The 72,089-nt window shown below is 47.8% G+C and overlaps 1 protein-coding gene across 1 annotated transcript; it reads right to left on the bottom strand.

The window, feature by feature from the left end:
* Positions 1-38,959: 38,959 nt before the first annotated feature.
* LOC144103270 (papilin-like) lies at positions 38,960-71,044 on the bottom strand. The gene is made up of 5 exons (XM_077636033.1): positions 70,906-71,044; positions 65,282-65,395; positions 60,635-60,730; positions 56,064-56,237; positions 38,960-39,763 (listed from the first exon to the last, which is right to left on the bottom strand). The coding sequence occupies exons 1-5, from the start codon at positions 71,042-71,044 to the stop codon at positions 39,504-39,506; spliced, it is 783 nt and encodes a 260-aa protein (XP_077492159.1). The 3' UTR covers positions 38,960-39,503.
* Positions 71,045-72,089: the final 1,045 nt, after the last annotated feature.

The raw sequence follows: 72,089 nt of genomic DNA, 5'->3' as shown, positions 1-72,089 counted from the left end.
GGAGAGACAGATAAGGAAGGTTTGCAATGTAGCGGATCATTTTCTTCTGCAGAACCTGTATTTTTATCACATTTGTTTTTGTGGTGGTTGCCCAAACAGAGTCACGGAACCGAAAAGAGCATGATAAATTTGAATTTTCACGTGAGTGGAAGGAGCCATCGACATCGTGTTAGAACACCTGCTACTGAAGAGAGCTTTTTGCAATATTTTCCACATGTCGATCCCACCTGAGATGCGACGAGAAAGTAACTTCAAGGATTTTGTGGCTGTCTACAATTTGAATTTCTTGACCTGCGTATTTAGGAGCGCGTTGTAGTTCGACTGGCTTGTTCCTTGCACGGAAAATCATTACCTTAGTCTTTGTAGGGTTTATTTGTAGGCAATTAGAAGAGGACCAGTTCTCTAGTTTCGTAAGGATTACGTTGCACTCTTCAATTAACTTGTTTTTGTCGTGACCAGGGATTAGTAAACTGCTATCATCGGCGTATATAATAAATTTCGCTTTGTCATAAATATGACCAATGTCATTTTTATAGATGTTAAAAAGCATCGGGCCCAGAATGCTGCCTTGAGGCACACCATTTCGTACCGCCAGAAAAAAAGACTGATGGTTGTGGATATAGACAGATTGTTTTCGATTTGTAGGTATGAATTCATGAGGTCTAAAGGTGTTCCACGAACTCCGTTTTGAGAAAGTTTATGAGTTAAAATTTGATGGTTTAGGAATGGAAAGCCTTACTAAAATCAATGAAGAGTCCGACAGTGAGAATACCTGCTTCAGTGTTTTGCAGGATACATTCCTTAAGTGATAAAAAAGCCGTTTCCGTCGACTTTCCCCTTCGGAAGCCAAATTGAGCATCAGACAGGATTTGTTTTGCATTAAAAAGTTCACTACACGGGAAAAGATTACTTTTTCCAAGCCCTTTGAAAAGACTGGAATCACAGATATTGGTCTATAATTGGACACTACATCTTTATCTCCCCTTTAAACACAACTGTCACTCTTGCTTTCTTCATTTATTCCGGGTAAACTCCCGTTTCAATTAAGAAATTGAAGATGTATGCAAGCACAGGTGCAATATATGATAGTACATATTTGACTGGTTTTATCTGAATATTGTCAACATCTAAGGCTTTGCTATTATTCAAATTCATAAAGGTCTCATTGGTGGGCTCAAGGAAAAGGCTTTCAAAAGGGCTACAAGATGAAGGAACTTCAGGTAGATGCATCATAGGTAAATGGGTGGTTAAAAAATTGCTGTTTAAATGGCCAGCAAGAGCCTGACCGGATAATTCAGAGCCTTATAGATTATTCGTTGAGCTGGCGCATTTTTCGTATTGCGACGTAACAAGTTATCTACAACTTTCCACACAGTGTCTGAATTTTTCATTCTAACATCAGAGAACAGTTTTTGACGATACACAGTCTTAGCACGCTTAAGCTCAGCATTTAGATTATTTCTTGTTTTTTTTTAATAAGAGATTCAAGAGAGCGATTATTTAAAAAGAAATGGTACTTGTTTTTGCTCTTTATCATTCTTCTGAGCTCTGGCGTGATCCATGGTTCTCTTATTCGTTTAGACTGCTTAATGTTCTTTATATATTTCTACAAAAACCTTGATAAACGCTGAATATGCATTATTTGAGTCCTATATAGAATAACTAGGACTCCCGCCCAAAACCATTTCAGCTTATCTGGGTACCTCCAACCTTTTTTTTTTGCGTGTAACTCCCGCCCCTCTTCATCTTTGTTATTGTAGCCGCTATTGTTTCTCAAGTACCATCTTGATATTAGCAGTTCCTAATTCAAGCCTTCTGCAGGGTTTGAAGGACCTATTTAATTGGAAATGAGAACACGTGCACAGGGTGGAAAGCGTGTGATCTGCCAGAAAACACTGAGGCGGCCCCGAGAAGGGCCTTTATTAAGGTTGACAGCCGTTTTGTGCCTCTTCACTTGGCAGCGACGACACAGCGTGTGCGGTCCCCATGGTTTTGCCCCAGCTGTCGAAGCAATCCTCGGGCACGACCTTCGACATCTGATGTTTTTATTTTAAAAACACATGGACCAAAGTCGTGCTGTATGCAGTGCGATCGCCATGTGGTTCCACTGACGGCGAACAATCATCCACCTAGCCCGGCTCTTTGGACAGATTCAGGAAACGACTGAAAAGAACAAAAGTAACGAGCAAACAAGTTAGAACGCAAAGAAACGAAGGCGCTCTGCGCTAATGCTGTAGCGAGGTCTAATATGTAAACTTTCACGGCTGGCGTCGATTTCTACAAAGCGCGGGTAGTCGCTACGGAAATAAACGAAGGCGCACTGGAGCTGGGTAAGTCTGCAGCTACAAGCACGAGTTTTTTGTCTCTACCGCCGATTTCCACACCGCGCGATCGTCATAACTTTTCTTGGACTTGCTGTTGAAGCTGACAGCGATCACAAAAATTAAGGCCGCCGACTGTAGTGACAGAGGCTTGCCATTGAAAGGAACAAAGCCGTGCACTTTGTCAACCAGGCAACGAGGCCTAGCGCGAGTTTTAGATCCGACTTGGACAAAGCGCGAGACGGCGCGCGCTTCTAACGCTTGCTGACACAAAGAAACAAAGGCGCGCTGCGCTTGGATAATGCTGTAGCGAGGTCTAATATGTAAATTTTCACGGCTGCCGTCGATTTCGACAAAGCGCGTGAAGTCTCTAAGGAATTAAACAAAGCTGCACTGCACTGGGTGAACGCTGGACACTTAGGCCAGGCGCGATTTCCACAATGCGCGAGTCGGAACTTCTGGACTTACCGTTACAGCTGATAGCGATCCTAAAGGGCAGATTGTAGTGGCAGAATTATCGTGGCCACTTTTACCCTTGAATTGCCACTGCAAAGGAACAAAGCGCACTGGGGTCGATGCCCTGGCGTCTCGCCACGTGGTATCGGTCCGCGGCAAATAAGGACAGCATCGGCTCGCCAGAAGCATCCAGGAAACGATGCTGCAAAAAAAGTTACGTTACAAGCGCCGCAATTTGGCGAGTTCTGCACGAGAAAACTTGCGAAAACGTTGTTCAACCCTTACCTCGTGATTGAGAACGTGCACGCCCGACAAGCGCTTCATCGTGGCTGTCAGACGGCGGTTCAGATGGCGACGCCGGCGGTCCTCAAACCGCACCTTATGTGGGTCATCGTAATGGAGTTACAAAATTTTGAACACCAGCACGACGTGCTCCTGCAGCAGGAAAACGAGGTCCTGGAATGCGCAAGGCATGTAGGTAAGCGGTACAGCACTTCATGAAGCGAAATTTGAGATAAAATGCGTACCTTTATGTCGCTGGCGATTTCTCGCGGGTCAGCGCATTTTGGGGGTCGTCGCAATGTCGTGGAAGCAAGAACTGTACAGAAATTTCAGCTGGCTGCGCCGACGAGCGCACCACGCAAAAAAAAAGCCATACCTGGACAGCTTCCGAAACGCGCGCGCCGCCCCCTACGCTCACGAAGAGAATGCCCGCAGACCACGCACGCCCGGCGGCCTGCCGGCCGGCCCTAGCGATTCCCTAGGCACTCTAGGGACAGGCCGAGAGAGGCGCGGCGACCCCGCATCCGGTTGAGAACGAGGGCGAAGCGAAAAAACGTCACGCAGACACGCATCCCACCGACCAATCGGCGTTTCCAGCCCACCGACCCGCAAACGCTTCTCTCGAACGAGGAGGGGCCCCCCAAGCCTCTTTAGTGGGGGTGCGGGGGTGGGGACTGTGTTGAAAGGCCCACACCATGTGGGATGGAGTACAGAGCTCGTCAAAGTGTGGGCCCAAATGTTTCACTTTCAGGTCACGGCCAGCAGCCATGGCGGGACAGTAGTAGGTGTTCATCTGTAGCTGTCGCAGAATGTGAGTGGGGGGGGGGGGTGATGTGGGGACTGTGTTGACAGGCCCTCAACATGTGCGATAGAGGACAGAGCTCGTCACAGTGTGGGCGCAAAGGATTCAATTTTATGTCACGGCCAGCAGACATGGCGGGACACTAGTAGGTGTTCGTCTCTGGCTGTTGCAGAATGCGTGGTGGTGGGGGGAGTGGGGACTGTGTTGACAATCCCACAACATGTGAGGTGGAGGACAGAGCTCGTCACAGTGTGGGCACAAAGGATTCACTTTCAGGTCACGGCCAGCAGCCATGGCGGGACACTAGTAGGTGTTCGCCTGTATCTGTCGGAGAATGCGTGGGGGGAAGTGGGGACTGTGTTGGCAGAACTACAACATGTGCGATGCAGGACAGCACTCGTCACAGTGCGAGCACCAATTATTCAATTTCACGTCACGGCCAGCAGCCATGGCGGGACATTAGTTGGTGTTCATCTGTAGCTGTCGCAGAATGCGTGGGGGGGGGGGGAGTGGGGAGTGTGTCGACAGGCGCCCAACATGTGCGATGGAGGACAGAGCTCGTCACAGTGTGGGCACAAAGGATTTACTTTCAGGTCACGGCCAGCAGCCATGGCGGGATACTAGTACGTGTTCCTCTGTAGCTGTCGCAGAATGCGTGGGGGGGGGGGGAAGTGGGGAGTGTTGACAGGCGCCCAACATGTGCGATGGAGGACAGAGCTCGTCACAGTGTGTGCACAAAGGGTTTACTTTCAGGTCACAGCCAGTAGCCATGGCGGGACACAACTAGGTGTTCCTCTGTAGCTGTTGCAGAATGAGGAGGGGGGCGGAGTGGGGAATGTATTGACAGGCCCACAGCATGTGGGATGGAGGACAGAGCTCGTCACAGTGTGGGCTCAAAGGATTCACTTTCAGGTCACGGCCAGCAGCCATGGCGGGACACTAGTAGATGTTCGTCTGTAGCTGTCGCAGAATGCTTGGAGGGAGGGGGGAAGTGGGGACTGCATTGACAGGCCCACAACATAAGCGATGGAGGACAGAGCTCGTCACAGTGTGGGCACAAAGGATTCACTTTCAGGTCACGGCCAGCAGCCATGGCGGGACACTAGTAGATGTTCGTCTGTAGCTGTCGCAGAATGCTTGGAGGGAGGGGGGAAGTGGGGACTGCATTGACAGGCCCACAACATAAGCGATGGAGGACAGAGCTCGTCACAGTGTGGGCACAAAGGATTCATTTTCACGTCATGGCCAGCAGCCATGGCGGGACACTAGTTGGTGTTCGTCTGTAGCGGTCGCAGAATGCGTAGGGGGGGGGGGGGGGAAGTGGGGACTGCATTGACAGGCCCACAACATTAGCGATGGAGGACAGAGCTCATCACAGTGTGGGCACAAAGGATTCACTTTCAGGCCACGACCAGCAGCCATGGAGGGACACTAGTAGGCGTTCGTCTGTAGCTGTCGCAGAATGCGTTCGTCTACCTTCGACAGCCTCTCTACCGTTGCAGGAAACTGGCGATGCCTTTCCTGATACAGGAATCATGTTCCGGGGATCATGTTGTACAACTGTAAGGAAATGGTGTACTCAGTGCATCGCTACTTGATGCGTCCGGGTGCCCGCCTGGAGGGTCTATGTGGCTAGTGAGGTGTGGTGCGTGTTTCTGGCAAACGGTGATCTCTGTTTGCGTCGTGGCACTTGCGCTGATGTTGTGATGCAGTGTAGCTTTTTTTTCTTGGCAATACAACTAAAATTTGATTGCCACTTAACAGTTTTGGCTATCTGTGTTGTTTCCGTTATGCGTGTTGGATTTGAAGAGTAGATTATTAGAGCAGAGATCATGTTGCTGCTTGAGGGCTTTTTGGGTCCGTTTGGACTTTGCTGTCTGCTCCTCCAGTCTAGCGATTATGTGATTAATTGCCTCCAGCAACCTTGGTTATCTTTGGCTGGCTTCTAATTCCTACACCACCATGACAGAGTATGCATCATGTCTTTGTGTGCGGTTTGCCTCTCCAATAGTTTATTATTATATGCAATAAGGGCCGTTTGGTTGCATATATACTGACCTTCTGTCGTTGTATTTGTGGCGGTATCATTATATCGAGACGGAATTTTTTTGCTATGCGTATTGGGGAAGGGGTGGATGGATGAGATAACGGTGCTGTCCAGCTCACCTTGGAGCCCTTGATGTTGTTATTGGAAGGCCCTTCTGGATCCGGCTTCCTGACTAGTTGTCTGGCCCGTGATGATGATCGAGATCGGGATCTTGAAAGTGATGTTGACGTAGAGCGCCTCCGTATGTTGAGTGGAGACGATGGTAGTGTGCTCGCTGCCAGCGGTTAGTAAGCTGCAGTTAGCCTAAGCGCCGTCTCTGTTGCTCTCGCAGCTGGTGCCTGCCGCGACGCCTCTGTGCTTCTTCTCACTGGCGCCCCCTGTGGCGTCGGTGAGTCATTTACAGCAAGACACAAATACCCACAGAAAGCAAATAGACCTAACAACAAAATACTTTGCAGTGAGAACGAATTGCTACACTTGTAGAATGACAAAAGCGGCCGCTTCATGCGGTGGCGCAGAAAAATGAAACCGTAAGCTCAAGATAAAAATTGAAAAGCTAGCAGAGAATGCGCAGTAGTATGCCCAGGAACTCAGCAAAACCGACTGGAGACAGCTCTTCAATAGACTACGATGAACGCTGAGCGACACGAAGGCTTAGCCGCTGCTCAAGCGCTTTATAGAACTAATAAATACAAAAACATAGCATCGGGCTGCATTAAATCGCATCGTGCACGAATTCAACAGGCGCAAGGAGGATATTCTCCAGTACCACACTGCTAACCGGTCATGCGAAGCCCATTTAGCATGTCCTTCATCATTTTCCCGTCATAGTTATTCAATAGCCCATGAATACAAGGAAATCTATTTTTCTGATGGTTTTCTGAAGAACATTCCAATGACACACCCCTTCTAAGCAATAATAAATTTCTTATACATCTGTTTATTTATGGTGGATTTTAACGTCCCAAAGCGACTCAGGCTATGAGGGACGCCGTAGTGAAGGGCTCCGGAAATTTCGACCACCTGGGGTTCTTTTACGTGCACTGACATCGCACAGCACACGGGCCTCTAGAATTTCGCCTCCATCGAAATTCGACCGCCGCGGCCGGAATCGAACCCGCGTCTTTCGGGCCGGCAGCCGATCGCCATACACACTCGGCCACCGCGGCGGCTACATCTGTTTATTAACGCGACGTGGTGTTCTGTATAGGTACATAGACTATTTAAAAAACATGTATGAAGCGGTGACAAAGCCGTCTCAAAATAAAGCATGCCTTGACGGGAGAACACAAAAAGGAAGGCAAGGCTCACCACGTCATCCGTAGGGAGTGGTCGTCCGGATTGAAGTCTCTCTGGCTCGAAGATGAAAGATACGAAGGTGAAAAAAAACCAAATGCTAGCAAAGTATTTTGTTATATCTACGAATTCTCAATGCCTGTCCACCATGCGAACTTTTTATACATTGTTTTGTCCAGTACAAACATGTCCAGCGTTTCACCAACATAATGAAAATCAGTAATGTATTCTAGAGTATGAGGAATCGTAATAATTCGGTTGTTCAAGTTCGCTGCAGGACATTCCAAAAAAATATTGTGTTTTAGATTTCATGAATCAATGCTTAATGTATTTTCGAGCGTCACTGAGCCAGTAGTTTGAAGACGATACTAAATTTCTTTTTTTCAGGAGGCTTGTGTTCATGAGCAGGGTTTCAGAACGTAGCTTATAGAAGGACGTGATATGCGTTCGGACAAGCTGATGTTTTTCGCATCTTTGCGAATACGTCTTTAACTGGCAATTGCAATGTACATTAAATGGGAAATAGGTAAAGGTGAGATCACTGAAAAGTTTTGTACAACCGTTTTAGCAAGAGTAAAAAAATTTCCAACTGAAAAAAATACTGTTCAAAAGCATAGAGCGAACTACACTTAATTCAAATGCACCCGATTATCCCAATTCTACTTCAATCAAATGTGCGCGGCTCATATGAAATATCAAGCTGATGCTCTAAATTGGTGGCCCTCGACTGCACTACAATTATCACTATCACTTACTGGCCCCCATAGAGTAAAAAAAAACAAAGAGGAGAGGCTTTTGATTTGGCCATGCCTATGATGTTTGATTTGCGAGTAATTACAGTAGCCTGAACTTGTCGTTCTTTCTTTCGATTAGCGGAAGAAAAGAGCCGCCAGTAAAAGTTAATGCAGTGTCACTTTAAAACCAGTTGCTGAGGCTAGGAATTCAGACAGCGAATTCTTTAGAAGAAGTAAATTCATCATGAGTGATTCAATAATTAAGATGCATGGTAATGGTCTCGTTTGGTTTCGCTCATTTCTTCTATGTAAAAAGATATCTCTAACGCATAATATGGAAGTTGCTGATGGAACTGCGTTCGCTTACGGAGCCTCAGTACAATAGGCAGTTTTAGTTTTACGTACGCACAGAGTTCACGTACGCAAACGTGACAAGTCTACGTTGCATACGCGCATGTCGTTTGAAACCCTTTTAGTTGAACGTCGCGACAGACGCCGCGCGTAGTGTTCCTCTCTTACGTTCATAGAAAACAGGCGTGCAGAATCTTTGTTCTTGTGTGCCATGCAGAAAACGCCAAAAATCACTAAACAGTGTGCCTGACATGTGTATTAGAATCCCGAAAACTTCAAATCGCTTAATAAGAACTTATGAATTTTTCTGACTGATCTATAAGACTGTGAACATCAAGCGGGTTACAACGGTTTCCATGCAGCAGTTGCTACAATGTAAGACCTATATTGTAAATACAGCAGAAATATTGCATTTCCGTGAAAGAAAGAGGAAGATAACCTCGATTTTTGCAGACAAAAATTAGACGTCTACAGCTATATGATGTGTTCGGTGGTATATGTGAACACTGAATATATATAAATCCGCTAAATGCTATTTTGCTTTCATTATTTTCCGCTCCTTTACACGGTCTGACAATTATTTGTCATCGCTGCCATCCACGTCCGTTATTTCTGCCTCTGTAACATGGCTACAGTGTTTTCACGGCCCTCAAACTGAAAAACCTGTTTCCGTACAGCTGAACATGTGATCTTGTTGTTTACAATGGTCAACATTTCTTTTTTCTACGCCACTCACTCACTGCATGCAAACATCCAATAAGTTATCCTCTTCTGGTGATAATTTAAACATCAAAGCCTGAGTGTAGTGGCACAGCTAAAGAGAGCTTTGGCTTCACAGAAAAAAGTCCGCTGTCACTGTACAGCTAGGCATTGCGCCAGCGCCGCAGCAAATGATAGCAGAGAGAAGGCATATTCTGAAATCTGTATCGATCAGCGAGGTTTGCATTGAAGATTTGTTACACACGATTGTCCTAGCTTCTAATAAATGCAGTAGCTGAAGCTGTTCCTAATTTTGGCACGTTTTCGGTTTCTTTCAAGTTCGAACTGTCGAGAACGGACTGATCCACCCTTCTTTGAAAATGTCTGGTTTGGATCGGCATTTTATCTCCCTCTGTATGTTGTATCAACACGATAGTGTTAAGGGTCCCTTCAACAGGAAACTCGGCGTTGTCGTCGCGGCGTGAGCGAGAAATCCTCGGCGAAGCAACCAAGGTGGGCCCCCTAGGCCACGCGACCTTGTGACGTGAACACAACCAGCCCACCGGATTGTGAGCATACTGCCCATCGTGGCATGTGGGAGTTAAATTACTGATTGGTAGCAATAAATGGTTCGGAAAAAGCAACATGAGTCTCACAAGTCCCTCTAGTGGCTGTGTTTGAAACATCATGCCGGGGCAGTGTCGCATCGCTTAACCGCTGTACCACTGCGCCAGAAGTGGTATGAGGACTTCCAGGGATCTATGAGTGCAAATTAGAGAATGAGCAATTATGATTAAAGCTCTCGGTAAAACCCTTAAGGCGGAGCTTAGGTGTCCCCTTCAGTGTTCTTCCTGTCGTCCGTTCAAAGGCATCTAAAAGCAAAAAAGACTGCACACCTTTACTGTCATTTGTAAACCCTAAGAATTCAGAAGTCACTGCTTTTGCAATCGGCAGAATGCAAGCACAGGTTCAAAAGCCTCAGCACTCCTGTGATGTACAGTGCTACGAGGGGCATTTTATTCATGGTTGAATTTAAATTTGAATTTAACTTCTAGAGCAATAAAACCAACCGTCGACATAAAACGTATATTCCTTGCATAATGTACACTGTTGCTGATTTTCTATTGTGGCTTCGAAGTTGGGGTCTCTACGCATGTGACACACCGAGTAGGATTCCCCAGACCATACTGCTGTGATGACCCCCATAATGCGCAGGTCCACACGGGACGGAGAGGCAAAGAGACACCGTATGGCTCAGTTTAAACAAACAGGTATATTCCATAATTACACATGATTAAGGTTATACATCAGAGGCTGGGGCGTCCGAGCTTACGTGCCGATGACTTCATGGGGGCGATGGAGTGGCTCCGGAGTTGGGCTCGAGCGGTTGCTGGCAGAAGCTGCACGCCGACGGGCTTCGGCGCTGAAGGCCCTCTTGGCGAACGATGTCGTCCTGAGCGTGCTTGCAGTAGAATTTCAATAGTCGTCCGTTTCTTCGAGGATGGTTCACAAACCCTTCCTCTAGTGTCGTTCGGCTTGGAAGATGAACAGGAGGCGAGCTTGTAGATGATGACAGCAGAGCATAATTTTACAACAGAACAAACTTTGCACTACTTTACTCATCGACCGGGCAGGTTAGTGCCTAAGTAGCATCACATTACATGCTAAGCATGGAGCCCCAGCTCAGACTGGACTGCATCCGTTTACATGTGCTTTTAAGCACTTGATTAACAAAGGACTAAGGGCGGTCATTTCCAGTGGCCCGCCCAAAGCATCAATTCTGCAATCCAAAATAACATGCGAGATGGGGACAACCCCCTTGGGTTGGGCTTAGCCTCGAACCCATAGTCTGTTAACAATACAAACTAAATAAACAACAAAAACGCCACCACTCTCTCTCAAGTGAGAGTATACACAGGCTCTCTCTTCGGAGCTAATTCACTAGCGCCTGTCTTTCCACATTCTTGGCGAGTACTGCCTGTCCGCCATGACAGGTGTCCGTCACGGCCCTTCTGGGAAGCTGTGGGTGCCTTCCCGGCGATAGCCCACGACAAAGGGGGGGGGGGGGGGGAGGGAAAGAATGTTGTCCCAGTGGCCCGGAAATTGGGGAGGATAAAGCCTGTTTCCCCGGGGCGGCGGCGGGTCCGGTTTTTCTGGTCGTCACTCAAAGAGCATGGCTGGGTAATTGATGATGCCGCTGTCACGGGTCTCCGTCTACGCCGCGCCGTCGAACGTGGATCCTCGTAGCATACACGGGATGTCACACTCGCTCACCCTCCAGAAGAATGTTCTCCGAACATTTGAGTCCACGCAGCTCCCCTTGTCTTTCTGAATCGCCTCGCACAGTGCGTCCGACAAAACACTTTTCGCTGCACTCAACACCACTGCACAACACCATATGCCTCCGCTGTCAATACTGGCGTCTCCAGGGGCAGCACTGATCTTCTTTTACAGATAAACATGAAACTCAGCACCCAAGCCTCTCCTTTCTAGTCCAAACTGGACGAAATAAATTTACCACAGTTACAAAGGAGCTCCCACTTCTAGCACGATCACGGCACAGACAAAAATATAGATAACGAAAGGAAGTAGGGCAGGTTCTGCATGCGCTCCGCATGCTCTCCTGTGAAGGTGTTACTTAATGACAGAAAGGTTTAACTACCAACTCCGATAACTTAACACATAAGCACATAGCAATGTTATGAGCTGCGGCATCACACAATTCTAACCAGTTCACAACTCCGCTCTGTTTACGCCATTAGTCCGACTTAGCTTTCCGATTTCGCAGCGGATATCGGCCTTCATGAGTCATACTAAGTAAGTCTGTGCCCCTTTGTCTGCTTTGGGACTCGCGAGGGCTCGTGGCAGGAGCCTCTCCTGGCGTTATCTGCGCGGCAACCTCGCGCGCTTCTTCTAGCAATGCATGAAGTAAATCCGGTGGCATTCCGGCCGTCACCTCGGGCGCCTGCCGAACAAATGCAGGAGAGGGCGTTTCTTGCGAACTATCTGCGCGCTCCGCTTCACTTCTGTCCCCATCAAAATCCGCGCTTTCCCTTTCCTCATTTCGTGAATACTGAATCGGTGCCGACTTGAGGCGATTTGCGTGTATCCTTATCAAACGCCGGTTCACGTCTCGGACTCTGAAGTTTACCGGAGAAAGCTTCTCGACAACCTCGCACGGTCCTCTCCACTTCGTCTGGAACTTACGAGCTAGCCCAATCTGCTTTGGCAGTTTTCAATGTACACGCTGTCCCCCACATCAAACGGCGCGTCTCTAGCACTGCGATCGTGCACCTCCTTCCTGCGCTTCGCCGCTTTCTTTAAGGACTCCTTTGCGATGTCCCTCGCCACTTGCAAGCGCGATTCTAGCTCAACCTTATAGTCGTCCAGTGAAGCGTATGGGACACGACGGGGGCCCTCTGGCACTTCACTAGGCTGGTCCGGGTCTCGGCCGTAGAGAAGAAAGAATGGCGATTCGCCCGTGCTCTCGTGTGCTGCGGAATTGTAGGCAAACATTGCATACGGGAGCCACAAGTCCCAGTCCCGCTGGTCGCGCGAAACAAAATGCGACAGGAACCCGGCCACGGTTTGGTTCAGTCGCTCCACCGCGCCGTTGCAAGCCGGATGGTACGGTGTTGTCTGCTTCTTAGCGATCTTAAGCAGCTCGCAAACTCTCCTCATTAGCTGCGACACGAAGTTCGTTCCCCGATCTGTCAAGAGTTGCCTCGGGGGTCCATGTCGGAGCACGATCTGTTCGACAAATGCTCTTGCAACCGTGTCTGCCTTCTGATCGGGGAGTGCTACCGCTTCCGCGTATTTTGAAAGGTGGTCGACAAATACTAAAATGTACTTGTTTCCGGAAGTGGTCGTGGGCAATGGGCCCATTATGTCCATACCTGTCCGCTCGAAGGGAGCCGAAACCTCAGGGAACGGCTGAATTGGAGCTGGTCTTCGTCCCTTGGGTGTTTTTCTTTCGAGACAGGAATGACACTTCGCTCAGTAGTCTCTAACATCCTGTCGCATGCCCCTCCAAAAGTACAAACGCTCCACACGCCTGCGTGTCTTCGCTACGCCAAAATGACCGGCGCATGGCGCATCGTGAAACACGCGAAGAACCCTTTCTGTCCACGACCGAGGTATGACGACTCTCTCCCAAGCGGTTTTCTCTGGTCTCCCTTTCCTGGTTGGCCTCGTGCGCCGACACAGGGTGCCGTCTTTGCCAATGAAATAACCTAGCTGTTCGGGGTGAGACGGTGCGTCCTCTAAGCTTTCGATTATTCGCTTCAGGTCCGGATCTTTGCACTGCTCTGTGCGTAATTCGGCGGGGTCGACTACGGGGACAAACTCATCTATAGCTGCCACGGCAGCTGTGCGGCTGAGTGCATCAGCATTCAGATGCGTCTTTCCTGACTTGTGCTCAACTTCAAAGCAGTATTCCTGCAGGTGTAGATTCCATCTAGCGAGTCGCGAGCTAGGGTCCCTGACACTCATCACCCATTTCAGAGGATGGCAGTCTGTGACTAGCTTGAATTTGCGGCCGTAAAGGTAGCATCTGAAGTGCTTTACTGCCCAGACAACGGCGAGGCACTCCCTTTCCGTAGCTCCGTACTTTTGCTCTGTGGGGCTCAGCTGTCGGCTAGCAAAAGCAACGGGATGTTCTTTGCCCTCGATAACTTGAGATAGCACGGCACCCACTGCGAACTTTGACGCATCTGTGGCCATAACGAAGGGCAAATTAAAATCCGGGTGGCGCAACAGCGGTGCACTCATTAGCTTCCCTTTCAGGGCCCCAAAAGCATTCTCCGCGTTTTCGTCCCAGCGAAAGGCGACATTTTTGGCTGTTAAGGCGGTGAGCGGCTTAGCGAGCTTGGCGAACTCCTCTATGTGCCTTCGGTAGTAACCGATCAGGCCGAGAAACTGCCGGACCTGGCGGACGCTAGTCGGGGATGGAAAATCCGAGACACACCTTAGTTTCTCAGGGTCCGGTCGCACGCCGTCAGCTGAAACAACGTGCCCGAGGTATTTCACCTCGTTTTTGAGGAATTGGCACTTAGAGGGCTTCAGCTTGAGACCCGCTCCTCTTAGTCGCACCAAAACCTGCTCAATATCGCGCAAATGGTTATCAAAACTGTCACTGTATATGATAATGTCATCCATATACACGAAGCACAGCCTCCCCAGAAGACCTGCCAGGATAACATCAGCGGTTCTCTGCCAGACAGCAGGGCTGTTGGCCAGACCCATCGGCATTCTTTTCCATTCATAGTGCCCTGAGGGCGTGTTGAATGCCGTTTTCTCGGCATCTGCCGGATCCATTGCTATCTGCCAGAATCCCGCCGCCATGTCCACTACCGTGAAGTACCTGGCAGAGCCCAGCTGAGAAAGCGTCTCCTGTATATTGGGGATGGGGTATGGATCGATGCGAGTTACGGCATTTAGTTTGCGGTAGTCCACTACCAATCGATACGAGCCATCTGGCTTTTCCACCAATAGTGCTGGTGCTCCCCAGGGTGACTTTGAGTGTTCGACAATGCCGCGATCAATCAGGTCCTGCACCTGCCGCTCCATCTCCTCACGTTGGGAGTAAGGAATCCTGTACGCACGCTGGTAAACGGGCGATGAAGTGCCGGTTTCTATCCTGTGTTTTATAACGCCACAGCAGCCCAAATCCAGGTTGGACGCGGCGAATACCTCCGAGTAGTCGTTCAGCAAACCAGCCAGAGCCTCCCTCTCCCTGGATTTTGCGTGAGAAAGATCGAACGACACCTTTGGAGCAGCCGAAGGACTAGCATGCTCTACAGTTGCGAGTACCGTATCGGTGGGCTCACGTTGCTCTATCGCAGAGGTGAAGAAAGCCAATGTTTTGTTCTTGGGAAGGCTCAGTGGCTGCTGGCTACAGTTAACCACCCGTAGGGGCACTCTGTGGGCGTCATTAACTGTCACGAGGCACGCGGCTGCCTTCAGGCCATTGCTGAGAGAGTCGACCGGCTCAAGCACTCCCACGGCGCCGCTCTCTACATCTGAAGGCACAAACGCGTACAAAATGTGCTCCGACCAAGGAAGGACGACCGCCTCATCGACCAGCCTGACGGCAACCCGCGAATATACCTTCTCCAATGATCCCACTGTTTGACGGGTGTCAATATCGGTAATGCGAATCTCAGCCCCTCTCCTGTTCAAAAACGGTACTTTTGATCCGCCCGCATTAACCTCTTCCTCAGAGAATGAAACTACTACCTTCCCTTTTCTTAAAAAATCCTGCCCTAATATACCTGACACTCCGTTTGGCAGAGACACCGTGTCCGGGCATACGTAGCAGGGGTGCTCCAATGCAATTCCGCCGAGAGAGAAGTGTAACCGGTAGAGTCCACTTATGCCAAGAGGATCCCCCGTTATGCCTACAAATTTGGTTGCCATACCACCAGACGCTTCCAACACCTCGCGGTCCCCCTTCCTTCGAAGCGTGTTAAAACTGCTCTCCTTAAGCAATGTCACCTTTGACCCCGTATCTATCAACAATTCCATACAACAACCATTTAACTTGCAACGCACAACAGGGCATGCCTCGTCGGCCACACAAACTACCACCACCTCATCATCTACTGCTCCCTCCCCACGCTCCTCAGGCTGGGGAGGACTAACTAGTTTTTTGACTCGGTATCTGGAGCCCCGCTGTAGGCTTGCTTAGGGCGTGTCTCGCCTGCTTCTCTTTGTGGCTCCCCACGGCGCACGTTTTGGCAGAACCTGGCGATGTGTCCGCGACCCTGGCAAGCGAAGCATACGATTTCTTCAAAATCTCGCATACCGCGCCTGTAGCTTTGTGGCGGTCTCCGGTTTCCAGCGAATGGGCGCTGTTGAGCGCGCGCTTCAACCTGGCGTTCTACCTGCTGAGTTAGCAGCTGTTCCAAGCGATCTAACCGCTCTGTCAAGAGAGCAACCTCAGGGTTGAGCACCGCTCTCTCTATGACGCGTACTCTCGCTGCGGCTGTCGTTAACGCCTCATTTCGTTCCTCATCCAATGCGGCCTCCACGGCTTGGTCGAAATTGCTCGGCTTGCGCGAGAGCACGAACCGGCGCACGGGGTCTTGCAGACCAGCCACGAACAAAGCGGTCATTTCCTCTTTAAGTATATCCTCCGCGTATTTCTTCCTTAACTGGTCTCCTTCCTCCTCCCTGCTTAACGTATCGCGTGCTAGGCGCTGAAGCCGCGACGCAAATGTTCGCACGTCCTCCCCTACCATCTGTCCGGCGTCACGGAACCTCTGTACCCGCACGTGACGTGGTTCAGTGTCGAAATGCTCAAACGCGAGCTTCTTAAATTCCGCAAATGATTTTGTGGATTTTACTTTTTCGTCTCGCCAGGCAAAATCATGAGCAGCTCCTGCCATCTTACACCTCGCCATTCCCAGCATTTGAGCATCGGACCATCCCCCCATTTTCCAATCTCTTCTAGCATGGAAAAGAAATCGCAGATTGAAACCCCTGTCTTATCTCCCGTAAACGTCGGAATGACGCTTCCTAATGCCAGCATGCTTGCTCCGAGCGACGGCTGTGGAGTGGGAGCTCCCTCAGATACAGTCATTTTTTTTTTCAAGCCCTCCAGTGCCTCAAGCCTCTCAAATGGGGGTAAAAGTCCCACAATCAGTCCCGTGATTCCCTTTTGATTACAATTTTGAAGTCATGAATGTCACAGCATTCAGAGGACATTTGCTTTTGAGACCCCACTTCTGACACCAGTGTGATGACCCCCATAATGCGCAGGTCCACACGGGACGGAGAGGCAAAGAGACACCGTATGGCTCAGTTTAAACAAACAGGTATATTCCATAATTACACATGATTAAGGTTATACATCAGAGGCTGGGGCGTCCGAGCTTACGTGCCGATGACTTCATGGGGGCGATGGAGTGGCTCCGGAGTTGGGCTCGAGCGGTTGCTGGCAGAAGCTGCACGCCGACGGGCTTCGGCGCTGAAGGCCCTCTTGGCGAACGATGTCGTCCTGAGCGTGCTTGCAGTAGAATTTCAATAGTCGTCCGTTTCTTCGAGGATGGTTCACAAACCCTTCCTCTAGTGTCGTTCGGCTTGGAAGATGAACAGGAGGCGAGCTTGTAGATGATGACAGCAGAGCATAATTTTACAACAGAACAAACTTTGCACTACTTTACTCATCGACCGGGCAGGTTAGTGCCTAAGTAGCATCACATTACATGCTAAGCATGGAGCCCCAGCTCAGACTGGACTGCATCCGTTTACATGTGCTTTTAAGCACTTGATTAACAAAGGACTAAGGGCGGTCATTTCCAGTGGCCCGCCCAAAGCATCAATTCTCCAATCCAAAATAACATGCGAGATGGGGACAACCCCCTTGGGTTGGGCTTAGCCTCGAACCCAGAGTCTGTTAACAATACAAACTAAATAAACAACAAAAACGCCACCACTCTCTCTCAAGTGAGAGTATACACAGGCTCTCTCTTCGGAGCTAATTCACTAGCGCCTGTCTTTCCACATTCTTGGCGAGTACTGCCTGTCCGCCATGACAGGTGTCCGTCACGGCCCTTCTGGGAAGCTGTGGGTGCCTTCCCGGCGATAGCCCACGACAAAGGGGGGGGGGGGGGGGGAGGGAAAGAATGTTGTCCCAGTGGCCCGGAAATTGGGGAGGATAAAGCCTGTTTCCCCGGGGCGGCGGCGGGTCCGGTTTTTCTGGTCGTCACTCAAAGAGCATGGCTGGGTAATTGATGATGCCGCTGTCACGGGTCTCCGTCTACGCCGCGCCGTCGAACGTGGATCCTCGTAGCATACACGGAATGTCACACTGCACTCTAGACGTATGGCGTCAATTCCTAACGCGATTACTGCTTCCAGGTTTGTATTGTGAACCTCGCCTAATACAGGCCGGCATCAAGCATAGTCAAGTATCCAGGCATCTTATAATGCGCTGCGCGACTCTCCTGCTGCACGGTAGATCTAGCTGCGACCATGCTCAAAGAGGACCGTGCTCACCCATGCCCAATATGGGTGCCTCTCGTCGTGGCCTGCACACTGTGCTTTGTCTGTGTGACTATGACCTTGACTGTTTGTGACTTTGCATTTGTCTTGTTTTGTGTCTATTTTGTTTTAACTTCCCTGATTTTGGTCGTAGCCTGCGTTCTGTGCTTTGACTGTCTGTGATTGTTAGTGATACCTTGACTGTGCTGTGGCTGAAGTTTCCTCGTGTTTCTAGATTTGTTTATTGTATTGCTCTGATTTTCTATTTAACTTCCTTTTTTTTCTTTTAAGCATTTAGCCCCCATTCATGTAGCTTCAATTGGCGTTAAGCTTAACCAATCGTTTCTGATCCGGGCTCCCTCTATCCTTCTTTCGTTTGTTATTATATCTATTGGAGGAAAAATAAAAAAGGCGCACTTGGACTGAACCTTGAAGAAAGAATTAAGGGAGGAGTGCTCATTAGGTACGGGATTTAATTTACTCTTGATTTTAAGCGAAGGAATTTTCTTAGTAACTGTGTCACTTTTTGGTGAACACCTCAACTGCGCATTGAGGGAAGAGAAGAACGTGAGAGTGAAAGAAGAAAGAGGCACATAGGGGCCGTAGTGAACGACTCCGCAACAATTTCGACCCGTAGGGATTATTAACGTGTAGCAGAGTTTAGGTAATGCGCTATCAGTAATTGATTACTTGTAATCAATTAATGTTTTGCAATTTAGTAATTATTCGAATCCTTTTTAGAAAGTGCAAGATTAAAAAAATTCATTTACGTTTTAGAAAAATTCATTAACAATACTCAGTTACTTTTTTTCTGAAAACAAGTTGTAACCAACGGCAAATCTTTCAGAACCTCAACCTTATGCCAAACACTGGTGCAAGCGGGGATGTTGCCTTTGCGACAGAACCAGAACGAACCTGCTGCGAAGAAGCAGAGCGTGCTATCGTGTCAGGAGCACAGTCGGGTCATCGCCGTCTCCCACGGCAGCTCTCGTCCCGAGAGATGTCACGTTGCTGCTTTACAGGGACGAACAAAAATTACCCCCCTCTACACCAAACTCAGCGGCTTCCAAACAGGGTGCGTAGGCAGGGATATAGTTCAAGAAGGCGCATAGAGCAAAGATTCTGTACAGACTAGCCTTACTGAAAGTGTTTCGTAGAGTCATAAGGAAAATTATGCCGCCGACCGCATGCGCGGCAATCGTGCAAAAAACAGCAGCACAACAAAGAAAAGGACAAAGATACACAATGCCCTTTATTTTTTTTTTTTTCAGTATTAGAAAATTACGACGTTTCATATTTCTCAGTATGCGGGAGTATAGTGGCCGCAGCTGACACAGAAGGAGACTGTTTGGAGAGATTTGGCAGAGGCCTTTGTCATGTAGTCAGGCTGATTATGACAAACTAGCTACGGCGACCGGCGTTTTTAAGGTTGTTTTCTAGAACCGCCTAACAATGCCACCAAAAATATTGAACAGAAAAATGGCTGTACGCCAAAGGAGCGTATGTTTCCGGCAGAGTGAGCTTGCCCTGCGCTATCTAGTTTCGAGGAAGAGAAATTTAAAATGCTTCCGGTGTGAATCTACTTTGTATGTCGCTAGTACCCATAGATATGCGAAGCGAACGTCAAAGGTTGTAACTGGATATTTTGTTTTCAAAATATAGTTAGACACAGTGTATTCATGGTCGCGCCTTCATTGCATGGAGCGAACTAACGTTATCAGGTTTTTTTTTTCAGTCACTGTGGATCAGAGTAACACTCTTGTCCCAAGAAGTTCACCCCACAAGAGCCGAGCACCGCACAAGGGGAAACCTTGTAGCCATTTGAAAACCGGTGGGTACTCGGCGGCAGTGGCGACCGATCCCAGAACTTCCCGAATGCGAGCCGGATGCTTTGGTCACTAGTATACCTCTTCAGCATTCCAGTGACTCATGTTGCAGCGGTTTCTTCAAAAGGGTAGAAGCCATGCCTGGGCCTGGGGCTCGCCATTCCCCGCTGCATGGGTTGCGAAAGGAGCGTGCGCATTCAAACCGCGCCACTGTTAGCCACCTTCGTGGGAGTCGCGTGCCTCAAGAAGTTAAAGTTCCTGGCTCACTGTCTGCTTCTCATGACATCCCATTAAGCCGCCGGTTGGGCATGACAGCCAGAGGATACTCGTGAAAAAAGTTTGCATTACTGTACGGGAGTTCGGCTTAGATTGGAGCTCATCAGAAAAAAAAATCACTTTCAACAAGGCTAGTTAAGGATATTGCAAGCTGCTGCACAGGTTCCGAGTACGTTGACTACAGCCCTCAGCATTAAAACATGTGAAACACGTGACCACAACCTACCACAATCACCGAAAACGTCGTTAGCAGGCAGCATCACGGCGGTGTGTGGTGGAGTCACTGGCAGGAATACTCTGCAGCGTCAGAGAGGGCAGTGGCAGTTAAGTGAACAAATCAGCAGTAAAAAAATTAAACCTGGCACGCTAGAGTAGCTCGTCAGGAGCAGGTCGCCTTGTAATGTGGTACAATACAACAGGCATGCCAGCCCCGGCAGCCAGCCTATGTGTGCAACTGCGAGCCGGTGCGGAAGGTGTCCATCCGTAGTAAAAAATCCAAATCTTGCTGAATTTAAACTTCAGTCAGGTATGGTTCAAAGGACTAGAAGTGGCAACATAGGGAGAAGCTCTCACTTAGCAACATGGGGAGAGCGCCTTTCCCTTCAGTACATACAATGAGATTTTTCAGTGAAGCTGCTGATCTCTTCACGAGGAGGGGGAGGAAGAGGAGCAAAAAATTTGATAAGAAAACTATATTCTCGTCAGCAAAGCTAATACCGAGGCCAGTTGGTTGATAAGTAAGCGAAAGTATGTGCTAAGAGCGACACAAGAAGATAATACACAAACATTATTAAAATCAAGCATTATAATCTCGTCGTCAGGAGTGGAGCCCTCAGTCCTGCGTGCCATGTTCCGCCGCGGTCCTGCGTGCCCGCCAAACACCTGTCGCTGGTCTTGTGGGTTCGTGCAGGTCACAGCAGTTTCAAGAAGCTCTCAGTCTAAGACCCCGTTTGTCACCGCTATTCTCTCGGTACGCAAGATGAGCTAGCACAGGTCGGTCGGCCGCTTGCTTGACAGGGCGTCTTTTCAAGTGGAAGAGGTAGGGAGTGTTATGGCTGAGACGCCGCTGGGGCTGTTTTCACCCCTATAATCAGTTACGTTCCAGACTCAGTAGTTTCAATTTCAATTTTTTCGCTATTTTTTTTAATGTGGACAACATTGGCGTCTACTGACATCGCACAGAATACGGCCGCATTTTGCATTTCGCCTCCATCGAAACGTGGCCATCGCAGACGTGTTCGAACCTGTGTACTCCGACTGAGAAGCCGAAAGAAATATCCGCTGAGCCTGGGTGGTAGATTTAAATATTTAGGAAAATGTATAGTGTTTACGCTATCTCTCTGGCGATGCCATGATTTAAGCAACATGGTGATGTAATTTTTCTTTTATTTCCTGAGGACTAATCTGAATGACGAGTACAGAATATTTTTGTGTTTCAGTAGTTTGTTTCCACATATCGTTTCCGAAGCAGAAAAACAGCTGTAATTATTATAAAGAGAATCAGTGTTCGCTAACTCGAAGCATTGGACATGGCCTGCACATGTTACATGATGATGACACCTTGGACGCACTTCATGTCTTGCTCCATTTCCTGGTTTTCCATACCCAAAAGTAATACTTGAGCAGTTTGTGTATGGCTCAGGTTCAAAATGTAGCTGTTGGGTGTAGGCGGCTGTTGCGGCAAAATTATTGTTAACAGGATCCCGCGAGTTCTTCAGGCGGATAGCCTATTGTCACGAGCGATCTCTATTGGCCTCTGGCTTTCGTGTTCACATGATAATCTCATTCTATTGTTTAGCGGGACAATTCTGCTTTTTAAGTTGTTGTTTTGGGTTTCTTGGCACATAGGCAACTAAAGCCACCATGCACCAAAAGAAAGGTTTCCTGCTTTTTAAGTATTTTCTTCAAGCATTCTACTTAACAAGCAAAATTTATACTTCAGCAGCGCACTTTTTGGAGTGAAATAAATTTTGCTCGAATCAGCAGCTGTATTCTCAAAGTTTTCTTTAAAGTGCGCATATTGCTATTGAATAGTCACTTTCTCTTTTCGATATGTTCTTGGCTTTTTGCTGGAGAGAGTGCTGGTGCACTGAGGTTACAAACATGAGGCAAAACGCCACCACAGCGCATCTGGTCTTTACTTTTTTCCCACTCTTGCCATAAAGGCATCACTTTGGTTCGCTGTAAACTAAAGGAAATCATGTAAGGCGTTTTCATGCAGGAACTGGAGAAGGCTCCTGGCCATTTTTTCGGTCAGCCACTTGGAGAAATCCTCATCTTTTTTGCCGTTAGTCCCACTTAATATAAAATGTGTGTCCTTGAAGCCCTTGTCCTTGCACAAGTCCACAGCAGGTAGTTAATATCCACCTCGGCATCGGGTGCGGATCACATTGGGCAGGTGGTAGGTACAGCATGCTCTTCAGAGCTCCATCGGCACGTGACCGACGGGGTAAGCACATCCCCAGCTCTTATATTTCTAAGGGATACCTCCTACAATTTCGTTAAGGTATGAGGAAGGAGGTAAGTGCACGGGAGAATGCGGGCAGATGTGCTTTTTCTTAAGGAGGATGCTGAAATGGGATGATCGCAGCATGCGTCCAATGAGAGCCTGGTGGGAGATGCATTAGTGTTCGGAATTATTGCATTAGTGTTCGGTGCGTACGTTTGTCTGCTTTTCTCTGTCCAGCTCCCCCTGCATCATCTTGTTTGGTTTAGTTTGAGTTTGGTTTAGTGTGATTTATGAGGGTTTTACGTCCCAAAGCGAGTCGTGCTGTGTAGATGGATGCATATCTTTGTTTTCTTATTGGGTCTATGGATCTCCTGAGTTGTGCACAGTGTCTTCGTCACTCTTTTCAATTGCTTTATGGCTGCTAAGGATTCTGTATAGATATGGGCTTGTGTTAAAGAGTTTTGTTTATGATATTAAGTCTTTTCCTTAGTGTCACCAGGTTTTTCTGCTGCCCGTAGCGTGCATCACGTCAGTCCTCCTGCATCTGCTGAATAATAGCATCAAGGCATTGTTGCTTCGTCGTCTTGAGCTAAGTGAAATCAAAGACATAGAAGACATTGTTGCGAATGAAAAGCCCTTCGTCACGTTGTCAGCATTTGGAGCGCAGCTATTAAGGGCCCGCTTAAGGCTCGCGCTTGGCCGTAGTCGTTGGCGTAACCGATCGAGCTATAGCAAAGTGATGATCACGACGAAGTAAGAAAGGCCGATAACAAAGCAAGGGCATTAACCAGAAAGCAGATGCGGGGGTAGCGGTGGAAGAGAGAAAGGCGGAATATTAAAGTTGAAAGTTGAGGAAGAAGGTAAAGAGGTGTCAGTTAAGAGGAATAGCATTCAGTTTGCGCCCACTCGTGCGTAGGGACTTCTAAAACACGTTTAGAGATAACTGTCATGTTTATAATGTGAACCCCAACCACCCGCCCAAGAGTGATTACGGTGGATTAAAGGGATGTTTACTCAAACCAGCACACAGTGTGACTTCAGAAACTTGAGGTCATTAAAGAAAAATAGGTATATTTTACTGGGCTCTAACGTCCCAAAGGTAATCAAGCAATGAGGGAGGCCGTAGTTCAGGGCTCAGGCAATTTCGACCACCTGGGGTTCTTTAAAGTGCACTGACATCACACAGAGCATGGGTCTCTAGCCTGACGCGTCCATTGAAATGGGACCGCCTCGTCCGGGATCGAACCCGCGTCTTTGGGTCAGCAGCCGAGCGCCATAACCACAGAGCCACTGCAGCGGCAGAAACAAAGTGTGCCGCGAAATACATAGATAACTTGTTAGTTTACTTGAAAATAGGGTGCACGAGACAGCGCTCGGATGTGCTCCGCGCCGAGCACTACGAAAGAGGAAACGCCCCCTAGCGTGCGCCCAAGCAGAGGAGAGGTCTCAACGCGACGTGGACAGTGACTGTGAGCCCCGCACTAGGCACAGAACTATCTCACGTAGAGCGATTGCAGCATGGCGCATATAACACGTAGAATGCCGCGCCAGAGAACCTGGCAATATGAGAGCAATAATGAGGACATGCGACCGTCATGCAGGCCCACGATGTATTTTGACCATCTGCGGCGAAACTCGGCTTCACTTCACTCTGCGCTCATACTCGCCGGCTCAAATAAGCGTTGAAACAGCGGAAACACTCACCTTGGCGAACAGGCCTGAAGCTCTGCCGCACCGCACTGTCGCCAAAAGCAAAGGCGCCAACACACAACAACATATTCACAACAATATATTCGGACAGTGCCCTACGTGAGACCGAATGCTGACGACGCCCCTGCGGAGAAATTCCCTGCACGGCGGGCGCATTCTCAAGTGAGAAAACCCAACCGGAACCCTCAGGGGCAAGCTAGGCTTAGCTCGGCGCTGCCGAGCGAGGCCGCGCTACGCGTCTGCATGTATTCTGCGTTGTCGACGACGGCTACGCGGATACCCGCTGTGCTGCCACCTGACGCAGCCTCCACGTCCACGCAATCGTCAGCGCCTCTGGGCCTCCAGCCTGCGCCGTCTTCCGATGCTACGACTTTGGCCTGTGACATGGACTGCTCTACCGCCTCCGTGCCCGTGGCACTCCCTCAAGAAACTGTGCCCGTCGTGCCAGTTCAGTATTCCCACCAAGGGCCGTCACCAGCGTCTGAGCCTCCTCCACAGAGGCCTCCCGTGAGTCAAGGCTCTCTTCCGCCTGCTGCGAACTCGTTCCGCGTTACCATCAAGCCTACATTGCGCTTTGATATGACGGCCATCCCTACCCGGAATATTCAAGCCACAATTGACCATGCCCTTGGCTCTTCGAACTACTGCGGGTTTGTCGTCCATAGCCCATCGAACACCATCACGGTAAACTTGTCATCCTTGCTGGATGCCCAGAAACTTTGCGCAGTTACACGGATCCTACTGGATGACAGCAAGCATGTCCCGTTGCAAATATATTTTGCATCTGGTCCTGACACACTCCGCTGCATGGTGTATCATGTCGACAGCACGAGCCCTCCCGAGGAGGTGCGCGCAAATATTCGCTGCTCAACTCATGTTGTACTGCAAGCACGGCCTATGGGTCGCCGGGGCTCATACCTGCTCATCCTGCAAGGCCCGTTGACTCTCCCGAAGTACCTTACCTACTACGGTGCGATCGTCAAACCACAGCCCTTCCGACATCGTCGTATTTTTTGCTATCACTGCCACAAAGAAGGACATATGCAAAATGCCTGCCCTAATCCAGCAGCTGTGGCCGACATGAATGAACCAACAGCTCATTGCGCCCTGTGCAAATCGCCGGACCATGACATTCGCTCCCCCGCTTGTCCAAAGAAGAAGCAAGCGAAGAAGTTTCACAAGTCGCCTGCAAAAATGGATGTTCCTACAAGTAATCGCTTTGCAGCTCTCGCATGTGACGACAACGACTTCCCTGAACTTCCTTTATCTGAGCCTGCTGCTCACCATACATCTCCTCGCCAGCGTACATATGCACAAGCGGCTCACCTTCCCGGATCAAATGGTACGCCAAAACGTCCAGTGCATCCATCACATGTGGATACCACAGATGAAGACACAGCTTTAGACAATGCAATCGCGGAGGCTCGCCGCCGACTAGACGAACTCACCCAGCGCCGGGAACAGCGTCGTTCTCAATCCTCTCGAAGAATTCTCATAACTCGGGAGCAATCATCAGAGGAATCACCTAGGGTAAGCACTGGCCCACAATCAGGTGCCGACCACCTGTTAGCCGTGACTACCCCGACAGTGGATAAGATATTAGCGCTGATGAAGCAGGTGACATCCCTCATCGTGGAAGCTCTTCGGCCTCGTCATGGATAGCACATCATCATCGGTGGTGGTGCAGTGGAACTGTCGAGGTTTCGCTAATAAGGCCTCTGAAGTGAACATCCGCCTTCACGACGGAAAGCTGAGGGCATGGGCGTTCCTACTGCAAGAGCATAATGCACTCCCACGCCTTTCAGGTTTCTGCGCATACCATTCACCATCTATCCCTGAACGCCGTTGCACCGCCTCCTCCCTTAGCCCAGGTAAATCTGCAATTTATATACACAGTTCAGTTCCGCACACACCGCTCGACCTTTCACGGTGGTGCAACACACGTCAAGAGTGTCGCCCTTCTCGTAAAACCTGCACGCACACCCCTTATTCTAGTTTCTTTTTGTAGTCGTCCTGGCTCCGCATCTCCCAATCTGGGATGGGTTCGTTTTCTACGTTCTACCAACTCGGGTACCCCTATTTTAGTTGGGGGTGACTTCAACGGCGCACACACTGCGTGGGGTTACCCATCGGATTCCTCAAGGGGTTCACACATACAAGGGAGCTTTTCGGATCATTCCTTTCAACTTTTAAACCACCCGAATACTTCTACCCGCCCACGAGGTGGCCCGTATTCACCTGATTTGACTTGGTGGTTAGGCCCCGGTAACCCTCGTTGGGCTGTTGATTCTGATACTTGGGGTAGCGATCACAGCCCTATTTTTATCTCCCTCACGCCTACGCGTCTACGGAAAATACGCCGCACTGCACGAATAACATCATGGGACTCTGTACGCGCAGACAATCATGTATCTACATTCAACCCCTCTTCAGCATTGTCTACTCTATCTGCTGTTCTCGCCACTCACACTATTACCACTACTGTAAATGAAGACGACCCGAACCCGGACATACATCTCTTGAATCTGTGGGCTCTTCGTCGCCAGGCGGATCTTTGCGCTACTCGTCACCCCGATGACCCTTCGGCTCTTCCTACTCTTCACCGCGCTACCGCACGGGCGCGGCGCTATGCAAAGCGGCTAGGCAGGCAACGCAGGGCTGCATGGTGTGCCCGCCTGTCCTCTACGCAGAGCAATCGACATCTTTGGAGAGGGTTTCACGCCATGGAGCGCCCTTCTCAGGTTGCAGATTACACAGAGAGCATTCGCCGCGCGCTAAATGTGGATGAGGACACATTTGCACAACAAGCGGCCCGTAAATTTTTTCCAAACCATGACTGCACCGCTACGTCTCCACCTGACTTATCGGTAACAGAGCCCCCCGATGGAATTACTTCTAATCTCACCATGGCAGAGCTGCTGGCCTCCATTGAACGTTTAAAAACTACTACTACTCCCGGGCACGACGGCATACCTAACTCCTTATTCCGTAACTGGGAAGGGAGGGCTTTGGAAACCCTACTTGATACCTTTAACGAAGTGTGGCTTTCTGGCGTCATGCCGGGAGACTGGAAGCATTCTATTGTGGTTCCAATACCCAAGTCAGGTCAGCCTCCAGTATCTCTCTCGGCCCTTCGTCCAATTTCCCTTACCCCTACCATCTGCAAGCTTTATGAAAACATTCTAGCCGCACGCTTATCATGGTGGCTGGAATCCCATGATGGTTACCCAGATTCCCAAATTGCTTTCCGCCCACAAATTGGAACGGAGGACGGCCTTGCTACTTTGGCTGCTGACGTGCTTGACCACTCTCCACAGAGTCACCTTGTACGAACCGTAATCGCTACAGACATAACAAAGGCATATGATAACATCCTTCACTCTGCCATTCTTGCCTCCCTTCAAACTCTTGGTCTCCCTCACCGGTTCCTCCTCTCCATTCACGCCTTTTTAGCAAATCGAACCTTCAGCGTGCGTGTCCACAGAAAGCCCTTTGGTAACTTCACTTCCAATAGAGGAGTGCCGCAGGGCTCCTTTCTCGCCCCCACATTATTTAATGTGGCTTTAATTCCTCTTGTTCGAGCCCTAGAGACCATCCCTTCTATCCGCGTGCTTGCATATGCCGATGATATCACCTTGTGGTGCTGTCATCCAGATGCGTCTATTCATCAGTCGGTCCTTCAACACGCGCTGGATGTATTGACATCTCGCCTCCCACCTCTGGGTCTAACACTCTCTCCTACTAAATCATGTTTCATTCGAATTGGAAATAAAGCCGCCTTACGGAAAGCTCCCCCTTTAAATTTTTCGGTACATAATTCTCTGATTCCTCAGGTAGAAACTGTTCGTATTCTTGGTCTTCTCCTCCATACATCCGGGACTGGCACCCCGTGGCTGACAGCCACCCGTAAATCGGCTCACGCTACTCTAGGTCTGATTCGTCGCATAGCTATGCGCTCTGGTGGCGCACGTGCTCATACGGCCCGCCAGCTTGTGCGCTCTATCCTTCAGCCACGGATAGTATATCAGGCTCAATTTCAACGTCTCACCCGCAGACAGTGGGACTCCCTTGAAGCTATCAATCGTGAGGCTATGCGCGTCATAACATATCTGCCTCGTTTCACACCCATACCTGTGCTACAGGAGTTCGCCCAACTTAATACACTCAGTGAAATCATCGGCCAACGGGTGGCAAATAGAGCTCGAAAACAGTCTCTCAAACTTCATCGTTTAAAGACACTTCAACCGTGGTCCTATTGCCAGCTCACTGACAATCGCCCCACTGTTTCTCCGTCGGTATCAGCAGCGTATCTGCCTGAAGGGTGCATATTATACACGGATGCATCTCATTCTGCAGATAGGGGAGTAACTGCTGTGTATAGTCCATCTCATCCGCATCTCAACTCTCGCGCGACGTATACTGCGGATACGTGCACTCCCCTGGCATTGGAACTTCAAGCCATTTACAATGCCATTGCTTCCCTTCCGCTCGTTCCAACATTCAATACAGTTCACATTTACACCGACTCCCGCGCCGCCCTTAAACAGCTGAAGGCTGTTCGACGAACGTTCCAGATTTCACAATCTATTCATGTGCTCTGCGCAAAGTATCCATGTCCTGTGCGCATACACTGGATTCGCGGCCATGCCCAGGATCCACATAACATTCAAGCGGATGCTATGACTCATCTTCATACATTAGACGATCCGCCACCTTCCCCTCTTCCCCCAGATCCGTTCCTGTCCCACGTTTCCGATTCCGAAGTTCTGCGCCAGCGAACAAGCGCTCTAATTCCTCCGTGTTCGCACCCTCTCCCCCGTAGTCTTACTCGGCAGGAGGAGGTATCCGTGCGCCGGATTCGGGCAGGGGCGGCTCTGACACCATCTGTCCGTCATCGGTGGCGTGCCAAAGATCTGCCACTACCTGACAGGTGCCCTCACTGTGGCGCTGCACCGGACATATGTGATGTGCGGCACTTGTTGTGGACGTGCCCAGCGACGGCTGCTATCAGAAAACGGCTCCTCAGGGAGGTGGGCCTGCGGTGGAACCGCGAAAGTGACTTCGTGAAGTGGACAATGGACAACCATTACATTAACAACCTCTGCGACTACCTCAGCGCAACGGTTCTTCACTCCTTCTTTTAACTTTCAATCTCGTGCATTCCTTCCCCCCCTTTCCTTTTCAACTTATGCCTCATGGCACACTTCTCGAATAAAAAAAATATATTCACAGGCACCCTACACCAACAACTGCGCGCGTGCAGGCGGCTTGGCGAGTTGCAGACATGCGTGACACGAGAAGCTAAAAAGATAAGCGACACCACATACTTGAGCATCACACGTTAGAGTGATTCAACAAGACCACATTGTAATCACGGGACCTAGAGTGCCATGCCCCATTCTGCAATGTGGTCTCCTGTGGGCAGGACCAGTCAGCCGAGCAGCCAGCCGAAGTCCATCACATCTGCTAGAAGCGCAGGTAATGTCAGCCAGAGTGCCCGTCTGGTTTTCTCAAGTTTTTCAGAGAACAGCTGGACAATGGTTAGCTCTTCACACTCCCGGAATGACTCCCGGGACGCGGGTTCGTGATCCAGATCAGGCAGACTGGCGGTCAGTGGTCTGAAGATGCGACACATGTAAACGAAAAAGCCATTGGCTCCTCTGTGGCGGGCCCGACGACATTTTTGGAGAAAAAGAAGCTGCTCGGAGCGGAGGATGGCACACTGAACCCGCCAATGCTTGTCGGAAGGTAAGCAGCGCTACACAAGTTCGGCTCTGCCTGATAAAGAAAGAGCCACTTGCTGTGGTAAAGCTATGTGCAAACGTGCGGGCCGGACACGCGTGGTGGGCGACAAAAAAAAAACACGCAGGCTTTGAAGATTTAATCAAATTGTTTCGCCCAGCCAGCGAAAATCAGGAAAGCCGCCACCGAGTAGCGTTTTGACGAGGCCCGACAATGTTTCGCGGACTTCTGCGCTAGCAAGGAGCATCATTGCCAGGGCTTAAAGGGGATGTGAAAGGGCATCTCAACAAAGATGCGATGTGCCTAGGATGCTAATGGACGCCGCTTCACAAATATCATTCAGCATGAATTTCTTATATGCGTTTTGTGCAAGCTGAGTTATCTGTAGTCAAAATTTCAATTTCAGCGTCCTAGCGCATTTCTTTCTCCCCGTGTCTCTTTTTGCTCGTTGAAATATTGGCGCTCCTCCTACGGCCCCTCGCAGATGCCCCCTCCGCCGGCTGCCGATGCGCGCGTACAATTGCTAGCAGTGCGCTGCTGATGTAACGAGTGCGGATTCGGGCGAAATTTCGGCGCCGCTGTTTGCTGCTAGGCGCGGAAGCGGGAGTTTTTGAAATTGTATTGTAAGTTATCGGCTCGCTTTTGAGGCCTTGTACGCGGCATGAATGCTCCTTGGCCTGTGCTCTCCATAATGCGAGCATTTTAGAGACAACCTCAAACACGCTTTTCAGGGAGCCTTAAAGTCCCTGTACCCACTCCACTTCACCTGAGAAATCGGACGTGAAGGAGGCAAACCACAACACCTTGCTTTTGTCCCTGTTCAAGAAGTACCAGGACAGCATGCCCTCCTTGCGGAAAAGCGTTAAAACGCTGCGTAGCACTCCTCCTCCGACCGTAACACGGACACGTCATCAGCGTCAGTGTAAACTGATTTTGACGTTGGAAAGCCGCGTATTGGCGTGCTGAGCGCGATTCGCTCGCGAAGTGGCTCTAGACAGAAAATACAAAGCATGCAGGAGAGAGGACATCCCTGTCTATTCCCCACTAATTAACAATACCAGTGGATGATTTGAAACAATTCCTCATTTACTAATTTTGCACCGGGTGTAATACGTGGCAAACAAAAATAAATTTTACTAAAACTGTACTGGTGTCTTTCACTAGCAGCACGTCCTTTTCCCTTTTTCGATATACCTTTGACGATTCACCTTCGTACAAGATCTTTGAATACAATTATTTCGGCATTATATTTACCACTAACATCTCCTGGCCAAAACATAACAATTTCATTTGTACTAAAGCACTAAAAACGCTTAGGTATTTAAGGAGAACGTTAACTCATGCAACAAAAGAAACTAAGCCATTAATGAACAAATCTTTAATTCATCCAGTAATTGAATACGCGTCTCCCTTCTGGAACCTTCGTACACAATGCGAAATTCATCAAATCGAGGGCATCTAATGGAAAGCCATCAGGTTCATTATGCAGCGAATCATTGCCGTGTTTGTTTATTATTAAAAGCGGCATGCACGCCGCTTTACCCTTGGTTTGCAAGACGAGACCAATTTACCTCGACTGATCGCATCCATGCGGAGCCAATGCTGCGTTGTTCCAAATATCGTAACAATATGCGTTTTATTTCGAACGTTCGTTATCAGCTTTAAATTGACCACGGCTGAGTGCGGTGGGCATTCTGTTCGACGACCGCCGAGCACGCTTGTTGCCTTCGCCGCCGCCGAGTCATTCAGTCCATTCTGGGCGCCGATCATATCAATAAAGTTTCCTTTTAGAAGAACTGTTGGCTGCTTTCCTCCCTGATTTGACTACCCATACCGCTACGTGGCATCTTGTGGAGGTGCTGCACTGTGGACCTGCATTGCTACCGAAGATTGAGGGCGACGCTGCATCATCACCGCTGGTTCTTCAACTACCCCGTGATGCACCTGTATCCAGTGGTCTACCCCATGAAGCCGCAGAGGAATGGTTAGACCAGTTTGAGTGTGTGGCGACATTCTCACCCATGGGACGACGAAGGAAACTACGGCACGTCTTGCGTGCACGTGACGCATAACAGCCGAATCGGATACCGGCTGCCCGAGCCGAGGCGCAGCAAGCTGCTGGGATGACTGACGCCATAACACGTGACAACGAGCTGTGCGGAGACTCAGGAAATCGCGCATACATAGGCAAGGGGTTAAAGGTGCTCCCATCAACACTAGACGTACGCGCACGAGGGTGTCTTTCAAGACCCTCACTACACGGCATCTGCGATCTTGACCTGTTGCGACCAAAATCGCGTGCCAGTGAGCCTTAAGCGTATCCCACGAGCCAGTATTGGCGAAGTCCTCGCAAGAAGCAGCGAGCACTGAGTGCAGGGTCGCAACGCTGTCCGGGTCTGTTAGTCCATACGCCACGTACGTGGGGGTCTCCCCAGCCAAGTTCAGCCTGACCAGCACCTCTTCTATTTTTACATTGTGTGCCGAGTGCGGCCGATCCGACTGTCCAAGGCCCTCTTCTAACCTCCTTTCCTACTCTCCTCCGTCGGCTAGCCTTCGCGCCTACTATACGTCTGTGGGGTAGTGCTACATGTGAAGAACCGACTGTTGGTCGAGTTGGTTAATCACAACAGAAAGCGGACGAAGACAATGTTTGAAACGCTCTTTCTTCGTGAGGCGGCGCTCTGCATCTCTCATGATGGTCAGGCTGCCTGCCTGGTATGGACGGGTCATGAAACGAGTAAAGCGAGCCCCTGGGGCTGCTCCCCGTGGCGCTGATAACGCGGAGCGCTGCAGGTGCTGATCATCAGGGAGCGCTGCAGGCGCTGGTTTTTAAAGTAGCTACAGTGAGTGCGGTGCAGCGGCGTTGGCATTGCAACGAAAGACTGTGGCGGCTCGTTCGAATGACGTTTTTCTTTTAGCCCGAACATTGAAACATTCCGGGAGCGGCAGTGAAACTGCTTGGCAGAAATATGAAGTCAGAGGGCAAAGGCAGTTAGTAAAGAGTTTTTCTATTTTGATTTCCGATTCACTCATGTTCAATAAAGAAAATGGAAGAATGAAATAAGAAGCAATGTGAAATCTGCCCGAGAAGGCATTTTTCGAAACTACCAAATAGAGCTTTCAAATCACACCTCTACTATTTTCAGGAAAGGCTGTCATAGTTACAACTAGATAAAGATTTCTCTCTGTTCGCGGCAGCCTGCAGCTAGGATTGTTTTAAGAAGCGAGAAGTGATCCCCAATCGCAAATGCACGGCGCAGCAACTGATGCCGAAGCGTTTCGGGCTTTCTGCCTGGTCCTGACTACAAACAGGCGCTAGTAAAACGACGCAAAGCTAAAAAAGGCGCTTGAAGGAAAGTAGGCAGATCAAACCGTAAAATCGGAGTGAAGTACGCTTCAGCGCGTGTCGCCGAAAAATGCCTAACTGCAAGGCAGCGCTTCTTAGGCGCCGCGTCTCTTCTGTCGGCGTTGTCGCTCGGCGCCCCAAGCGACGGCTATCAAACACATGAGGTCGTACGAGCTGGCGTGTGTTTCGTTTGGTTCATTGTTGCTCTATTTCTCTCGCGCACGAGAAGCTTTTGTTTTCCACCAGCGTACAAAGATGGTTCCGCTACAATGCACATTTCATCAACATCATCATCATCATCATTTATTTACCTTTAAAGGCCCTTGTCTTACGGAACTACATAAGGGGGGGGGGGGGGCAGCCGAGACATAATACATTTGTCAATAATAGCAAGCAGAAATGAAAGGTGCCAGGTTCATGTTACAACTATTCTACAATGACAAACAATATCTTAAAACATCCACATAGAAGACACAGCGGCTCAAGAGCAACCTGGGAAAAAGACATATACACTCTCTGAAACGTGGAAAAACAGTTCAATACATGAAATGCGTGATAATAGCTGCCGGAATTAATTTGCTCCTCTTTCAGTCATAATAAGTCCACAATGCAATGGCGCCGGGCAGGAAAGATTTATTGAGCGAGTTTGTGGAGCGGTGTATGCGTTGTAAACATAAAGATTTGAAAAGTCGGCGCAAAGTGCGAAGCGGCGGGTGGGGACGGAGTTTCTTAGCTATGGAAAGGTGTAATACAATTTGTAAAATAAACAAAGTTCTGAAATTTCACGCCGAAGTGCCATGGGCTGAAGATCAAGGAATGCATTGATAATAGTTAACCTATGTCGTCTCTAACACTGCGATGTGAAAAAACGTGCCGCGCAATTTTCGATGGCTTCGAGTTGATTGATTAGGTAGGTCTGATAGGGAGTCCAGTTCGCCGAGGCATATTCGAGTTTGGAACGGATGAATGTTACATAGGTGAGCTGACGGACAGAATTGGGTGAAAAAGCGAGGGATCATCTGGTAAACCCAAGCAACTTGGAAGCTTGGTTTGGTTTATGGGGGTTTAACGTCCCAAACCGACTCCGGCTATGAGGGACGCCGTAGTGAAGAGCTCCGGAAATTTCGACCACCTGGGGTTCTTTAACGTGCACTGACATCGCACAGCACACGAGCCTCTAGACTTTCGCCTCCATTGAAATTCGCCCACCGCGGCCGGGATCCAACCGGAGTCTTTCGGGTCCGCAGCCGAGCGCCATAACCACTTAGCCACCGCGGCGGCTCGGCAACTTGGAAGCATCTGAATATAGTTTTGCAATGTGCTCAGACCAGGTTAGTTTGTTGTTCGCGATGATTCCAACATACCTGTATGATTATGCTTTGGAAAGTAGTAGCCTACAGAATTTATTCAGTACGGATAGCTGAGGTTATTGTGCATTATTGTGCATAACACATGCATGGACTTGCATTTAGAAATGTTCAGTTGAATTAACGATGTTGAACAACAAGTTTCCATGAGATTTAAGTCACTTTGAAGCAGAGCCTGATCATCGTTAGTAGATATGCGGCGGTAAAGGATACAATCGTCTGCAAAGAGGCGGATACAAGATGATATGGCATTAGGAAGATCGCTGAATAATGTCAGAAAAAGTAGTGATCCCAAAACCGATCCCTGAAGGACACCAGAGATGACTTTAGTACTCTCAGAACTGAGGTTGCCAATAACTGTAATAAATGTATGACTTAAATTTTGTGTAAATAAAAGCAAATAGACGAAACAATGCGACAACAGGAGCTAGTTAGTATTTTTTAGGTTGGTGTTCCAAATAGACACAAATTCTATGTTGTAAATGACTATAAATGCAAGCAGTGGAAATGTATTTAGCCCCAGATACATGCAAATGCAAGATATTTTATCAGCAAGGTATTGTATCAGTATATTGTAAATAATTGCAGATATATGTAAATGAATGCGCGTAAACGTCCCCTTCATTTCTACAGTCTGCAGAGCGAAGTTCCCCAGGTCCACATAAACGAGCTAGAAATCTCCCACAATTCATACAAAAACGAAAGCAGCAGCCGTACTGAGAAACTTTAACCGGCGCCATTTTACTGCTGCTGCGAGGACACCTCGTCAGCGTCACTGAACACATCATTTACCCGCGCAAAACAATTTTCATTGACCATGGTCCCACGAAACCAAAGAACATAGCAACTTGCAACACTCTATTTGATTCGCAAGTAACAGAAAAAATTCTGTGGGCACTTAAGTATTCTTACGTGGAGAAATGCAAAAGCATGCGTTCTGAGGAAAGGCAACGTTTTTGAGAAGATTATAAAGCGAAGTAGCACTCAGATATCGAAATCTCGGTGATACCTCAACCCCGCCTTAAAATTTTGTGACCCATGATTCGGCATTTTTTGTTATGATCTTGACTCGTGACTTGGATGACCAGGACTTAATTCCTTCCTCAGAATACGACTCTCGTCATGAACACATTGGTTATTATTGCGATGATGACTCAAGACTTCTGACTCACAACTCAATTACAATGACTCACATGACCATGACAATGATCTGACACTCTGTTTATAAACTGACTGTCCTAAACATTCAATCATGACTACAATAATCTAGCTGATGACGTCATATCGTGCGACATATTTTGTTTCCACACTTTTCCTCTACTTTATGGGGGCACGTCGTCTGGCCGCATAGCCTAGTGATGCTTCCGCTTTAATAGGCGGCCCAAACAGCGCCTCAAGTATGTCAGCCGCCATCCTCAAGTGATAGGCGGAGCGAACGCATCAGCCCGCCTCTGCAAACGGCAAGCAAAGCTGTCGCTCCAGCCGACTGCCGCTCGAATATACCAAAATTGCATACGGGATACGGACCCCGCACACCGTTACCTCATATGGGCCCCTGCTCATCAGGGGTTGGCAGGAAACGAGGCAGCAGACGCAGTCGCCCGCGCGCTCTCTCACCGGGCTGTTTTCTCCTCCCCATCCGATCAGGAACCCGATTTTAATCCGGTCTATACATTCAAAGATATTACAACATATTATCAAAATTGTCATCGCCTTTACCCTAGTCCATGTAAAGGCCTGAAGAAGGCGGATGAGCGGCTCCTTCTCCGCCTTCTCACCAATACATTGCTGTGCCCGGCAGCGCTAAAACATTTTGACCCCTCCTTTAGCGGCAGCTGCCCACACTGTAGTGCAGTGTCCTCTGACACCTATCACATGGTTTGGGCCTGCCCCTCCAACCCCGCTATTCCCCCCATCCCCAACCCAACCCGGGAGGACTGGGAGGCGACCCTGCTCGGCTGCCACGACTTACAGGCCCAACAAGCCTTAGTCGGGCGCGCCCGGGCGGCGGCAACCGCCACTGGGGTCCCATACTAGGGACCTCCACCTAGTGCTTGTACGGATCGGTCCCTTACGGGCTGATCCAAACATACCTCCTATTCATCCGTAATAAATGTTTTCACCACCACCACCACCACTGCCGCTGGAAAAAGCGCCGCGCAGCGAATTAAGGGCGAGCTAGACAAGAAGGTGCAGGAAGCAAGAATCTGGCAGACACGTGGTGTAGGAGTAGGGCACGGCTATCACCAGAACACCAGCACGACGCGGCCGTACGCAAGCACGACGCAAGGAGTCCTACTATCTGTGTAGCGCCGCAGCGTGGCAACTAAATGAAATGAGGCGTGCCGACGGCTCCCATTGGAAAGTGGACCATGCGGTTGGCATTGCAAAAATAGAGAAGGCGCTGGACTGAGTGACAGAGTTTGGTGATTGGATATGCGTGGCGCACACGTACGGACGGAACGCTGGAACCTAACTACTGACAAGAATAGGAAATAGCTCAGGTGGAAAAAGTGGGTCTTTAACGTAGTTAAACAGAGTAGGACATGCCAAACCACTCGAGGCAACACAGCCTCAGTGGCACCGGCCGCAAGACCTTATCGTCAGCCGCTATCGGCGGCCTCAAGCGGGTAGAAGGGTGACGAGCACTGCATCGGCGCGCGGGGAAGTGCGGGGGAGGGTGCCGGTTCCGGGCATTCACGGAGCAGCTGCGCAAAGAAAGTATCCGCCACTGGCACACCGTCGAAGGTTGAGACGTCACACATACCTCCGGTTTTCCAGTTTTGCTAGTGAATTATCACCTTCGCGTGAAAAGAACTGATCGAGCCTGCTGGATGACTGCCCTCTCTCCCACGTCGCTTCATACGTATTCCCCTGCAGCTGCGTCCTAGCGTCGGAAAAGCGGAAATGAACACTGCGATCACGTAGCGGGCAGGCACTGCTACAGGGGCGGCTTTGTTCTGCGCCGCATCTACCACAAACAGCGGCACTCGAAAAACAGTCGCGTGGACCACGGAGAAGCCCACGCAGGCTGCAGGTATACTCATGTGCCATTCAATTTGAAGACCCTTCGACGATATCGTCGGCCGAGGAGTCAGCGCTGCCGGAGAACGAGAAGCAGTGCGCCCTCAGGGCAGCGCAAGGAAAACAGATGGGGCAGCAGGACCGCTGCTACCCGTAATGACGTCACGGAGCCCGAGACGGCTGGTTCGGACTGCTGCTGAAAAATGGGACTGTCAGGGAAATTGGCGACGGTGCGGCGCGATGACTCTTGAAAGCAGGTCCGATTCTTCCGGTCGCAGCGGGTAGCAGGATACGTTAGCGGGCAGATACCCTCGCAACCTCTCCGTTGCAGGCTGCACACATTGGAAGTTTAAAGAAAAACGACGCACTACCATGCCCGATCAAGGCGAGTTTGTGCAAAAATTCAGGGTCCCTTATTGCCACAACCGCCGCGGTGGCTCAGTGGTTAGGCCGCTCGGCTACTGATCCGGAATACCCGAGTTCGAACCGCACCGCGATAGCCGCGTTTCGACTGAGGCTAACCACAAAGGCGCCCGTGGGCTGTGCGATGTCAGTGCACGTTAAAGCTCACCAGGTGGTCGAAATTATTCCTGATCCCTCCACTATGGCACCTCTTTCTTCCTTTCTTCTTTCACTGCCTCCTTTATTCCTTCCCTTACGGCGCGGTTCAGGTGCCCACCGTGATACGCGAAACAGATACTGCGACCTTTGCCCCCCCCAAAAAAAAGAAAAGAAATAATTTTCTATTTACAATTTATTGCCGCTTAGGTTCATGGGTAAGATCCACCACAAAATGCTTGTCGCAGGTTGAATCAGCCAGGAATAGGCAGTCTAACCGCCAACCAGCACATACATGCACGTCTGTGGAGTCCACACAGTTTACCATGAGAATGGGCGCGTGCTACAATGACTGTGAGCGCCAAGTGCCTTTTGCAGTGCTCAAAACGAAAACACGTCCTTTCTGGCGTCAGCTTTCGTCGCTGAAGCTACGAACTGATCTCTTTGCAATGGAGGGAGCAGCAAACGTGAGAGAGGACGTCGCAACCCAGAAAGACTGCATCGCGCCACTCTACATTACTGACCAGTGCGATAGCTGACAGGCCTTGTTCTACAAAGCTGCAACGCTTCGAATTGTACTCTTCAAGGTAACTTCAGTATCGTCCAAGTTCTCTGCATTAATACATCGCAATCTCAAGCTGCGCTTAAATTTTGCAACAGGAATACCTTAATCGCCGGTTATATTTCTTGATTGCATTGAAGAGTTTCGCTACTAAAGATGTAACAACTATATTTCAATACACGATGGCCAGTAAGAAAAAAATATATTTTTGCCACTTTATTAGGGCTACGCAGAGGGAACAATAATATACAGCTTGATTAGATTATTTCTGAAAGAAATCAGGAGCGAAAAAGTTTCTTTTAACGCATCAAACGGCTTGCTTGCCGATGGCCGCGAAATAATTTCAGACAAATCGAGCGTAAATTGGCGAATATTTTGTACTGAACTATAACTACCTGAAGGAAATCAACTTTGTGCCAAACAAGATAACATGTGAAGTTTTCAATACGCTCCATTACGTTTATCTCACAGGGGACAGTCGCGCAATTAACTATTTCTATAATAGTAAAATAGGTCCGCGCTGAGAGTTGCAATTTCAGGGCTCCAACATTCTAGGACGCAAAATTGAGCGTGTCCTACAATCTAACGTCTTGGGCTAGCGGGAAACGTGGATTGATCGTAATCGACATCTCCGGAGCTCTTCTTGGAAGCTGCGGCTTGCCGTTGCCACTCATACGCCGCTATGTACAGTCCGAGTGCGACCCTCCTTCACAACCACTTGACGGGCCGCTGGATCTGCCCTCGCGAGGCATGTCTCGGTGCAGGCGGCGTAGTTCGGGAACCGGTTTCGGCCGGCCAGGCACAGCTGCGACAGGTTTTCGCAGGCCGAGCTCAGCGGGTTGTAGAACCACTGGCGGACATGCAGGGACTCGTCGCATGCCTCGCCCACGACGGCACGCAGGCAGGTGTTCGGCGGGGGTGTCCCGTACTCTGCGCAGTGTGATTTAAAATGACAGCGAAATAGATGGTCATAATGTATTAGAATAAAGAGTCCTCTACTGAAGCGTTTTCAACCGTGCAAATATAAAAAAAATCATAAATATGGCGCCGTATCGTTTCAAAATGAAGCTGGTATTTCAGTTGATGGTTTTTTTAATTGTGTCCCTGTACCTCTCGTCAACCTTTGTTAAGTGGAATGAGGAAGTATATCTGCAAAAAAAGGGAGTGTGTATAGGTTCGTGCATAGCGCCTGCCCTTAGTGACTTGTTTCTTGCGAGCGCAGATAGGAGGATACAGAGTAATCTAGATAGTAAAGTGGTGATAAAAACGTTCCTGTTTGTAGATGATTACTTGGTTGTTCTTCAGAAGAGCAATGGAAGCCTTCTTCAGGTAGCAGAAAGCACTATACCTACCTTCGCGAAGTGTCTTGAGCCACTGTCCATTACTCAAGAGCTTCCTGTTGAAGGAATGATCCGTTTCCTTGATTTAAAATTAGTTTCTGTGAGTCGGGTTTGCTGGATGTATGAACCTATAGGGAATAAGGCTCTCTTACCATTTACCTCCGCACATACGAAGTTAGTCAACAGAGGAGTGGTAAAAACATGCCTGTCCAATGCAGTTAATAAGTCGTGCACCTGCCTAATGACAACAAGTTTCAATAATCAGGTTCATCGCCATCGGGAAGCGGGTTACCCGAGGTACCTTGTAGTAGCAGTAGCAGAAAGCATGCGCAGATAAAAGAAAAACACAACGTTGACAGATAAAGAAGAAGGTACCCGCAAAATTGAAGTAATACCTTATGTTCACAGGATTTCCCACGGCCACAAAAAGATTGGAGAGAAAATTGGTGTAAAAATTTGCATGTCAGCCCCAGAAAAACTGTCCCGCATGTGTAAGAACACATGTCCAGACAAGCAGGATAAGAAGGCCTGCTCTGTAAGGCATCAGAACCCATTTGTAACTTGTGCCGATAACGTTACATACAGGTTGCCACTTTCATGTGGCAAGTTGTATATCGGGCAGACAGGCCGGTGCCTGAACAAGCGACTCAGCGAGCACCACAGAAGTGTTAGAGATCAGGGACCAGGTAATCTGGCTCGTCACTGCCGTAGTCACAAGTGCACGCCTAACTTCAAGGAGTGTTCAGTATTAGGAAAAAATAGCAATCAAAAAACGAGGGAAATAATTGAAGCGGCAGAGATGGAAAAAGAGGGACTGGGAAATTGTATCAGTGATCCTTCGGTGTTTTTATCAATGAAAGACTTAGCTTTCTTAGGTGCAAGGCAGAGGGCGAAAGTGTGAAACTTGTGCACTGTTTGGTAGGTTTTTATTGTTTCTTCTTTCCTTGACACATCATGACCTTGACAAGATAATCATTGTTAGTTGTTTGTACGTGTGCAATACCTGACCTTTATAAGGCTGTCAGCGCCAAATAAAGACCATTCAGTGGAAGTAAGCGCTTGTGTTGTGTCCTGTGTATTCTGTGCGCTATGAATCCTCATGCTGATTACCCACTAGCCCGAACCCTGACCTTTCTAAGTCACATTACTCCGAAGCATTTTCGCAAAATTTCTAAAATGCTCGATCACTCTAATTTGAACGTTATTTTCATATCATTGTCACGACTAATGTGGTGTCGGTAAGAAGCTACATATCGGTCATCTGTACAGGACACCTAGGGTCTCCATGTACCATACTTGTTTTAATATGAGCCACGCAGGAAACGCATTAAATTACGGGAATAGAGAACGTAACGGTAGGAGCATTCTTGACAGAACCGTTGAAGAGTCGAAACCCGTTGCTCTTTTTCCTATAGCGAACAGTGGAAAAAGCTGGCGCTATTTATTTCTTGTTCTCTAGTCACTTGCAAGCATCCCAGCACGAGAACGTAAACGCAGAGAGCAATTTATGGAGTCTCCTATTGTGTTTTGTTGATTTTCCATGCCGCCATTCGTACAGATTAGAAAGGCTTGTTTCGCAACCATCGAAATGCAGGAGTCTCCGACTCACCGCCATCGGTATCATCGACATTGAGTTCAGGATTCCAATGACATTGCGGCGAACAGCTCATTGTGTCTAGAGTGTCGTACAACTTCTGAATTTGTGATGATAAACCACAACCTTTCGTTTACAGGCTGACAATTTTCCAATACACAGTGTCAATGGCGGCGAAGCGGCGAGAATGAAGACAGCACGGGCTATGTTTTACTCTGCTTCTCTGCTTGGCGCTGACAGTGCACCTCGTACTGGTTTCTGCTGCGCTTCCCCATCTGTTATATCGGCTTTCTTGAGAGCCACGAAAAAAAGGGCTGGTGATTTTTAAAAGGCGACGGATGATTTCTTTGATTTAGTTTCAACGACTTTCTAGTCACTAATCAATTTATGTGTGGGAAGATATTGTCACGTAGTGGGCAGTGCAGTCCAGAGAACAGAAAAACAGAGAAAATGGCTTCTAAACAAAACTTTTTTAGTAGGGCCGATTTGCGCTCGTAAAGAACTAAATGATTGCGTGGCGGCGTAGCAACAAGCGTGCTCGGCGGTTGTCGAGCCCACCGCTACCCGCCGTGCTCAGTTTAAAGCTGATAGCGAACTTTCGAGGTACGGCGTGCATAGTTACTAGAATAGTCTGTAAAATCCCAGAATAGGCTCTGCCTGGAGGCGATCAATCAAGATAAATCTGATCGTGCAAGATAAGCACATCGCAGGCACCGTTTCACAGAGGAATGCACTGCACGAAATATTTGGCGACTTATGCTGCTGTTCCATTTCGTAGGGCTTTTGCCTCGGCGTAGCGGGTCACGTAGTCCTTCGCTTTGGTGTTCCACTTATTTCCAAAAGTTCATTTTGGGAAAGGGCCAAGTAAGACCATGCTTATCTACTACAAGGGTCTTGAGGGGCTTTAATAGAGAGCAGAAAAGCTGCGGGTCGTGTGGGAGGTGTCTTTCATCGCTGACAATCTCGGCAGGTTTTCACACAATGTGCGACATCGGCAGGAAGACGAGGCCAATAATACTAGTCTTGAGTGCGGTACGGGATGCGAGAAAACCCGAGAGGTCCAGCTGTCGGCTCGTCGTGTGAACCCTGTAGAATTTCTTCGCAGAGACAAGCAGGTACAACAAGGAAGTAGGCTGTTTTGTTCGCTGCGAAGTTCTTCTTCATGAGGACATCATTCTGTACACACAAGGAAGACAGTCCTCGCTTGAATGAATCGGGGGGTGAAGAAACCCTGCTTTCCAGGTACTCGATGAGGCCTTTTAGGTCGGGGTGCGAGCGTTTCTGCTGTGCATAAGAGCTTCGGCTGATGGGTCCCAGGAAGGCGTCCTCATCGTTGTCCGGCGGCGGTGCATCTACAGGGGCTCGTGAAAGGCATTCGGAATCATAGTGCTTGCGTCCGGACTTGTTAATGACGGTGAAGCCAAACTCCTGGAGGCGCAGACTCCTTCGAGAGAGGCGGCCAGAGGGGTCCTTCAAATTGGCAAGCCAGCTCAGCGCATGGTGATCGCTGGTCATACCTTGAACGGTTGGCCGTATAGGTAGGGCATAATTTCGACGTAGCCCAGATGACGGCAAGACACTCCTTCTCAGTTGTCGAATAGTTAGCCTCGGCCTTGGAAAGGAAACGGCTAGCCTATGCGATGACTTTCTCCAGCCCGTCGCTTTTATGAACGAAGATGGCGCCGAAGCCCGCGCTGCTCGCGTCGGTATGAACTTCAATCTCGGCGTTTTCACCTAAGTGCGCGAGGATCGGTGGGCACTGTAAACGACGCTGAAGTTCAATGAAGGATCCTTCTTGAGGCACTTCCCACTTGAATGGCACGTCGGTCTAATTCAGCTGGGTCAAAGGCTCGGCGATGCGCGAAAGCTTTTTGACAAATCGTCGGTAATACGCGGACAGTCCGAGGAATCTGCGCACCGCTTTCTCATCGGCCGGTGGCGGACACAGTGCGATAGCAGCTGTTTTCTGCGTGTCTGGGTGCACTCCCTCCTTGTTGAGGATTTGGCCTAGAAACAGCAGCTCTTCAAAATGAAAGTGGCACTTATCTTCTTCTAAGTCTAGGCTGGACGACTTCATTGCGTTTAGTACTGTTCGAAGCCTTTTTAGGCGTTCGCTAAAGTTCGAGGCGAAGACTACGAAGTCGTCTAAATACACTAGTAAAATCCGCCATTTCAGGCCTGTCAGCACTGTATTCATTACTCATTAAACTTGAATAGGACATGCTGTTGGGCTAGTTGGTGCTGATTCATTGTGGTTGACAGCGCTTAGACATGGGCGTACTCAGCGCCTGTGCTGTCGTCTTTCTTATTTATGTTCCCTGTCAATGTGTCTAAGCGCTTTAAACCGAAATTGCTCACTACAACGTAGCTGGTGCAGAACAAAGAGCAAACGGCATCACGTTGAACTTGAAGAGGCCACCCGGAGTGATGAATGTGGTCTTCTCGCTATCTGTTTCATCGACCTCAATTTGCCAGTAACCGCTCTTCAGGTCCATCGATGAGAAATACTTGGCGTTGCAGAGCCGGTCCAGTGTGTCCTCGATGCGGGGAGGGGGTAAACGTCCTTTTTTGTTATGTTGTTCACGCGGCGGTAATCAACGCAGAATTGAAGTGCGCCGTCTTTCTTTGTCACTAGGACAACCGATGCCGCCGATGGGCTGCTTGAAGACTGGATGACATCGTCGCAAATCCTTTCTTCCACTTGGTCCCGGATGGCTGTCTTTCTCACAGTGACGCAGGGAAGGGGCTCTGGCGGATAGGTAGGTCGTGCTGCTCAGTTATAATGCGATGTTTGGCAATCGGCTTTTGTCGGACCTTCGGCGATGACGAAAAGTACTCGCTGTAGCTTCGAAGCAGATTGCGGATCTGGTTTTGTTTCTTCCTGGGCACGGCTGAGTTTATGTCGGACATGTGCTGGTGAATCTTCGGGGGCTCGTTTCGAGAGGGCGAGGGTGTCGCGAACGTCGGATAGTTCACCTAAGAAAGCAATCGATCCCTTGTTAATGTGCTGGTATTCTTCGCCGAACTTCGTCACCAGCACCTCAGCTTGGCCATTGCGGAAGCACATCCAATATTCCAGGACAAACATTTTGAAAATTGGAAAATCGTAAAACACTGTTATGAAAATATTGAATGCAATGATCCATCCTCCCGATAGGTAGCAAAATCTTTCTTACAAAGTGTTTCCATCGATAGTTCGTAGAGTTAAGACTGCCTTAGAAAACCAATCAGGAACGTTTTTCACGATAACAAAAAGTTTAATAGAAAAAAATGCCTAACTGCTGTTGATTGATCTCCGGGTCTATTTCCAACGCCAGATCAAAAATAATTTTTCCATAATTGTTGGGTATGTGTCCAATGCCTCTTGCGATGCTGATTCCTCGCTCTAGAAGCAACCTTGTGTTTCCCTCGCTGACAGCTTTCATGCTCTTGGCATCCGTGACACCTAGGCTGATGATAACACTTGATCCTTTGACCGGAGTGGGAGGCTCACTTCTTCATCTAGGACACCCAGAGAAACCTGCTGCTCCATGTTTGTCATCGAAGGAATGGCGTCGTCCGTCAAAAGCGTTATGAGCTTGGAACGCTGGTTGATGATCGCCTGATGATCAATTAAGAAATCTATGCCAAGTATCACGTCGCAGGAATGTTGTTGAAGTACTAGGAAAGTCGCAGGAAAGGTATGTACCTTGAGATTCACTCGCGCATTGCACGTTCCCGCTGACGTAATAAGGTGATCTCCTGCAGTGGCGAGTTTTAGGCCTTCCTAAGTGGTCGTGGATTTGCTCGGCTTTGTGGCGAATGTTTCATTCATCACGTAAAAGTAAGCTCCTGTATCGACTGCAGCGGTAACTGTACGGCCGTCGATAGCTACTTCTAAGTGGGATGTCCTGGCTCTTCAGTTGCACGTCGTCCTGGTCGTTTAGTCACGGCTTCGTCGGAATGTTAATCATGGCTAGGGCGTGCTGTTGGTGCTTTCCTTAGAGGCGACTTCTTTCTGAAGTCGAATGGCGTCGTTGTTGAGCTCCTGCTTTTACGTGGTATTGGCATAGTTGGGTGCGGCGTCTTCATTCGGCGTGCTCGCTGGAGGACCTCCGTCGTTTCCTTCGCAAGCAACCTGACCTCCACTCGTTGCTTTTTTAGTTTCCCTTAGAGGGGCTAGGAAACCCTCCTCGGAGAGCCGCGGTGTAGCTGCGACCCCGTGATGCAAAACATGTGGTGGACGGCGGCGACAGAGAGTGGGGCACATGGCTTGACGGCACGTACTCCCCTGTGAGCAGTCAGTCGTCGATTGCCCCTGGTCGTTGCCCAGAAAGTGGCCGTGGGGCATTGATGGCGAAACCGCGCAGGCCGATGCGTCTCTACGGGCAATTACGAATTATTTGGTCGCCATAACCAAAGTGGAAGCAGAGTGGGCGGTTTTCGGGAGACTTCCACTCGTCGCCTTTCCTACAGTCGTTGCGTCGCTCTTGAAGTAGGCGTGCAGGCGTCAAGGGCATCGTTCTTGGAGAGCTGGTTGGTAGGAGCGCACGACTGCGTAGTGCGGCGGCTTACGTCATGGCTTCACAATCCGCTAGTATCGGCGGTGACGAGGAGCCAAGCGCATGTTGCACTTATTCATTGATGATGTCTCTGAGTGACGATATCTGAGGCTGCTCCATTTGCAATGGCAGCAGTCGGCGCAGTTCTTTGCAAACAATTTCACGTATTAGATCACGCAGGCTATCCCTGCTTCCACCACGAACTCAGCGACGGTTTTTGGAGCATTCCGGATCAGACGGGCGAACCGTTGCTCCTTTACGCCACGCATCAGAAAGGTGAGCTCTTTTTCTTCCGTCATGTCAGGATTGGAAACCCTTCCGCGTACGCTGTCACGGTTTCGTTTAGGTGTCGAAATCGTGACTGCTGCAGAACCTCCGCTCTCTCCTTATGACTCTAGTGAATGTTCCCAGTAGCTGCTTCTTGAAGGTCGCCCAGGCCGTGAGGAAAGTTAAAACCACATTCTGGCAGGGCTGTTCAACGCAAAAAAGAAACGTTAATCCCAGGCTTTCAGCGCGGAAGCATGGTCGTGCACCTCAAGCCAGTCTTCTACATCATCGTGCGGTTTTCTATGGAACGTCGGTGGCTCACGGCGCTGGCGAGGCACTGTGGTCCTTGACTGTGCATCAGGGTCCATCGTGGGGTGCATGGCAGGATTACAGGGCAGCACCTCTACCACATGTCACTTAGTTGTGACTGCAGTCCAGGGAGCAAGACAGCGAAAATGGCTTATAAAGAAAACTCATTATTTCGACTGACTTGTGCCCGCAAAGAACTGAATGACTCGCAGTGGCGTAGCAACAAGCGCGCTCAGCGGTCGTCGAAAAGAACGCCCGGCGCTCTTGGCCGTGTTCAGTTTAAAGCTGAGAGTGCACTTTCGAAATACTGCCCGCAAAGTTCTCACGACAGTACGGAAAAAGCTAGACTCGGCTCCGCCTGGATGCGATCAATCGAAATAAATCTTGTTGCGTCTTGCATCACAAACAAATTGATAAATCCGCATGTCGGCACCTTTGAAGAATGAACGAACAAGCAGTACAAAGATTCACGGCAATATGTGCAGAGGTAGCAGGGTCATACAAAATTTCACGAAATTATTATAGACCAACAAAGGTCGAGTTCTCATAGAATGGTAATGAGTTCTCCGAACATATTGTTTCAGCGGTAGCAGTAGTAACATTTTGATTAAAATATTTCACACAGGAAGGAAAAGTTTGGTAATTGCCCGGACATTTGCAGTCTACTGTCTAGTAGATCTCAGTTACAGCTCGCCGAAATGAAAAGAGACTTGTGGAGTATTCACTGACGAAGTTTCGTTGTGATATTAAAGCTCTGTGAGAATCAAAGAAAATAATGACCATTTCTACATTCCTGCGAGAAGAGCACCATATTCAAAGCATTGGCGAGATGAATCTTCTCTAACTTTACCGGAGGGGGCGAAGGCGTCTCGAACAACGGATAGTCTAGGAATGCTGCTGTCGTTCCTCTGTCGATATCATGACATTCTTCGCTGAAGTTTTTTGCAAGCAGCACCTTAGCGTATTCACTGTAGGAGCGGCGACTGCTTTTGCGATGTCAAAGCCGCGGTCTAAGAGGAACTGCGTGTTAGACTCGATGATACGGTCGATGTTCTTAGCATTTCCGACTCCTACAGAGACCGCGACGCTTGACCGAGGTAGGACGCTTACTTCTTAATCATTAAGTGCACTATGGACTGTTTTACCTCCTGGGGTAGGGATAGGAGGTGTAACCTCATCGTTCAAAAAATTAATATGACGGACATAGACTGCACGGTGCCGAGTGCTCAGTTCTTAGAACATCTATGACTAATATCTCATCTCGGGAGCATTGATGTACGATTACGAAGTGCGCAAGATAGGGATGTCCGTCGATGACCATCTTCTCAGTGGCACAGAGAACCCTCCAGCGGAGTGGATTTGCGGGCCGCGAGCAGCAGTCGACACTTTCTTGAGGGCAGTCGCAAATGGTCCACAGATGTCAAAGTAGTCCACCTGTGTCCAGCAATGCATTTATCATGTGGCCTTTGGCATTCACTTCAAGATACGTGGTTCAGGTCTTCGCATTGCGAGCTGGCACTGGAATCCGGTTTCGGCTTCCTGGGGTGATGTGATCGAGGTTAGGGTGCGAGGTTCATTTCTCTGGGCAGCGGCGTCATTCAGAAGTCGTGTCGCGTCCTGGTCGAGCCAGGTTTTGTATACGGCGTGCTAGTGCGGCGTGGTCGGTTGCGGACGTTTGGAGTTTCGGTCGTGAGCAACTTACCTTCTAAAGTTTGTCGCTTTAATTTTTCATGCGCCTATACACCGGGGAACCTTTCTCGTATTGCTGGTGCAAAGGTACGGCATGGAGACGTGAAGCGCAAGGCTGAAGGCAATGGGAAGCACGGAACACAGCTCTGCAGATACTCCTGTGATGCAGGTAGTCGTCGATTTTTTTGCGGGCGTTGGTTCGAGCGTGGTCGTCGTGCATCAATGGCAAAACCACGGATACCGATATGTTGGTAGGAGCAGTGACGAAGAATGTGACCGGCCATACTGTAATGCAAGCACATCGAGCGGTTATCAGAAGTTCTGTATGTGTCAGATTTGTTGGAGATTTAGTGCCGCTGATAGGGTGGGTGGGCGGAGATTAGGAGGTGGGTTTTTGAAAGTTGAAAGTTCGCGCTTCGTCTGACGTTCTGTAGTGTGGCTTGTTTGTTTAAGTACAGCGCGGTTTCCGCACGATGAACCACCAACTAGCCTCTGCAATTCCTTTCTTAGCAGTCATTTCAAGTACAGGTGCGGCCAAAGTATTACGAAGCATGCTTCGGCGTTTGAAATTTTTTCACGTGTTCTGTAGATGAGATATGAGTGTGTCTTTTGTTTATACGCGAACGCGCCAGTGGCTTGTGCTAAGCTGTGTAAAAATTACATCTTAATTTTTCTTAGGTAAGGTTCAAAGCACCGAAGCGTGCTCCGTATTATTATGGCCGGGACTGTGCATCGGGCTTGCATGTTCCTAATCTCCCTCCGTTGCCCCGTGTTTACTTCATCACTTGCATCGCGGAGGAACGAACCAGGACCCAGACGCTCACTAATGCCCTGTCTCAAGGTTCGACGACGCCAGTGCTGAACGCAATGTTCGGTAGCGTGTCACCCACCGAGAAAACAGCAATGCGCATGTGCAAAATTCTACGCGTGGAGGGCTGGCGCAAGATTTGCATCTACCGGCAGTTCATCTGGGCTGCTTCTGACGCAACGCTGGACAGCGTGCCTGCCAGGTTCATGATATGATTCTTCAACAACCTCGCGGAAGAACTTAGCGAGGAACAGTGGAAACGTTCCTTTGCAATGCTTCATCGGAAAACACGCTTGAACAGAGCGGCGAATGGCCACATCGACCTCTCGAGTATTGAGTTGCCACCAAACGTACGATCTACCCTATACAAGGGCTCTAAATTTGCTATGCACCCTACAGTGAAACCAGTGCAGCTGCTGAAATGGTTCAAGATGTGGCAAAAAAAAAATACCTGAACGATTCAAGGCAGCAAGTATGGCTAAAGGTACGGGCACTGCAAAGTCAGTTTCAAAACTAAGATACAGTGACTGTTCAGCGCTCAACATTGTTCAGTTTCTAAAAGACAATGACCTTATGCTACAGCTCTCGGACAAGACCGGCATATTTGTGGTATTGAAGAGAGATTCACAGGAACAAAAAGCTGAAGAAGCCCTTCTGAAGAATTTTGAATAAATTTCGTCAGGCGGGAAGTGGTAGAATAAGAACACGCATGGCTGCGGCAAAACTCTGTGCACGACTCACCTTCAACAGGTTCGAGAAGGACATTAGGGCATGCAAAAGCTCCGTGCTCAGACCTTTGTTCACCGTAGAAATTCATAAAGAGGAAAAACTTTTGAGACTCATCATAGAAGATAAACGAACGTGGCAAATAATGTCGCTAGATATCTAAAGGCGCACTTCTCGAAGCTGTCGGTAGAAGACCACTTCAAAGTTCAAGGCTTGAATGAAATCACCTTTCTGCAGAATGATTCGCCGGTCCCGGTCACCTGCATTTCAGTTGATGTAAAAGACATGTATTATAGCATATCAAAGCCCAGAGCTATGACGGCTGTAGAAGACGCTATCGAATAACTTTGGTGCCACGAAGTTTCAAAATATCTGTGGCGTCAGCGTCAGTGGTTTTCTTGATCTACTCTGAGCCTACCTGGACTCGCTTTACATCCTTTGGAATGGAAAATGCTATGCACAGCGTGGAAGGATTTCCATAGGTTTCTATCTTCCACCAGTGCTGCTGGACCTTTACATGGTGCAAGGTAACCGTAGCTTAAGACCTGTTCTAGATAATCAAGGGTGATTGCGTGCTTCATATATGTGGATGATTTTTTCCCTTGCATCCATGATGAAAAGGTGGGCAGGCTGGACACTGCAGCAATAACCAAAGCCTTTCAACATGAGTTCGAAAGGTTGGAATTCACCTATGAGCTACCCAACCGATCAGCAATCCGGTTCCTGGACCTTGAAATCACGGAAGGCGTTTCGCACACCTGTTAGGAGTACTAGACCAAAGGGAAGAAGGCGATCCTGCAATACAACTCTGGACACTCGAAGCTCGTAAAAAGGTCAATCGCTTATGCCTGCACTAACCAGGCCACGAAAAGGTCGTGCAAACAAAGTAAAAAAAAAAAGCCTCGACTACCAAGTTGCCAGGTTACCGGAGAGCGGTTAATCAAGACGTCGTGCTGGCTTCAGTGGCGGAAAATGCGCTGAAAGGATCACTTGAAACGAAGAAGGAAAGCGATGAACCTACGCAAGAAAAAAAGACGTGGCCTATTGTAATTCCGTACAATCACAAGATTTCACATGGCCTAAGAAAGATAGCGAGAAGGCACGGTATCCCGGTCGTCTTTTCCGCCCCGAGAAAACTCGTGAGCCTTTGCGCAAAAGTCAACACACCTACAGAGCAACGAAACCCACAGTGTGGGATAGCTCACGAGACAAGATTTGTCTAGTGTGATAGGGAAGTAGTGCACAACATGCCGCTAAAGTTTGGGAAACAGTACATCGGACAAACTGGAAGGTGCGCAAGCACGAACAATTCTAATGGAATATGGCAACAAGTGTCAACAGATCCCCCACCCAGGAAACCTGGCTTCCAATTGTCCCCATTGTATAGACTGCAGTAAATGCGAGCAACGTTTTGTTGACACAACAATCTTTCGCCACGCAAAAACACAAACAGAACGGTAAATATTTGAAGCGTTCAAAATTAGCGCCACCGGTATAGAAAATTGTGTCAGTGCTAAATCATTAAGTCTTGAAGATGGCGAATTTGTGTGGCGCCGTTATTCGCACAGAGTAATGAGCACGAGTGATGGTTGTTCTTGTCTGTGGTGCTTTCATATTTTCTTTGTAAACAAAAATCGTCATGTCATTCTCTGCTTCACATAAAAAGCTTAACCCAGCCGGAAAATAAATTTAGTTGAAAGTTCGCGCTTCGTGTGTCGTCCTTATAATGTGTCTTGTTCGTTTAAGTATAGTACGGTTTCCACACGATATCAGGTGACTGGGTAGCGAGGTGGAACTGCAATAAATGTTTTTCCTAGAACTGGAGCGCCGACCACTTTTGTTCCCAAGAGTACCTACGTCCCTGAAGCCTGCTTAGTGTCAGGCCGCTCACCTGCACACCGAGTTTCGGGCAACTTGCCATATGTGGGCATCTACATGGCAAGCCTTCACCTGGGTGAAGGCCTGGGTGAAGGCCCTCAAGGCAAGTGCCTTCAGGTTAAATACGTCTAGGTTAAAGGTTTTGTGCTAAATGGATTTATTGCGAATGCCTTCATGGTAAATGCCTTCCGGGTAGAGGTTTTTACCTAGAAGGCCTTTAGTCCGAAGACCTTTATGTTGAAGGTCTTCAGGTCAAATGCCTTTAGATAGCAAGGATCTTAAGAGTCCACCATAACTGGGGATACTGCATGATATTGTGTGATTAGCCACAGTAAACTGTCCTGATTTTTTAATGCGAGCTCTTCATTTGGCTGGATTCCATTGAGAAATAAAAACGTTTTTAAACGAACTCTTTATTACGCTGTCTGGCGCCCACAGGTAGCTCAACAACTGGACGGCGTTGATAGCAAAAATGTGCTCTGCGGTCGTCAATATACAAATTTCCCAGTGCTCTCGACCACATTCATTTTAAAGCTGCCAATTAACCTTCTAGACAAGGCGCCAGAAGCGACCACAACAACCGCGAACAATGCGTAAGCGCTTTCATGTGGCTGCGATCATCTGAGGCAAGTATCACATCTGGCTTCACAAATAAAATAATAAACCCTAGTGCCGTCGGTTTTGCGCGTGAACAAAAAGTAGAAAGTTTCCTGGCAATGTGGGCTGAAAATGGCGTCTAAATGCGAACACAAGAAGAAGATTACGTAGTCCATCGCGTGTCTCTCTGAGGCGTTCCGTGTTTGGACTGAACAGAATGCTAGATGACGTGCGCGAGTGGAGTATCTCAGGAAGCGACGGCACTGCCACACTCAACACCGGAAAATAATGTTCTAATCTTTTATACAGCAAAGGGGCACAGTTGTCCCACTTGCTTCGAGTGCCGGCAGACAGCGCAATATTGGCGTACCGAATTTCTGAGTGATGATCATTACCAAACTATCAAGCAAAATACTCAGCCTGTTTTTCGTCTTCTAATGGGCACCTTAGGTTTTCTTTGTGTTTCTACGAGCCCGGATGCAAACTTAGATGAAGGTCATTTTGGAGGCAAAATTCAATTTTGAAAAATTGTAGAGCTTGAGCCTTCCGTTTAGTGAATTGACTGGTAATACTTATTGAAGGAATTTTCAAATAGATTGCGATTTTTATACGTCGAAAACACTGTAATACAAGCACATGTCCATCTGAGGTCTTTTCACAAAATCACTGATAAATATATATAATATTTTGTTGCAAAATCAGTGAACTATATGACTTGAAAGAGATGTGATTTCATTTCTAGAGTTATTCTCAGTTCTACTTTGCCATTTGTTTGCATGTGCTTGATTCATGCAGCTAATGTCGTATAAAAAGTTATAGGTGTTTTGACACCAAATCTTGTAACCGTACTTACTAAGCCTGTGGTACGGCTCCTGGCAATAAAAGCGTTACTTACGCAACATATCAGTTAAGCCACAAAAAATATTTGAAATAGTGTGAAAATTTCAAAAAGGCACCTGACTTTCTATACTGCGCGTTCTTATATCGAAAGCAGCGTCACATGCGGAATACAGACCGGAGTTCACATTAAGTTTCCGAATGATAATAGATAATTGGGCTATTAAGCTAATCACAAATAAGTTTTCCAGTCCTGGTGATTATGAAACTCCTCACTAAACTTCTGCCAGAATACACGGTGAATTTCTTGAGATTATTACATGCCGCTGCCGCCAGTTAGCAAAGCAAGTGGTTTCCTGGCTAGAAATCTGCCTTGAACGGCTTGGGGAGATACGTATGAACGCTGCAAGTGGTGCCAAAATCCCGTACCCTACATGGGTCTCTTGGTGAACTGTGAAGCTCTGTGCACTTCATCGAGGATTTGAACATTTATTTAAGAGTTGGCCAACTGTCACATGTTTCAATGGGAATGAACGCGCAGAGATGTCCAGAACGGCCGGCGCGTTTGGAGTCTGGCTGCCATGGAGGAAAGCGAACGCCGAGAGAACAGTGGTGCGCGGTGGTTCAGAGCTGTTCAGGCGGCGTTACGACTGCACCGTGCCACCACAAACTATCGCCGACAACCACATGTGTCAACACCAAAGCATGACCATATTTTCAAATGTGAGATGCGCGCGCCTGAGAGCATTCCTTGTTTTGATAGTCCTTACATGAACTGTAACGCCTATTGATTGCCGTTTCGGCAAAGCGGGAATGGCCGTACTTGGTGTCGCAAAAAGGCTTGAAAGCATTTTTGCCCCAATCATAAGGCCTAAGTTTAGGTTTAGCGTTCAGCGTGGAAAACTCCAGCGCTGTTTTGCTCTGCTGTGTGTGAGCAGGCGAGGTCGACAACCTCGAACTTCCCTCCATGTCTATGTCATTTACATCACGCAACAAAGCAGGTAACTCGCCGCTGTTTTTTGTATTGCTACGCCACGGCCACCGAAACTGAAACCAAAGGTACAAGGCAAGGGAATTGTTAAAAAGAAAATTAGGGAACCTTAGACTGCTTGTACGCATTGAATGCGAAAGCATTGTCTCATCGTGATTCCTGTTGCGAGGTTCATCAACGATTTTTTTCTTTCTAATGACACACCATTAGCATACAGTTTCAAGAAAACGCGTACACACGGTACACCTTTATATCACGAGAACTTCTATCATATATAAACCAAAGTAGGCCGCTTCAAATCAAGCAAAACCATACAAAGTTAAGATAAACCATGCGAAACCAGGGCTGAGTGTGAGAGCACGATAATTCGTGCTTAGAGCCAAGCTAAACCGCCCGTGATTTTTTATCTTTCTTGGATATTATATATTGTTTGTGTATGACATATAAGTAAATGTCTTAAGCTTCAATCAAATTTTTCTGTTTATTTAAAGCCTTAATATGAACAACAGCGCGGAAAAGCGCCAACGAAGCGGTCTTAGCCACAATAAAATGGCCGTCGCTGGCTTCACTTCCTCTCATTGCCATGCATAGGCGCCCTGTATTGCAGATTTCTTTTTCATATCCACCTTTGTCCTACGTCCTATAATCCTGGAGTAGCACCCTAGGCTAACAACCAGGCAGACCTCTCCTGTAATCATTAAGCTCCCTCTCTCTGCTGCACCTTGATCAGCAAAAAGTGAACACATGACGAGGAATTCGGTCGCTCTATTTTTTTGAAAAACAAATAAACGGTTACATATTTCCCTGAGTTAAAACGATTTTCGCTCCAAACAATACACGGATTGAGCGATAACACTTTTCCCACGCTGCACCGAGCAACAACCCGTGCACGAAATAAAGGTGCCTTGGACGACCTTCCAATGTCTTGTGGAACAATAAAACCGAAACAAGCGCTATCGCTAACCTACCGCAGCCTGAGGTCTGGCGCTTCTCTTAGTCAGGTCAGAGGCAGATACTTCAAAAACAAGAGCCCTGATTGCCACGCGCCAAGATCATGAATACCTACGCTGATACTTTTGCTGTGCACAGGTGTCTACACAGTCTATAGAAGCGAATTTATATACAGTTTACTGCGTGAGCAAACTGGTGTTCTGCAGCACACCCTCTGTGAGGAACGGTTAGGTAACCTGTCCTTATGCATGGAGTGCATCAGTGCACGTATTGGAAAGCCGTCGGCCTCTGGGATTTAATGAACGGCAAGTCACGGTTTCTTGTGGTCGCTTTAGGAGTGCAGGTGCCAAAATATCTTCCTAGGTATGAGATCAACTGTTATTAAACTGCTATGAGTGCTCGCGAGTTTCGAGCACACTAGCAGGTCTTCCTGCCGGTTACTATAATGTACATCTTGTGTTATACCTTGGACATTCAAAGCAGTGGAGGCCCGACTGGAAAGCTTTCGTCTCTTCAAGGGATTTCTATTGTACTAGTGCTACACTAGGCAATCTGCAGTGCTCAGATTTAAAGCCGGCCGTTTTTCAATACAAGCGAACGCGGCAAAATGATATCCTCTCTTGAAATCTTAAACTTACGCACGAATTCACAGCTTTGATAAAATAAAAGTATGCCTGATGCAGCATTAAAATAGGAACTTACTGCAGCCATAGAGGCAATCGTTCTCATTCATGAAGATCTTCGAGTTTCTGTAGCAGCCCTTGGAATAGTTCCACTCCAGGCACCTGCTCGAGTCCGGATCGAACACCCAGCTGGGCAGGATTTCGGAGGGAACGCACGTCTCTAGGATTACCTTCCGGCACTTGGACCAGCCCTCTGCAGCAAACCAAGGAGAGGGTCAAGAATGAATGAAAATCCAGGGCTTTATGACGAGTATCGAGGCACCTGAGGTTCTCATATAATCATGTAGCGTCACTTGAAACACATGTATACAGCAGCCGAGTACAAAAAATGACCGCCCAGCTAAGACCTGGTACCCCATCTGGTTACCTCTCAAAACACTGGGCATAGGTCATGGCTGGATTTTAACTCACAGAGTTGAAACTGGTTGGAAAAATAACTTTTGATCGCATCCTCAACCATCCTCTACAAAGTGGCGCTCATTAGAAGCGAGCTTCCGATGAGCGCTACTTTCCACGTGAGCGCATGCTTGCACACACGAGTTCGCACTATATCCACCGTTTCCAAAGGCCCTGAAGTCACTGTTACAGCTACGGGGTCCCATGTGACTTCACCTGTAACCACGTGCATTATCTAGAGGATATACTGTGCAACATGAACGATAACAACCCTGACATTGAGCTTAAAGAATTGCTACGCGGATATCAAGGCGCCGATTGCTCCGTGCAATATTATTTAAAAAACTGGGAACTTCCGAAGAGCGTATCATTGCTGCACACTAAGTTTAAAAAGAGTATATTGTTGCTGCCTAAGAAGCAGTTCGTGAAAATGAATGACAAATCAATGAGAGCTAGGCTGAGTACTATGAAGTGAATTTTTATAGGATGCTTGACGCAGTTTCCTGCGTAGGGATAGCTTCTCAGTTCCTTCAGTTCAATATTCCGCCATCTTCATGTAGTTGACAATACTCGTTATAATTTAAGTGGATCGATGGCCATGGCCAGCCGGAGTAATGCAGACATTGCTCGCGCATTAGCAGAAAGAAGAGAAGAGAGGGTTTGTTGAGGGGAAAGCAGAGATGTTGGCCGGAAAAATTAATATCTGGCCTGCTACTCTGCCGGATAACGAACCGCAGTAGACACTGCGGTGCCAGACAAGAGCGGGTAGCAAACTGGGCGTTTAATGAACGGCTTCTACCCTAACAAAACATCAGCCACTTTGTTCGTGCGCCGTCTTCGTCGGCAGTGTAATTACCAAGATGCGTTATTGCTGAATTGCACGTACGCATTGAAATGGAAGCGGCCGTAGCGGTGGCCTAGTCGTTTGCGCGCCCGTCGCGAATGCTGGTGGTGCGGGTTAGATCCGCACACCTTTCAGCTACCCATCGCTTTTAAATGGGTGCAAGTTTTCCCTTTTCCTGGTGCCGATCGTCTGTGGGATGAAATGTTTGGAAATGGCTTTCTGGCGTCGCCTTCAGTACACCAAATACCTTGTGTCATGTCGCTTTCTGGCAAAAGCTGCCCTTGAGTCATTAAAACCAAACTGCCATCGTCATCATGTCCCTCAAATAGAGAGTTCGACATCCAGTAAGAAACAGAAATTGTGGACGTGTTCACGAAGTGAGTTTCTTTATTTGGCGGTGTACAAACGTGAAATAGCACATGCAGAGTGCTAAGTCCCAAGCTCATGACCCGGAGCCACGAAGCTCACAATTTGAGAGCCATGGAGGCGCGGACCGGACCTGAGATCGGATGGCAGGAGTTCCGAAAAAAAATTGTTCTTTCCTTTGCAGCCTAGTCAGATATTATCGTCTGCCTTGACAAGCACAGGCCAAGCGGATGACATTGGTGGAAAAGTGCTTCAGCCAGTGACAAAAGGCGAAATGAATAAGGGCGGCATAGAACGGGTCGCCTTGATATAACCGGCGCTGTGATTGCTTTATCACGTAGTCCAGTCGGGTATCAGGCGCGCAAAAGGTACAGAAAAGGCACATATGACAGCCGTCAGCTGCAACGATGACAAGGGATTGAAGCGCTTACTGATAGAGAAGCTGGCAGAGTGGCAAAAGAGTCCCTTTCTATGTGAAACAGGCACCGTAGTGACTGAATTTAGCTGCCCATAAACCATAAGCCCTAATCCAAAAGCGGGTGTAGTTCTTTAAAAAATTTCGATATGCAAATTTTGGTGAATAAAATTTTTTTACATACTCTGTTGACTTTCTACGGATGTCCTATGAACAGCGCAAATGAATATTTGGGTGAGATGGGAAGGAATACTTTGAGATTTTGGTGTTAATGGCAGCTGAGCGGGCAACCATGCTGCGCTAGCGAGTATTCCGAGGCAGGGAATCGGGAATTCATGTTGATTGCCTACGCTTTTTTGTTGTTGCAAATGTTTGTTATCATATTTACGCAGATTATATTAGCATTGACTGGTGCACCCAATGGCCAACGCTGCGGTTATTCTCTAGAATAGCGTGTCACAGTCTAGTGTTATCTGCACTAAGAAGATAGCGAGTCCGGCCAGTGAAGTCAGCTGTGCGATATTATTTAGAATTCTTTCATGTGGCTTGTGACCAAAAGAAATTTTAGTGGCCGCGACTGCTTATCGACATTTTTGTGCATGTTGCATGGTGCCAAAAGGTCGCAGTTACGAAAAATCCCCAAAGCATGATGTACCGCCGTCAGCGCGCTTAACACGTACGCTCGACAGCGTGGCTTACACCGACGCCAGCGCGTGAAGCCTTGGCCTCTGGAGCCGAGACAATTCTCTCGGCATGTTTTCGGCGGATGACGATAGCTGGAGCGCAGTTCGATGTCACTTTTCTTTCGCTGGTGTGTGACCGACAAGGTGAGTGCACGGGCCCGTTTCGCTTGTGGCTGCACACTCGCGCGCACTGAAAACACGGGGCAGTTTGGTTATCTCGGCGACCTTGCATGGCATACGGCAGCTTGCACGCCTTTCGAGCTCGGCCTCAAAGCTGCCGCTTCAAAAGAAAGACACGGGTGAAAACTGCCCTCAAGCTATCGCTAGCCGCTGCACATATACCGAGAGCATTGTCTCGGCCCCGGTGGCCAAAGCTTCAAGGCACTGGCGTAAGCCCAAGGCACGCTTTCGAGAATCTGTGTTGAACGTGCTGACAGAGGTACATGCTAAAAACTGTGCGTTTGCAGTAACATCCTAGTGTTGTCAATCTCAGTTCGCGGTTCAGAATCTCGATGCCCATTATTTGTCAGTTGACGACTTCATAGAAATTATGTTCTAGAATTGTATCTGATATGCGACTAGCCGAATGCAAAGCGTCAATCAGCAGTGATGTGTGGTCAAAGATATTCTTATCGTTGAAGAAGAAAAGGATGCGTGGTCGTTCTCGACGGATGACAACGCCGTAAAAGCGTAAATAAAGAAATTGAAAGTTGGTTTTTGGGAAAGTAAATGGCGCAGTATCTGTCTCACATCTCTGCAAACACCTGAACCGCTACCTAAAAAAAGGGACAAAGGAGCGACTGAGAGAACAAAGAGGTGACGTAGTGGAGGGCTCCGAAATAATTTCGACCACCTGGGGATCTTTAACGTGCCCTGACATCGCACAGCACACGGGCGCCTTTGCGTTCCGCCTGCATCGAAACGTGACCTCCGTGGTCGGGTTCGAACCTGGGTACTCCGGATCAGCAGCCGAACGCTGTAACCACTAAGCCACCGCGCGGGTAAAATAAAGAATCGCGTTAAGGGCAACTGCAGAGGTCTTGGATTTCGACTACCTTAAATGCATCTTATGTGTCAAACTTGCAGGCGAAGCATTCCAAGTAATTTTGGGCTAGCATTTGAAATGGGGACGTTACCTGCGATTGAAACCGCGACGACCCTCAGGCTTCTCCGAAGCACAAAACATCTGGTGCGGAAAGCATAAGGACGACATCTACCGTGCCGTTACACTTGCAACGAAGAAACGCTTGCTTCGAAGGAAGAAAACCAGCGCTACCGAATATGAAACCTGTGGCGTTGTTTGGCGGCGTGCGACGACGCACGCAAGGGGTGGGAAAAAGTAGCGGAAATTAGAAATCATGCCGTTGGTCACGACATTCCGAGTTTCTCCGCAGTTCTCTAAAACTGTTAGGATAAGCCCGAGGTTTAACTGTCGATTACATTTCGATTATGAACGCTACCACATTAAAGTACTTGGCATGGTTTACCTTCAGCGTATATAGATTTGAATCATCATATATCACGCAAATCTCAAATTTTCTGCAGTTGCCCTTTAGAAGATTCTGGCTCGCTGTGCTGAAACTCAAAGCCGATAGACACAAAAAGGGCCTAGAAATACACCCAAATAAAGTCAAATGTTCTCAACAAGTGATTTCCGTGTTGGTGTTCGTGACGCCCGTAACAATTGCGTTATATTGCGTGCGGCCCCCACTTCCCTGCTCGTTAGTGTTCATGTTGGATGCAAGCGACACAAAAAGATCAGCAGTGCGGTAACAAAATGCTGTTCCCCAGGTAACCCGATTTCTTGCCAGTACGTCAAAGATGAGCAGGAAGCGGTAAAGTTTGCTTTTTGCAAATAGGGAACTAAACCTCCGCGAGATGCTTACGCGCAGGTGGGACTGTCCAGTCCTTAGTCGGAGCTGGCTGCTCGAATAGAATTGCCGCCGCGTCGACAGACGTTCTCGGCTGTCTCCCCGTTCCATCTGCAGATGCATGAGATGTAAAATTACTTATTGCACATGGAAGAGTAATAGCTTTCTGCACACTCGCCGCTCGTAACGCAAAAGGGTACACTGGGAGGTGCATTGAACGCGTGTACGAAATGGTGCTCATTAGTGTGAATGTTGTTAAATATATTGGCTTTTGTTCTTCTCATAATCTCAAACTCACGAACTTTCTGTAACTTTAATTACAGGTTCTCATGCTTTTCTAGCCTTGTGTAGACCAATGCCAGCTGCTGACGTTTCTAAACAAAGCGGCGAGCTGACGCACTTGATACTTTTATAATTTAAGGAAAATTTTCAATTTTTATAAGCGCAGCTGTTTGCTTAACAGCTGTGAGGCAAGCACAGACGTAGATAATTATTCTCTGTTGAACGCTGGCCTCCTCTGCTCTCTGCTATTGATATTTTGTGTGGGGGCGCACAGTTTCCTCCTTACTGCATGGTCGTTTGGAAAGGTTTCTTTTTCTTGTTAGTAGGCGGATCAGATTAGGAAATTTTTGTGGTTAAGGTGCACGGAGCTGGCACAAGAAATGGTTGATTGGAGGGTAATGGGAGATGCCTTTTTCATGCAGTCGACGTAGTTATGCTTATTATGTTGACAAGAAAACAAGACCAAGGCTGTACAGTCATGTATTTCTAAATATAGGCTACCGACAGCAACAGCTATTAACGGCTGTTCGGAACACTCCACCATTTTATGTACGTTCAAGAGCAAAATGACGAACGACATTGAGGCTTGCAAATACTAATCGAACTCAAATCTTTAGGTACTAAATACTATTTTTCCAGAAACTAGTGCTACCGGAGCTGCTAAAAACTGGTTGCTTCACTGAACACTGTTACAGACACTGGACGCCGTGTTATCTTTAAAATTGGCAGTAGCCTTGATAACCCAGTGCGTCCGCTTACTGCGTTTCACCCGTATCACTTCGTGATGGGATGAGGTTTCTAGAGATGGAACGGGTCGATAGATACTTAGGACACAAACACCTCGTAACTTTGACAAACAATCGTAGGAGAGCTGCCGCAGTAAATGAATCCTTGCTCTTCGAGGATGACACATTTTACTGGCAGGGCAACACTTTTGCTCGCATCGCCGTACACAAAGCAGCTTTACACGGCAGCCGCTTGCCGGATAACGTGTAATGCTATTGGATCAGTTGTTGCAAGCCAGTGCTTGGTAATATCTCCTCAATACTCAATGAAACCACAGGAACAATTTTACAAAACGACACATGGATCCATGAACATTCAGTGGTTGTATGTATCGATAGTCTGCCAACGAAGAGGTCTGCTAAGACGCTTGAGAACACAATCGTACATCGAAATTTGTAGTCTGAACCTCGTGTTCTGAGCGCGGAAAGTTCCTAATTAAACTTAAAGCAATGCAGCACCTACAAGCAGAATTTAGCACGCGTTGTGTTAGTAGAACTGAAAAACCTAACGCATACGTCCTTTATTTCAAAAACTAATAAGATAGATGGCGATAGCCATTGGGTAAATTGACGTTCAAGGCTGTTTAGAGCTTGCGAAAGCTTCGGTCAAGTGAAGAAGCTGTCCTCTGTAGAGAGTGATTCCACAGTAGTGCGTCCAATCAGTGTATTTCCATGTGTTACACGTATGCGGCTTTGTTGGCTTCCAAGCAGGCGAAACGACAATAAATATGACTAACGGAAACCGCGCGACCATAGGAGAAAATGCCCCTGGACCGGTCTGCCAATTGTAAATTCTCTCCATACACCTTGCTATAAAGGATACTTATATCCCGTTTAGGCGAAGCTAACTCTGGCAAGGGGGAAATTATTTATTAGAAAAATTATGATCAGATGAACTAAAGGAAGGCAAATGCGTAAAACCACTCAAAAGTGTTTCGCATTTTTGCAAACTTTCGTGGCGTCCTCATATGTCGACATCGTGATTCAAAGATGCTACATATAGGAAACCATGCAACATGTATTTTCTCTTCGCAAACTGATTGTTAACCGCTCTTATACTGTTTTTTTTTACGATCAATTGCGCTTTAGTGAATTATACTTTTTTCTACTACTTGTGAAAGACAAAAATATTTCTTTGAGGATAGACACGAAAAGATTCTGCATTTTCTTTATCGAAAACAGCTCTTTGATTGTGGATTCATTGAGCGCACCGATCATAGCGCATTGGAATGTCCCTTTCGAGGATTTTGTGAGAACTCTTTAGGATGCCTGTGTGCTCTCTATGCTTGGCCGGTTGCGCTTCACAGATGTTTCCTGCAGGCGCCTGCATCAATAGCGATATCCATTTGAAAGGGGGAAAATGTAAGGCATTAATTTTCCGGCAAATGCTTTCAGCACTTCAGAGGGAATAGAACCAAGTGTTGTAAGAAGCAAATAATGTAAAAGGCAAGGTGTCCCAATGCGGCCGGTTTCTTTTTCTTGTGTGCATTGGGTAGAAGAAAACAATGCATCTAGCTTGTCTACACCCCCTCATAAGCTGCTATTCTGCGATGACGTTAGGATTTCTGGTGCCGATATCAAATTTTGGAACATCACTTTACCTCGGAACTTTACTAGCTTCACCACTTAAGCCCATGACGCTGTAGCCATATTGATCATACCACCCTTTGCCAATAGGCAAGGGCAATGCCTCCATTTTCATATATCTTCTCTTTAAAACTTCTTGCGTTCGGCTTTTCTTATATTTATTGAAGAACCTAGCAAGCGATTCGCCCTGAGAATGGTGACTGCAAGAGTTTCCACTCTTTTCATCATCCGAAAAGTTGCCGCCATAACCATCTACATTAAAGATCTTCACAAACAACATTTCAGAGCTAAAATCACAGGCGTTTCCTCTTTCCGATGCAGAATCTTGAACAGCTGTGTTATAAGGGCATTTTGTGCAATACTTGCTCGAAAAACCTGCACATTGGGACAAAAATAAACGGGACGAGGAGGCTTTGTACATCAAGGTGTAATGTCCACATTCGTATAAGTGAAAACTCTGAAAGACGTCTGCAGCATTTTCTTGCTGCCTATGACAATTAAAACTTAGCAGTGATTTGCAAATCACCTCCTTTACGTCTTTCGCATTTTAAATAGCGTCATAAGCGGCCGAAGAGTGCAAAATATAAAGCTGCTTTTTCGCCCCGCCAATAACTGTGCAGACTCCGCAACACTTCTTTTTTTGAAATGCATTTCGTTGTATCTGCGAGAGGTGGTCCCCCTTACTTGGCAGGCAGGGCCTTAAAGGTGCACTAAAGAGAAATCTGACCTCGTCTTTTTACCGCGGGAACTCGAACTACAAGTACCGAGCATTTTTAGAAGCTGGGAAATATTGTCGTGTGCGGCCGATATCCCTAATTCAAATCGAATTAAACTGCCCGGCTCCCGCCTTTTCTTTTTAACTGAACGCTGAAGGTAGGAGGTGTCAAACAACGCGTGTAGTGCCTTTCAGCCAGTTCCGTGACAGCTTCGCTTTTGCTTTTAGTTTGTTTTTTTATGTTTATATGAATAAACAGTTTCAGTCGTAGACAACATAGTCGAAAATTAGGCCCACGGAAATAAAAACACGCGTCGACTCCCTGATTTACGTATCACTCTGCCAGTGGCAGAACGGCAAGCCGCCACGGGACTGGCTGAAAGGCACTCCACGCGTTGGTTGACTCCTCCTCCCGTCAGCCTTGAGTTAAATAAAAAAAGACAAATGCCAGGACGTTTAATATTATTTAAATTAGGAAAATTGGCCGCACAAGCCAATAATTCGAAGATTCTAAGAATGCTCAAAACGTGTAGATAAGAGTTCCCGCGGTAAAAAGACGAGTTCAGATTCCTCTTCAGTGCACCTTTAATGTTAAGGGCGCGTAATCCAAAGGCGGATGTTCGCCTTATTTAAGATAATGTAATGAGTTTTATTTGCCATTATCATATGTGGAGGATGCTTGAAAGAATAATGAATCGATTTCTCACGTTATGTGGTACACGAGTAGAAGAACGCCGCCCGCGTCGAACCCCCAACTACATACCTTGAGTTACAGTGTCTGTTGCTGTTATGGTTCACACGCAGCGTGCTTCCACTAAGCTGCATCGTACCACCACCTAGCGGCCGCGACCGGTGACTAGAAATGCGGGGAGTGGAGAATTTTATCTTCAGGGGTACCAGTTTTCGTCCCTCACTTCATGGCGTTCGTGGAGGTCAAGAAAACTGCAAATTGGCGCTGCGATCCAGTTCAGTCGAAGCTGGCAAGAGATCCACCGTTTTCTTTCCCAAAACTACTTATCAGATATTTCGTACTCCGTCAAGGACAATTACGGATCGTTCGTCTTCCGTATGTAGCAGGGAGAGTTTAGGCGCATGGCGTACTGCCCAGTTAGAAGACAGATTTTTGCCCGGAGAGCGACTCACGCACCGTTAAGAATGCAGACGGCGAGAGTCCGTTAGCCTTTTGCATTTTTCCAGTCACAGCTTCAGAGCAGTCCCTTCTACGCACATAGTAGCCCAAAAAATCCTCCTAAGAGTGTTCCACCGCCGCAGGACTTGCTCCATGCCACTTACTCGACGACGTGTTTCGGCCTTCTTTAAAGCGGCGCGGCCGGCGCTGGCTCCTCTGGCGGATCTCGTGGGCAGCTACGTCGGAAGCAATAACCTCCGCTTGTTCCGCTTGGTTCGCTGCAGGTATAATAGGCCACATTAGAACTGAGGAGTTGCCTTTATTGAATCTTTCAGCGCTACGAAGGCTTGGGAGAGTGAACGCGTCTTCCTAGTACGGTTAAAGAGTCACAATCAGTTAGCGCCTATGATGATACCCGCCTCATAGTGATCATCGTCGAAATGTGCCTGAACAGCGGTCATTGTTATGGTTAATTTTACATCGAGCGCGTAATCACGCTAAACAGACACACCGAAATAGCGGTGTAATGATATAGAAAAAAAAAACACAGTGCTCGGCCTGTTAGACATTGGAATCTAGGGTGCTAATATTTCTAGGAATATATAGCTGGCGCGAATTGTCGTGCATTCGCAAATTCCTATTGGAAGCGATAATTTTTTAGATCTTATGATAGCAAAACGCAAACACTGCGGTAAAAGTAAACCATAGTATTCGATTGAGGGAAGTATTTAAGACAATAATGGGATAAAAAGTACTAAGAACCTAGGGCTAAAGGTTTTCTCAGTATTAGTCCATTCTTTTTACTACCGTTGCACAATAATTTACATTTAGAATGGGCAGATGATTCTTAATTAGGCGTAGAAAGTATCTAGAATGAGAAAAAAGTGAATTTTGAAGGAAATTAACAAAAATAAACTCTAGTTGCTTTAAAATTTCTCTGGAACACCCTTAGTGCGTGCTAATTCTAGGCAAAGAAAAAGGTGTTTTTGATTATACTCTTTTAAACTGTGAAATTAAACACCTAACAAAGACAGTATTTCGTTCAGCTACATTTACAGGATATTATATATTAAAAACAGCCATTGTCATGAATTCAACATCGAACTTAGCCCATCTCGTTGCGTTTCAATTTGTACAATGGCAGAATCTCAGAAAATGCCTTCGAAACGCGTTTTTCTTCGCGAGCGCTTTTCAACAAGTCAAAACAAGAATACATTTTCCTTCTTCACGTGGCATCTATACATCTGGCTAATGCGATTACGATTTTTACCCTATTTCCAATATATTTCATGGCATTTTGGCTTGTATTCAGATTTATCGAACACCTGCCTCAAACTCTGATACATTTTATATCAACGATAGTTCTTTTATTAAACTAAATGTAACGAAATGGCAGGGTTGTGATTTGTGCTTCTGGTACTGCAAAATAAGCCAGCGAGAGCGCCTTCAGCCTAGGAACAATAGGGTTTTCTACATATGTCGGTACGCTAGTGCCGATTGCGCTTTGGATAAGGACAAGCGTTGCCGAAATGAGGTAACTCTTCCAGAAAAAGAAATTGAATTTTTTCGTAAGTACGAAGACCAAACGGTAACTTTGGAGAGGAATTAAATGGTTAAATATCACAGACTTCTTTATTGCTATTAAAATAACTTTTAATGCAGGCTACTGAATTACTCCCCACAAGTACACTATATCTAATCGTGAAGTTTACGAATGGAGGAAGCTAAAGCTATAAGTAGAAAATATAAATTCGCATTTTTCCTTTGCTCGGTACTTAAGGGGAAGCTGAAACGGTTTACAAATCTCATGAAACGCTGTCGTTGGGAGGAAAGGACCTTGAAAATCAATTGTGTAAACATTTTTCCGAGTCTGTCCGCAAACAGAGCTGCAATCACTTCTTAAACACCAGCCGCCGGCACGCCCTTGTCGCTTCCAGTAGCGCCGGGTGGGGGGACGGCAGAGAGGGAGAACTGGCGGAAGTGACGCCATTCACGTAGAGTCGGCTGCGCTTGCTTCGCTGCGGCCCGCGCTTTGGCGAACCACAGATCAACGTAATCTTCTGCCAGTGCCGTTTACTTTCTGTCGTTGGGGCGTTGCTTGTAACGCTAGAAGCCTGTATATAAACCACTTTCGGTATGGTACTCCTTTCGAATAGCGCTCAGCACAGAGCTTGGTAGAATCAGTCGGCTGTTCTCCCGCAGCCTCTTCCACGTTTTCCAGACAATCTGGTTGTACGGAGCATGCCGAAACTGCCTGCATAAAATACTTGCATCAATATTTCTCTTTTCGTTATATATTAGTTTCTTACCTGATCGTAAACTCTTTGCCTTTTCCAGCTGGTTAACATCCATGCTGAGCTAAGGCCACTTCCAGCACTGTCCGTAAGGCACACAGTCCAACTTTTTTCAGCTCTTGACACACTATGTGCTTTTTGCATTTTCCTGATTGCTTGCACCACATGGCAGCATAAGCAATTCTCTTAATCTCTCATCAGCTTGCAGCACACGCAGCTGCACCTAACTGAACAAAAAATTAGTTATATCAGCCTAGTATACTTCAGCAAAGCGAACATTTGCATTCATGAGCTCTTGGTCATGGCTGACGATCGACAATGGCGCCTGAATTCATGGTAATTTTTCTTTGAGTCAGAACGGCAAAGTTGTGAAGCCGCAGTAAGCATACATGTATATCATCCGCGAGTAATTCTGCTGGTTATCTCGATACGCAACAGCAGCAACTATACCTCGCAGCAAACTAGTTTTGATGAGCAGCAGTGCGAGCTCCGAAACGCAGCCATAATTATTGTTCAAAAGCGTGTTCAGCATGCAAAAAAAAACAACGTACGGGGGTAAGTGCAGACGTTTCATGGTTGAACAGTAGCCCGAACAAGCGACAGAAGGAAAGCGCGCCGCACGGGAGCTTCCTCCCGGTCGCCTCGTCTCTTCGCGCTGTAGTACAGCAGTGCACCCACTCCAACTCATGCAGTTTTGCATTCTTTTGTAGTTCTAAAAGGCATTCTGGAGTAATTAGGCAGGTAGCTATAAATAAATGAACAAACAAATGATTTACCTCCCGCGACTCGTGTAAGCATGCCGGTGATCTGAATTCAACCATGTTTACAGGCGTTACAAGAAGTTGGTGCCAGGCTTTTATGCTGCTGCGGTACGCAAAAACGGTTCGGCGCAATTTACTTTTTTTTTTACTGCCACTTGCACCTGCACATACGTATCAGTACGTATCAGTCGAGATTTGGTTTTCGTGTTACCCTGGTAGAACGTGAAAGGCCCATACTGGGTTAACGAAATTTCCGGCTTGCAGGCGCCGACATGCGGTCGCTTCTCTACTACTTAGCTTCTTATCAGGCGGTGGCACCAGTTTTCTGTTTAGTCTGTAGTTGTCAAGGATTTCGGAATAGGTGTGCGCTCTCTCGTCCGGGTTCCGACAGTCCGGCGGTTCCATGGTTACCCGGAAGCAGAGAATATGGAATTGCGCTGACTACCCTGGAGTCGACGAAGATATTGATAGCACACAAAGCTGGGAAGCCCTGCAGTGCAGCGAAGAAGCCGCTCGGCTGAAACAAGCCAATCCGCCTGGCGGCTGATGCCGCGAAGAGATAAAGTCTCTTTGTTAGCCTTTAGTCACGGAGGCTCCGGCCCCCGCCCTCCAGGCCTGCGTGCCGGGGGCGGTGAGTAGTAACGCTTCTCCATTTCCGATGGAAATAAAAGCTGTCATCCACCCATCCATCAAGTCGAGATTTCCAACACGTGAACATGACGCGACTTGACATTCGCTGCCGGCGCACTCCACGGCGTCGTTGGTTCCGCCGTTTTCTGAAGCTGCTGATGGCTCGAACATGCGTGGTGAAAGTCCAAACTGTTCAGCACTGCTTGAATTAACCATAATTTCCAGAACGTAGTCCTTAAAAGCCCGCTGAAGCAACGCGCTACGCAGCAACGCCATCGGTGCTAGCCGGAGGTCCCCGTGGATGACGTCACGAAGGTCCCGACTAATCGCGGGCAAGAGCGGCGTTCGCTCGGCGCCCTGAGACGATGGGGCGCGTTTGCTTCTAAAAGACAGATTTTTGGGTTTATTTCCGCTCTTTTTGAATGAGATATTATGTTTCAGCGGACTAAAAGCTACAAAATGACGTAGAGAAATCTTTTTTTTTCGAAAACTGGTTCAGCTTCCCTTTAACAGTTCTGTTTATAAATGCATTCAAGTGTGCCAATAGCGAAAAAAAAAAGTCAGCTACCTTTATTCACACGTGTTCTCATGTCAGAGATACGGACACCGAGATTCACCAGTATTTCCGATGAAATGTGCGACGAGCCGGCATATGCATAACTGGCTCCGTCCAAACCAAGGTGTAGCATGGATCAACACAGCGCTTCTCTCTATATGCTATGGCAACGTCTGCTACTGAGAGGGCTACCAGTTGTTGTCGTAGCAAAAAATAGTTTCATGACCTCGCACAAGGAATATCATATACCAAGGTCATGGTAACTGAACTAATTATGATATGTGTTAGCATTTAGTTTTATAGTTTAAAACGACACAATGGAACTTTTTTTCACGATCTAAAGTTACCGCGTACTATGGGTATTCCAGGGAAATTTTAAGGAAAATGTAGGTTTTTTTTAAATGTCCATTACGTTCGCCTTTTTTCGAACTCTAGATGATTTGAACGCCTAACTATAATTCATCTGCCCATCATCTGTACAGGTTTTCTCTGCGAACTAAAAAATTTTGCATTAATAATCTAAAGGAATTTTCTGCTGCAAGTTCTTATCCCCTCTTGCCCATTATTGTCCTAAAACTACCAATAATGGAGTGCCTATTTTTCAGCAATATTTGGAATTTTTTTCTGCAGAAATATAGGAGCCAAAATTATTTTTGCATTTGTTCCGACGCCCCGCCGCGGTGGCTCAGTGGTTAGGGCGCTCGACTACTGATCCGGAGTTCCCGGGTTCGAACCCGACCGCGGCGGCTGCGTTTTTATGGAGGAAAAACGCTAAGGCGCCCGGTGTGCTGTGCGATGTCAGTGCACGTTAAAGATCTCCAGGTGGTCGAAATTATTCCGGAGCCCTCCACTACGGCACCTCTCTCTTCCTGTCTCCTTTCACTCCCTCCTTTACCCTTCCCTTACGGCGCGGTTCTGCTGTCCAACGATATATGAGACAGATACTGCGCCATTTCCTTTCCCCCGAAAACCAATTTAAAAAAAATTGTTCCGAAGCAAAGCTTCCATACAATTGCTAAAAAAATAATCAGGCTCCGCAAAATTTTATTTTACATCTTGCAGGAATCCATGCTATGAATTTTGCAGAATCGCAAAATCGATGTTTCTATGTAGCGGTATATATAACTTTTGTCCAAAAAAACTACAATGTTTCACCAAAAACTAAGTAAAATTCCCTTGTGCCGACGCATTTTCGTATCACATATAAAAATTTTATTGAAACCGGAAAATGGTCATGGGACCTCGATTACCGTTCCAATCTGAACGCACCAATATGAATGTATAATTCAACCTCTTAAGTTTATGATTCCCTTATTCGTTATGTAAATTTTATTTCAAGTAAAAACTACTGTGTGCTTCTGTTGCTGCACAAATAAGTATGTACAGGTCCTGTGACCTAGCCAGGTATGATCTTCAGATTTTATTCCAACCGTCTAGTTTCCTCCAATACGAAGCTAAAGAACAGAGTACGAAGAATCGATTACACAATGTAGAGAGCGGTTCTAAAGCCCCGATCGCAGAAGGTGCGGTGCTGACGGAACACGCACGCTTAACGACACAGACACCCTCGCAGGCGGACTTGCTATCGAATCCGTTGGAGTCGTTGAGGCATCCCTTGCCGAGGTCCTCCCGGGCGCGGCATTCGGAGCGCTGCGCGTCGAAGTAGTGCGAACTGACCTCCAGCATCGGCACGCACTCTTTCCACTGCGGGGCCTCTTCGCACGGGGACGCTGCAGTTCACATCCGGAGAGCTCGCTATTGGCGACTGTTCGGTAAAACTTTGCAATTATTTTGAATTTAGAACAGCGCGCAAAACAAGCACGAAAAACCATGTAACAACTCGAGCACGGTTCGTTCTTCGACTTCACTTTTTTCCTCTCTTCTATGCTGAAAACTTGCCGAACTTTCTGCTCTTGACTATTCTCCAATATACAGGACATTAACACGAAGAAATTTGCCGGAGCTAGTTAGACTCCATTGCTTGCTGCGCCAAGAATTTTCTTCCAAACACGCCAATACCCCAAACCCTTCCTCCCGATTCTTTACTAAAGATTCAATTGGAATTGCAGTCGCAAGTAGGAATTAGTTGCCGGTCGTTAGCAATAGCCACATAAGTGTTCAGAATTTCGACAAAGTGATTCTCCTCGGTGCTGTGGCGCGACGAAATCAGGCTACGTCGTGCCAAAATGCATGCAATTTCCAAAGCATGCAGGCAAAGCAACCCCTTCAGCGCACGTAAGTATAGTAAAAAAAAGCCAAATTTTGTCGAGGCACAGCGCCAGCGGTAATCGCATTTTCTGAATTTTAAAAACTAACAGTGCTATTACTAACGGCCGCCTACAAATCTCTAATTGCAACTAGGTGCCTAACTCTAATATTTAGAAACTTTATTATTAAAAAATAGTTAACCAACCTACTACCCAAATGATTCACCGTTTTTCTGTTGTCTGGCAACACGGGTAATACTAGAGGGAAAAGCCGCAGTTTTACCCCAAAAAGCCTATTTATGAAAATTACTTAGTCTTCCCTGCAAGAGCTTGTATATCGGACCGACATAGTTTGGTTCAGACTTGTGGTTCTCGTGCGTCACGACGCCGTCTGTTATTGCCTCCCTCCATTATGTAACCACGTCGGTTACCATGGCGACCACTGTGTTACGATTTGCCTTGTAACGCATAACGCTGTGACCCGAAACGGGAGAAAAAGAGCTTAACGCTCTAAAAGCCAGCGT

This window comes from Amblyomma americanum, chromosome 9, assembly GCF_052857255.1.
Source record: "Amblyomma americanum isolate KBUSLIRL-KWMA chromosome 9, ASM5285725v1, whole genome shotgun sequence".
In the NCBI taxonomy this organism is placed as follows: Eukaryota; Metazoa; Arthropoda; class Arachnida; order Ixodida; family Ixodidae; genus Amblyomma; species Amblyomma americanum.
This window is presented reverse-complemented; position numbering and strand designations above follow the sequence as displayed.

Bases quoted from the DNA above. Each gene is read 5' to 3' on its own strand.
- LOC144103270 (XM_077636033.1), bottom strand. From the start codon at position 71,044: ATGCTGGAGGTCAGTTCGCACTACTTCGACGCGCAGCGCTCCGAATGC. The intron at 65,396-70,905 runs GTGCGTGTTCCG...TTATACCTGCAG, and splicing joins GGGTGTCTGTGTCGTTAAGC to CGAACCAAGCGGAACAAGCG. The intron at 56,238-60,634 runs GTAAGCATCTCG...GGTTTGCTGCAG, and splicing joins CTGGACAGTCCCACCTGCGC to AGGGCTGGTCCAAGTGCCGG.